This window comes from Bos indicus, chromosome 17, assembly GCF_029378745.1.
Source record: "Bos indicus isolate NIAB-ARS_2022 breed Sahiwal x Tharparkar chromosome 17, NIAB-ARS_B.indTharparkar_mat_pri_1.0, whole genome shotgun sequence".
Taxonomy (NCBI): Eukaryota; Metazoa; Chordata; class Mammalia; order Artiodactyla; family Bovidae; genus Bos; species Bos indicus.
In genome coordinates, this window is record NC_091776.1 from 4,675,270 (window position 1) to 4,746,210 (window position 70,941).

General features: G+C 47.5%; 2 protein-coding genes and 1 long non-coding RNA gene across 14 annotated transcripts in view; 1 reads left to right on the top strand and 2 right to left on the bottom strand.

The window, feature by feature from the left end:
• Positions 1-7,267: 7,267 nt before the first annotated feature.
• On the bottom strand, positions 7,268-48,139 carry FHDC1 (FH2 domain containing 1). 2 transcript variants are annotated; one of them, XM_070768970.1, is made up of 13 exons: positions 48,022-48,139; positions 41,387-41,999; positions 31,168-31,229; positions 30,413-30,515; positions 24,989-25,074; positions 24,802-24,902; positions 21,661-21,731; positions 21,447-21,554; positions 19,637-19,707; positions 17,448-17,565; positions 13,820-13,984; positions 9,436-11,470; positions 7,268-9,337 (listed from the first exon to the last, which is right to left on the bottom strand). In XM_070768970.1, exons 2-13 carry the CDS (start codon positions 41,861-41,863, stop codon positions 9,303-9,305), a joined length of 3,432 nt encoding a protein of 1,143 aa, XP_070625071.1. In that variant the 5' UTR covers positions 41,864-41,999; positions 48,022-48,139; the 3' UTR covers positions 7,268-9,302. The 2 variants fall into 2 exon arrangements, with proteins under 2 accessions (XP_070625071.1, XP_070625072.1); XM_070768971.1 differs by lacking the exon at positions 48,022-48,139 and adding an exon at positions 46,700-46,828.
• A 74-nt stretch (positions 48,140-48,213) lies between these two features.
• Positions 48,214-55,442, top strand: LOC139176677 (uncharacterized). Its single transcript, XR_011561074.1, has 3 exons — positions 48,214-48,717; positions 50,635-50,712; positions 53,736-55,442. It is a non-coding gene; the product is annotated as an uncharacterized lncRNA (long non-coding RNA).
• An 11,151-nt stretch (positions 55,443-66,593) lies between these two features.
• Positions 66,594-70,941, bottom strand: part of ARFIP1 (ARF interacting protein 1) — a 138,426-nt gene continuing 134,078 nt past the window's right edge. For all 11 annotated transcript variants that reach the window (XM_070768985.1, XM_070768981.1, XM_070768988.1 and 8 more), the window contains one exon: positions 66,594-68,453. In XM_070768985.1, coding sequence (XP_070625086.1) covers positions 68,298-68,453 — 156 coding nt within the window. In that variant the 3' untranslated portion in view covers positions 66,594-68,297. The remainder of the gene's footprint in view (positions 68,454-70,941) is intronic.

Sequence of the window (70,941 nt, forward strand, 5' to 3'; positions counted from 1 at the left end):
GTTGAGGTTGTATCATGTTTGCAATGAAAGACAACTATAATCCTGTTGGACCACGCATCATTTTTCTCACATGGGGGCTCATCAGAAACTAGAGCCCCAGTCAGCTGTCACTAAGCAAATGGGAAATTCATGAAACAAACTTCCCTAATCATTCCAGTCACCATTTATTGAATACCTTCTATGCACCAGAATGTATCTCCCATTTTAATAGCAACCCCCAAAAGTGGGCCTGATTTATACCATTTTACGGATGAAAAACTGAGACTTAATGGTAAGTGATTTCTCCACAGTAATCCAGTTAGCAGCGCTGAGATCTGAGTCAAGTCTGTCCTTCTCCACAGCCTATGCCCTCAAGGGTCCTCAGCAAGGCCCTTTGGGGCAACCACAGAACAAGATATGGGTGGGTTCTTTGAGTCCTTCTTGGGAGAGGAGGGAGGCTGCTGGTATAAGATGTGAGTGATGAGGCAGAAGGGGTGGGCTCTGGCGTGGCCCCAACATCACTCACACTCTCGTCAAGAAACAGACCTCCAAAGAATATCAGCACTGGTGGGAACTGAGAGGACATAGCACCCTGCCCTCCTCGGAGGATGAGGACACAGATGTTTTGAGGGGATATATAAGTGAGCAGGGTGACACAGGGCAGACCAGAAGAGCTCAGGAATTCCAGGCCCCTGTGAAGGCAATGGCACCCCACTCCAGTACTCTTGCCTGGAAAATCCCATGGATGGAGGAGCCTGGTAGGCTGCAGTCCATGGGGTCGCTAGGAGTCGGACACGACTGAGCGACTTCACTTTCACTTTTCACTTTCGTGCACTGGAGAAGGAAATGGCAACCCACTCCAGTGTTCTTGCCTGGAGAATCCCAGGGACGGGGGAGCCTGGTGGGCTGCCGTCTCTGTGGTCACACAGAGTAGGACACGACTGAAGCGACTTAGCAGCAGCAGCATCAGCAGTGCTTCCCCCCAGACTGGATGGCCTCCTTTGTCTGTCTGTCAGGCCTTCCTTGCAGCTGGGGTGGCAGGTTTTAAGTGGGCAGAGGACACACCCCTTCAGGTGGCCCAAGGCAGCAGGGGGTCCCATGGTGGAGCCAGGAAAGCAGGAGGTGCTGGACCCCCACTCCTCTCATTCCCGCTGGGCTTCACTGACCTCGAAAGGCTCCTTTTCCTGAACCAACACCATAACTGCTGCTGTCAAGAGCACCTCCCCACAGACACCTGGTGGACAAATATTTTCCCAGGGAAAGGACACCCAGGTGAGTCCCAGGTGAGAGGGAATCCCCTGAAGACTTTGGCCTCGAGAGTGAGATCATGGGTCTTGGGAGCAGCTGCATTTTATAGATCTAATAAATTAGACACAACCCGCCTGGTTATACACTGGCAGGTGTCATGGGGCCCTGCCTTGCTTACTCGGCAAGAGGAGGAAACAGAAATAAAGGTAAAGTGTGTTCAGAGACCAGGTCACCAGATGGATAGGGCAAGAGTCCCGTGAGGACACAGGGCTGAGTCAGCAGGCTGCTTCGGGCCCTGCTGGCCCCCTGTCTGATGCACCTGGGTCTGTCGATCTCCTCGCAAGCCAGCCCCCATCACTGGGCCCCTGAGAAGCTGCCAGGTTGGGCTCTGACCTCAGACAGTGACGATGGCAAATGTACTGTCTAACGTATTTAACCATCAAACCCTCTTACCTGCTCTGAAGTTACATAGGGATATGGTTTCCAAGCTGAGGGGTTAAGCAATTCCCAAAGTTACACACAGCTTATAAAATGGCAGAGTGGGCAGGAGCCTGGCTGTCAGGGGGGGCAGGGACCTAGCTACCTCCATCTCCCCACATGCCCAGAGCTGTGTCACCACCCTGTGCAAATCAAGGATGCAGCATCACATTGATATGCCCTGTGGCCGCTTCATTCTGCTCTCAGTGCCAAGGGGAAGGCTAAGGGGTGTCCAGCTGCCTTCCAACAGGCCTGCGGGTTTGTGGCGTGGCCACGAGGCTCCTGTGATTTTCTGTGGGAAGTACAGACTTAGCACCTGGGTGCCCAGTACTGTCTTTATATTTGTTCTCATCCTTCCTCGTGCTTCTCAGAGTCCTCCTCTCCCAGAAGCCCTTTGCCCCCTCCATGGGGCCTTCTGCTAGGAGTCACGCGCACCCCACCTTGATCTACCTAGGCCAGGTCCAGACACAGGCAGTGGTATTCAACCACATGTTCCGTTAGCACACAGGTCCCTGAGCCTTGCCCTCACTCACTGGACTCCATCTGCCACTCGTGTGTGGGGGCATCCACTTGGCGGCACCCTTGCTGGGACCTAGAGGCCTCCACAGATGGCAAATCACCCCCATCCCCACCCAACACACACATACCCATAGTCCAGGAGTCAGATATGACCAACCATCCTTACAAGGCAGGTGGGGATCAGAGTTTTAATCCCAAGCACTCTATGAGTTCAGGGGAGGGAAAGATCGATTTCCAGAGCAAAAGGACAGAGGAGGAAAGAACTGTTTGATCTAGACTTGGAGATGGCTGCGCTTCTGAGGAGCCACCGGATGGCACAGACCGGGGCACAGCGTTTTAGAACCCCTGCAAGACCCAGAGCTTTTCAGGATCACAAGCTTGCCTTGAACTCCCACTGAGAATCTGTTACGAGGTGACTGTCTTTGCATTCCCGCTGTGCGGTCAGATCCAGAGGACTGAGCAGGTGCTGCCATGACAACAGGAGGCCCTACGCCCAGGAGACCCCACACGAGGGCCTCTTGGCATAGTGACAAGGGTGGCTGTCACGAAGGTGCTTCTTGTGACATATAAGGTACAGATGGGCCTCCCAGGAGGTGACCCCTTCGAGGAAAAAGTGGCCTTCAGGGGCTACTGGGTCAACTCAGCAACTGAGTCTGAGGCAGCCATCTCATAGGCTCAGAGTCTTCCAAGTGGAAGGTACTTGGGAGTTTCTGGCCCAGGGAGGTGGACACGCAGCTTTGGCATGAGCTCTTCTTGTACCTGAAGATTTAGCTCTGCTTTGCTTTGGAACAACACAGAATATGATTAATCTCACCACCAAGTTCTTATCGCCTTTTTTCAGTTTGAACACTCTTAGTGGGCTCATCCTCAAACATGATGACCCTTGGGGGTCCCTTCATTCTTTCCACCATAATCCAGCTCATCACACTTCCTCCTGAGAGGCGACCCAGGGCTGAGGACCTCATGTTGGGTATTATCACCCCCACAGACGGTGCCCCACGCAGCATCACGTGTTCACCTGCTTCCCCTCCACCTCCCCCAGAAGGAACTTCTCCACTGAAAAGTGGGAATGGCAAGTTTCACCTCCCACTAGGTCACTAGAATGAAGTCCCTGTCTACAAAGCCATAAGCTTCTTGGGAGGAAAGCACTAGCCGGAGTCCAACCCATTATGAGCTGGCTGAGAACCACAGGGGCCGGGGGAGGGCTGGGAGCAGTGGGCACCGTATCCAGGTGCTGATCTGATGACTCTCATTTCCATTGTATAAAAGGCAAACCTGGCCTGGGGAGTAGGAGGCCCTGTGGGGGTGGGGAGGTAGTTCCGCCATCTCGGCTGGGGCAAGAAGCCTGCCCTGCAGGCAGCCCACCTCTTCCCTCTCCTCCCTGGAGATGAATCAGCTTGTGGGAACTGCTGGTGCCTTGGGAAAGAGAAAGAAAGCTGACCAGCCAGGCTGCCGTCTCCACAGCTGAATGGAGGCACTGTTCTTCCTGCCCGGGCATCTTCCAAGGCTGAACCATCCTTTTAATCCAAATATAGCTAAATCGCTTCTGCTGCCTTCTGGGAACTGGCAGAACAGTTGTCCCTGGAAGTGGCCAGACTGTCCAGACCTCAGCAACTTTCCCGGTCTGATGGGGAGCTGTTTACAGCACGAAGCGGTAAAAGGTGAATTATTCTGTGCTGACAGCTTTGGAAAGAACCAGGGGCCGGTCCTCCTTCCAGGGAGGGCTTCTACCCGCTAAAGCAGGACAGAAGGGCTGAGCTCCGGCCGCTGCAACCTCGCGTGAGGGCGCCGCGCTGCCGCCCTGAGTCAGCACCCTGGAGAGCTGCCCCACCCCCTTCCTAAGCGGTGAGGTCAGCGCAGATGCGCCCGCCTGGCCCCAGCTCGCAGCGGGAGAAGGAGCCGTGGCCACGAGGAAAAGCTCCGAAGAACAGAGTTGCAGTGACTCTCATGAAGGCTGTGAAAACTCCAGAATCCAAGAGGCCTAGGGAGCAGGGTTCCAAAAAGCAACTTTGCTGACAAAAATCTCACCGTGGGCAGTCAGGTGGGTGTGGCATTGCTCAGCACTTACTACCAAATTGCTTCACTGACACTCAATTATGATCTTCCTAAAAGGCAGTCATTGCGTCACTTCCTGTGTTCCCCTGGAGGCACCGTTCTGGGCTCTCTGGTGCCGTGCTCCTGAGAGCTCCAGACTCAAAGGAGTGGCCGAGCCACCCAGTGGAGGTGTTTCTGCTGCAAGATCCAAATTAGACCACCTCCTCAGGTTCCTGGGGCCACCTCTCCTCCCATCTGGGTGCTGAGCCCGCAGGGAGCTGTGTCCCCTGCCTAGGGGAAAAGCACCTGCTTTGCCTGGCAGAGGCCCAAGGAGAGGGCCAGGCCAGAGAAGCCAGCCTCTGGCCTCTCTCTGGTCCACTGGTTCTCAAGAGCAGAGCAAAAAATGAAGTCACTGGGGAGTCATTCAATGCAAATCAGGGGCCCCATGGAAGGATGCTGAGTTGGTGCAGGTCTGGGGTGGGACCAGGAACCCCCCCCCCAGGTGTCCTGTCCCACACTAGAGCCCTCCCCCAGAGGAAAGTGGGCACCGCTTGGTGCTCTGATACGGTTGGGGGTCACCATGGAGAGCTCACCGCCCTCGTCAAACACCCAGCTCTCACTGAAGTGGCCCAGTGGCCCCGCCGCCAGCTGCTGTTGGCTCATGAGGCACGCCGTGGCCACACAGGTGGCCTCCCCACAACCCTGCCACCTGCCGCTAGTTTTCAGGAGGCTGAGGGAGCATGGTTGAGTCCGGTCCTGGAGGACTGAAAGCGCAAGGCACATACCTTTCTGCTGCGCAGTGTGCTATTAGGAAGGACAGCCGAAAGGCAGTCTCCCACAGGAAGCAGCCTGTGTTTGCTGGAATTGGCCTAGGAGAGGGTGCTCCTGTGGCTGACCTCAGAGGGGAGAGGATTTTCTTGTCCAGCGGTGGAGAGTGAGCATGGCTGTGCCCTCGCCTCCACATAATGTCATTAACTAGGGGGGACAGGCTCGTGGCACCCTGGTGTTTTCCTCTAGGACGACAGTTACAAGTGAAGTTCTTGCCTACAAAATTTCAGTGCCGCCGCCCACCCATGGATGGGCTAAGGAAGTTTCTGATGGGCTGCCTTGGAAACATACCTATAACCGTGACATGGTTGCTCGGGGAATGTGCATTCTGAATTTCTCAAATCTAATTTTGAGCAAACTTGGGGAACATCATTTGCTGGCAAGTTAGGGACCGCCTCTATGACTCAGGGTTTGAATGTTTCTGAGGAGGCTGGGGACAAAGCCTGACTCCGGAGGTCTGGTACGAAAGTGCCTAAGAGGACCTCGAGCATCGACAGGCTGGCGGTCAGGTCATGCCCTCCGGGTGCGCTTTGGTCAAGGGCCGTGAAGGAGGCCGTGGGTGCTGTTCGGGCCATGACCCCCTGCAGTGGGGCCAGGTGTTCCACCTGCCGAGTAGGAAGGGAAGCCGAGGCAGTGAGCTGCAGGGCTCTGGCCTAGAAGACAGAAAAGCCACTTTCTTCAACCACAAGGACACTTGTGCCGTCACTGAGGCAGTCCCAGTGAGCCACGGGGCATTTCACTGGAAGATATTTGCAGATGAAAATACCCCCAGGGAGAGGTTGCTCTGGGTTATGTTTTCAAGCCTGTCCCGGATTCATTCTGAGCTGTGCACTGCGGCTCCACAGAAGCTGAGTAGGGTGACTCTACTTTGTTTGTGCTCACCCAGATAATTTTAAGAAGTTCTTAGTGGGTCAACTGCAATGTCTCTTATCACATTTGGCTTAAATGTATATGCTCATATGTGCTCAGGAACACATACCAGAAAAAAAAAAAACAACTTATATTTTCACGGCAGGACTGAAGCATGAAGTGAAAGTATAATGAAGAATTAAGAACAAAGTTTCGATAGAAAATTGTGTGAAACTGCAAAACGTCATCATTGCTAGATGGGAGGAGATAGAGGAAGGAGAGTACGCCCTTAGAGGCAGGAGGTGGCAAATTTGTTCACCTCGGAAACTCGTAATTAGTAAACCATTCCAGAGCCTCTCACCATAATATATAAATATGCAGACTGTTGAAAGAACAGTTAGGAAACTGTGGTCCCTGAGTTTCAACGAGAATCGTTGGAAGAAGACCAGAACCCAGGTTCCTTGAGTAAGTCATAAAATAAAAGGGCTAAGGTAACTACTTGAGACCCACTATGGAGATAAAAGGCCTTGCTTTGGTTTGTATCAGTAAGCCCTGTTACCACAGGGATGATGGTAGAGGAGGGGTCCAATGTTCCAAACCACTTATAACCCAAGCAAAACCAGGCTGGGTCTACGGAGCAGCACCTCACAAACAGGACAAGGGTGTCATCTGCTCTCTCATCCATTGCTGTCTGACCCCAGGATCTTCCTTTAATGCGTCAGCTAAACTGGGAGAGCAGCTAGGACTAAAACTTCATAGGAAATCCCAAGGTACAAGTCTCATCATTGTGTACAAGTCTCATCATTGTGTACAAGACACAATCCCCTTTTTTTTCCAAACCAATACTGCATTTCAAATAAAAGCATGCCTCCCTCCCTCTCTACTCATTCCTGAGGCAGCCACAGAGGTGAGCTGCGATTTCCCAACAGCGTCCTGAGCCAAAACACACGCGAGTGCACAGGAGCAGATTCAGACTTGCCGGCCTCATGGAGATTGCACAAAGGTTGGCCCACAACATGGAATAACGCAAGAGTGCACGAGGTGCTGAACATTCCATGCGTGGCCCGCATATCAGATGCATGCCTGCATCCCAGGTATGGCGCAAGGCCCCTGCCCAGGGCCCGCACAGTTAAATGCAGGTTCTGTGCTATTAAGAAGACACACATCAACAGCCCATTTTGGCTCTTGAGACGTTTGAAGCTACAGCTGCTCTATCCCAACCTTCTGGCACCTCCTGTCCACCCCATCTCCACACTTCTCTCTGTAAATTACGCACTCTCTTACCGGGGTCACATGCCAACGTTCACAGAAGCAGTTGAGGAGAAAACACAAATCTCATAAACATGAGCTTTATTAAACTACACATTACATAAAAGAACAAACATATAAATGGACCTTTAAATACATTCAGTTCATCTTAAAATTTATATATAAACTTATTTACATTTCTGCATTTTGTATTTAAATTATTTTCCAAGCTTACTACCAATAAAAGGTAATAGAATGATCACCCGCTCACACAGATGCAAACAAGTGGTCCACAGGGCTAAGCAAAACGCCACTTCTCAGGAAACTCAGCTTATTAGATTTCAAACCAACAACTCATTCTGAAGGAGCTTTCTTCCGAGCGAGCCTTTATGTGAGACCTCCACCGTGGAAATGTTGGAGTTTTAGTTCTGGAAGCTGATCCCAGGGCAGAGATGGGTTCTTGGCTGTTCACGATGACTTGGACTCTGGGAGTTGGAAGGACCCTTGAAGACCACAGCAGAGGCCATGCCCCGACTTATGCAGACTGGGAAACAGAGACTTAAGGAGAGGGAGTGACTTGCCAAAGCCTCACAGCATCAGTGAGGGAACAGGGATTTGGACCCTGCTTTCCAGGGTTCCCCAAGGGGCCATAACCCTGACACTACCCAAAAACCCACAAACTTTTGACCTCTTTCACAGGCCCTAGGTTTCAAACAGTTTTGTCTGCATGGTTAAATACATGATTTTTTTTAAAAGGCTTTTTGAGATGACGAAAAATGGCTCAGGATTCTCACAACCATCTTTGTGGAGCCCTGGAAATACTACTCAGGGCTATTTTTACAAGAGGTTTTGTGGTCAGGCGCCTTGTTTTCCTTTTGAGTTTAGCGGACTTATGGAAGCTCAGAGTTTCCAATTAATTTGGATGGGGGGCAACATTCTATAGGAACGAGACTGTAACATCAACCGTATGGATTTACCAGGAATACATTACTGTATTTGCCTAAATCCACCTCCCACTGTCAGATCTAAAACAAAGTTTCACTAGTAAGTGATCAAAAGTGAAAAAGTGGGAGGAGGGGCAATTTTTAAATAACAAACATGTTTCAAGAATGCCACTTCCCAATTAGCTAGTTGGGACGGAAACAGTGAAATTGGAACTGAGTAGTATGTTTTCCTCTTCCGAATGAAGCTTTACTTTTTTTTCCTTCAAAATTTTCCTGATAATATAAAGTCTTCTTAAAGCAACTTCAATTTTGGTCTGGTTTTAAAAACTTGACCTGGTTTTTCTCAGGATTTAAAACCATTGTACCAAAGGACAGACATCAACATTTAAAAATATCGTGGAGAGAGAAAGTGAATCTTTCTCTCTAGGCTCCAGGTCACATTAGCAAAGGAGAAAGTCTGGGTTTATTCCTCCCTGGAGGAACTAGAGTGAACACAAGTCATAGCAGCCTTCGCTCAGTGTTACAACAAATACTCAAATGAGAAAACGGAGAACGGGAAAGATGTGCTTGGCTGAACAGTCCCTGATGACCTTCCATCAAAATATGGCACCTCTAAATTCTGGAAGCTCCAGCGGTCTCCCAGGGGCCGCCACCCGTCTACAGGGGAGGCTTGCCCCACAGCCCCAATACATGACGAGCACCGGATTTCTGTCCAGCAGTTTCGCTTTCCCTCCCGTTCACCTCACCAAAGGTAGCAGGTGGAGATGAGCAAGGGAGAGTCTTCAGGAAGATGGTGCCAACCACAGGACACCCAAAGGCTTTGCGGCGGAAGTTCAGTTGCCAGCTGCACAGCATGGGCAGGTGGAACCCTGAGGCCAGGGAACTAGGAAGATAAAAAATACCTTCATTTTCCCCGGGGAGGCATTTCACTCTGTGAAAGGAGCCAACTAAAACAACGTTTAATTTTTATAATAGTAAAAAATGTCATTGATATATAAAAACTGGCCCCCAAATCTTGTTTGTTACTCGTCACCTAAGAACATCAGATGATGCTGAGTCAGACAACGGTCTTGTCTGAGTCGTTCACCGCTCTCTGTGTTTGGAGGACGGGGCTCACCAGGTCCACCTCCGGGGCCGATCGGTCCAGCGGGGATGTGGGTCCAGTAGGCTACACCTTCAGGGGCACTGGCAGGCGGCCCCAGCGAGGGGTTCTATGTGGAAGACATTCAGGGTCGGCCTTTCGCACAAGTCAGTCCTCACCATCCGAACCCCAGAAGGCAAGTGGGGAGGGCGGACGCCCCTCACTTACGTAAGGGATGAAGCCCCCTCCCCAGCGCCGTGTGGTTGGCCTCCTTCAGCCGGCCCTTCAGCGGGGTCTCGGCGCCGGCCCCGGGGCCCTCGGCTGACTCGGACCCCTTCCGTAGGGTGCGGGCGCTGCCGGCCCGCCGGAGGGCGCCGCTGTCCTTGGGGGCGGCGCCCTCGGGGCCGCCCTTCACTCTCAGCTGCCGCTGAGACATGGTCCGGGTGAGGCCGGGGGCTCTGGCCGGAGCGGGAGAGTCGAGCCTCTGGCTTCGAGACGAGGAGGCGACCGTGTTGCGAGCGAAGCTGGGGACTGAGGCCGGGCCCCGGGGCACGCTGGCGGCCAGCGCGGCGCGGGGCGGCTCTCCGGGGCCGTCGGGGCCCTGGGCGCCGGAGCGGCACGCCTTGTCCTCCTCGGGCTTCGGCCGCGGGACGTTGCGCACGGGCTTGGCGCTGGGCTTCCTGAAGGAGCTCCGGAGCAGAGAGGGGGGCTCCCTCCCGGGCCGGGCCGCCGGCGCCGTTGTGGGCCTCGCTGGCGACGCGTCCGCGGTCCCCCGCATGGAGCTGCGGCGCGCCAGCGGCGGGGGCGGGTCGGGCCCGCTGGCGGCCTCGCGGGGGCTGCCCTTGGCTGCCGGGGGCGCGCGGCCGGCGCGCGAGATGGGCACGACCCTGCGCATGCTCTCGTTCTCGCAGCCGGTCAGCGTCCTCACCGGCCGCACGGGCCCCGCCGGCCGCACGGGCCCCGCCGGCCCTGCGCTCCGCCGGCCGGCCCCTGCCCGGGGCGGCCCCGCCAACGGCGGAGCCTCTCTGGGGGAGCTCCTCCTGAGGGCCGTCGCCTCCCTCGCTCTCGCCGGCCTGTCCCTGGGCGGGCCGCCCTTGCAGCTCTCCGGCTCGCTCTTCCCTGAGACGGAGCCCGAGCCGGGGGTGGAGGCAGCAGCGGGAGCCCCCACAGTCGGGCTGCAGATGGGGTTGGAGGAGGCCTGACTGCCGCCCGTCTCCCAGGCCCCGGGGGACACAGAGCCCTCCCCATCGCCTGCCTCGCCTGGGTCCCCCTCTAAGGGTCTGGAGTTGGCTCCCTCAGAGCAGTCCAGGGTCAGCGAGCAGTCGCTAGTGTCCGAGATGCAGAACAGAGGCCCAGGATCTTGGCTGTCAGGGTCGCTACTCCCCTCAGAGAGCGGAGCTGCGCTTCTGGGCTCATAAGGGGCAGCTTCGCCATCCTGGGGGACAGGGCTGGGACCCACTCGGGCACCTCTGCCCACGGGCGTCGTTGGGCTGCTGTTGGGGGCACCCAGGGACGGTGGGCTCGCATCCCCCACGGACACCAGCTCCATTGGGCTGCAGTCATTCCCGGTCAACTGGGGCGGCTCCTCCGGGCCCTTGGGAGCCTGGAGGTCGAACTGGGCCAGCCCGGTCACCAGCTCATGCTCCCTAATCCCTAGAGCCAACGGTGAGAGTGGGGGCGAGGACCGCACAGGATCCAGGCCCACCGGTGCGCTGTTCCTTTTTCGGAGGGTGCTGACCCCACTGCGCCGAGGGCGGCGTAAAGCGCAGGCGGGATCGTCGGGGTGGGCTGCAGGGAGCCAGTTCGCCCAAGCTGTGGTAGAGTGGGGGGCTTCCTCCTGGCCCTCCAAGGCCCGAGGTCTGTGCTCTAGGCTGGAGTCTTGGCCCCTTGGTTCTCCAGGTTCCCTGCAGGCTCCGTCAGGAGGGACCTTCCAGAGGCAGCCCTGGGATGAGTTGCTGGGCTTGAGTTCCTCGGGGCCGTCTGTGGATCTCTCGAGGAAGCTCAGCAGCTCCCTGTCGGCCATGGTGTCCAGGGAGAGGCGGGAGCGGCGGGTGGTGGGGGGCCGGTAGGAGGGGCTGGCGGGCCTGCAGCAGAGAAAAGGGGGCAGGTCCTCCGCACCCCTCTTGGTCAGCAGCTCCACGTCGTTCTCACTGCTGCTCCGGCCGAATCCAAACTCCCCCGCTGTCCAGGATCGCCGCTTCTGCTCCAGCTCCTTGAGCCGCTGCCGCTGCCTCAGCTCCTGCACCTGGCGGTCGTGGTTGTCCTGAAGGTGGGGTAGAGAGGCGGGAAGATGCATGAGCCACGGGGACCCTAGTGCAGTTCCAGAGCTAGCTATCTGAACACCCCACTGAGAGACACTGGCTGGAGGAGAGCCCTGAGTCACGGGCTTCGCTCACTGAGGGAGACGGCCTGTGTTTGCACATGCATGTGCCAGGATGGAGGCCTCCATTCTCCTCAAGCTGCGTGGGCATGACGGGGACACACTAGGCCTGACCCCAACCATCTGCCTAAGGTGGTCATCAGATCCCAGGGCCCAACTTGCAGTCGAGGCACTGTGCCCTCAGTGTGGGGCTGTGACTGCACACGTCTCTGTGACCTCAACTCCCAGGAAATGCAACTTGGTTTCCAAGTACGGCGAGACAGAAGGGACTTCCGGGAGTGCTATTTAGGCACACAGAGAAAAATACTGTGGGTATTAAAAGGAGTCTGAATCAATGTTGCCAACATACATAGATATACACATATGTCTACACACACACTCATGTGCACATGTTCTACTTCGTGGTTTGGATGCATAAATGCAGACTCAGGATATTAAGAGATGCCTGTGTTCTCTGAATGCTCCCTGGTAAACACCAGAAATGCCAAAGAGGCTCTGTCCCTTGTGCCTGACACACTTCTCACAATCAGAGACAAGGATCTGCTTTATCAACCTTTCTGCCTTTCACCCTGCTCCAAGGAGCCAGCCCTCGCCCAACAAAACCAAACAGAACACGTGCACACACCAAAGTTACTACCTGCACCTTCATTATACTTGTGCCACATAAATGTGCTGCTGCTGCTAAGTTGCTTCAGTCGTGTCCGACTCTGTGCGACCCCATAGATGGCAGCCCACCAGGTTCCCCAGTCCCTGGGATTCTCCAGGCAAGAACACTGGAGTGGGTTGCCATTTCCTTCTCCAATGGATGAAAGTGAAAAGTGAAAGTGAAGTTGCTCAGTCGTGTCTGACTCTTAGCAACGCCATGGACTGCAGCCCACCAGGCTCTTCCATCCATGGGATTTTCCAGGCGAGAGTACTGGAGTGGGGTGCCATCGCCTTCTCCAGGGGCGGTGGCTAGATGGGAGGAACTTGGGATACCCACATAAATGTGAGGGGCCCACAACCCAAATCTGTTATCAGTGCTTTTTACTTGAAAATCAATTTCCGCAAACAGTGGACTTTCCCTTCCAAGTGATGCACTTTCCCTTCCAAGTGATGCACTTTCCCTTCCAAGTTTCTGTGAGCCTCTGGCTCCGACCACTGGGGACTCTGGGCCCCTCCTGCAGCCTCAGCCTCCCCAAGGTCCCCAGGTCTTCTTTCCAGGCTGCCTGCGGAAGGCACAGGGCCAGCTCCTGGCTCTCAGGACAGCTGGGCTGAGAGCATCACAGAGGTGGCCTCACAAGCGTGGAGAATCCCAACTGGGAGTGAGGGCCTCAGGGCCAGTTTGGCCAGTACCACCCCACCAGCACCTCCCCTGCTGACCTCACTGCTTGGACAGAGGAGAGGAAACGTGGCCACAGGCTCAGCCTCCTTTTCAGTGGACAGAGAAAGGCGGCTTGAGAACTCCAGTCACTCTGAGCTACTCATTTAGGGCTGCAGAGACACTGAGCAGCCCCTCAGAGAAATTCAGCCATGGGCAAATGTGCACTTAAAACTGAGGGAAAGAGGTGCACAGGAGTATTTGGTTCCTTATCAACACCTAAAATGATGGGCTGTTGTTCTATTTTTAGTTGGCAGATGAAAGTTCTATGTGCAAAGTCAAGAAACCCAAAGAGTTTTCTGGATTCTGCATGAACTCAGAGATTACGACCTGGAGGCTGACGGGCAAGAAGGCGGCGGTTGTGTGCAGACAGCAGCCTGCCCCTTGAGTCTCTGGGCATTCTGAAGCCTGCTCTGGCCAAGGACAGCCCAGTTGCCCAGATGCTGACCCCTGGCAATGGCTACAGAGCTCCAAAGAGGGGCACAAGGGCCTTCCGATCACCGCACTGCAACAAAGGACCCCCTGAAGGAGGAAAGTATCTCCTGGGAAGAGAGAAGGATCTTCAAAGAGATGCTTTAATAGCGTGACTGCCATCCTAAACAAACCTGACGAACAAAATGCTTTTAGAGCATCAGTGCGAGCACTGGAATGAGCAGCACACGTTAGACTTGGCAACAGGGGAGGGCTCAGGGCTGAGAGGGCAGAGCCTCCCCGGAATCCTGAGGGACAGCCAGGCAGCGCCACAGGGGCCAGACTTCCCGATGCTGTGAAGCCACTGAGGCACCTTTCTGCCACAGGCAGGGGCCAGGCTGGGAAGAGGAGAGGCAGAAATCCAGACAGCTCAGAAAACACGGAGATGCCACGAGCTGTACCTTCACCGCTTTGTTGAATCTGATGCAGAAGTCTCTGAATATCTGCAGGCACTCGTCCAGCTTCACGGTGTCCTTGTCTTCACAGAAGAAGTCGATGAGGGTGTGGGCCTCGTCCTGGAGCTCGCGCTTCCATTGCTCCAGCTCCGCCAGCTTTTCCAGGGCAAACTGCGGGGGAGGGACAGACAGCAGCCGTGGACGTGAGCGCTCGACGGCTGCCAGGGGTCCGGGGCTCAGTCTCAGATCTCATGGCAGGACCCCCAGAGCCGACAAGGGAGTAAGTCACCCCAAACAAAACTCTGGGGAGCAAGGTGGACCCCTGTGTCAGGGGAGCCAGAAGAGGCTGAGGAGCTTTAACCTGGAGGCTGTCGCCAACCCAACGTCCCCCTGTAATGTCACTGGACATGTGGCACCAGCATAGTCGGTGTCATTAAGGGAAACCCCGTCTGCCTCTGTTCTTCCTGCCCTCACGACTGAGTCACACACTGGTCATGGGTCCGCGTCAGGGTCCCAGAGGTCTCTTGTGTTGACCAGTTGTCTTATTCACAGTTGGGAAGGGTTTAAACTTAATCCCAAATGAGCACTGTTAGGTTTACATGGAAGCCTCACGTGCTTTCTTTTTTTGCTGGGAAACAAGGATTTTATGAAGAAGGCGTGCATGGGGTATATTCCTTTATGAAATCACACTTTAATTGGGTTGGCCAAAAAGTTTGTTCAGGTTTTTTCTATAAGTTTTTCCCCCTGAACAAACTTTTTGGCCAAACTGATATTTGAGACACTTCTTCCTGTGTAGGGGGCCAGGCCTGGGCAATGCTGACGCTGTGGGCTGCCCCCTGGCCACAGGGCTCGCGTCCAGAACACAAAAGAGAATCTCAAGAGAAAGAGAAAGTTTAAGAAGACGCGCTCCTTCCTATCCATTCCACGCACCACCCCCTTTCAAAGCCCTTTTCTCATACAAAATGCCTTCGAGAGGCAGTAGGAAACCAAAACTATTTAGGAAACCAAACGCCAGGGAAAGGAACCATCTGAGTCAGTAGCCTGAGGCAGTGTGTGCGTTCGCTGTGTTTTTCTTCGTGGAGGGAAGGGTATTAATGGAAGAATAAATCTCTGCCTGTCCTTCTTGCACAGGGGGAAAGATGGATCCTAGCCAAGAACAGCTCAACTGCAGAAAAATAGGACTTTGACAGGAACCTTCATGGGCGCTGACTCTACCTGGAATATCTCATCGTCAGATCCCGTGGGGACAGCAGAGCACCTGGACGCTTGCAAGCCCCCTGGGACTTGGAGAGTGACACATTCTGAACAGAGCCTGAAAAGCCACCATGCTTGGAGTCACTGGCCTAGAGCTAGTTTCTGAACTCTTCCCTCATGGTTGGTGCCACAGATGAAAAAGTTCAAAGCAACGCTGGCAAAGCGTGAATGACAGATTGGTAGTGGTGGCAGCCAATTCAAGTTTTCAACTCAAACTTGTCTGCTATGGAGTATCAAGTCCACCCCAGTACACTTGATACTTCTCACCCAAAGGGTCAAAATGTGAAACAGATCTGCAAATAGTAGATCATTTTTCTACTCAGAAACCTTCACTGGGGCTTCCCTGGTGGCTCAGTAGTAAAGAGTCTGCCTGCCAATGCAGGAGACACGGGTTAAATCCCTGATTCAGGAAGATCCCATATGCCATGGAGCAACCAAGCCTGTCCGCCACAACTGTCCAGCCTGAGCTCCAGAGCCTGGGAGCCGTAAGTACTGCAGCCTGCCCACCCTAGAGCTGTGCTCTGCAACAAGAGAAGCCGCTGCTGTGAAAAGCCCACACACCACAACTGGAGAAAAAGCCAGAGCAGCAATGAAGACTCAGCACAGCCAAAATAATACATACATAAATAATTTTTTTTAAAACCCTTCAATTGTCCCCACCTGGCTTAGAGAGCAAAGTTTTCAGACTGGCATTCAGGGCCTTCTATGGCCTGACCCTAACCTACGTTAAAAATTGTATTTCCCCTATTTAAAAAGAAAGTAGACTTGAGAAAAATAAGTAGCTGTATGGAATATTTCACTTACACAGATAAAAATGAGTACCAGGAAGATGAGTTTAGAGTGAAAACAAGGCTGCCTCTCAGCAGCCGTCTGGGTGTGCGACTTTGCATCGTAAGCTTTCCTGTGCTGCCATTTAACAGGAGAAATTAACATCTCATATAAGAACCGAGAAACAGGCCTCCAGAATGCGCCTCTGAAGGTGTGATAGGCCTTCTCCTCACATTCCTGGGTTGCTCCATTTGTCTGAACAGGCTTATTTATTGCTGAGTGCTTTCCTAGCTCCTGTTCATGTGATTCTGTGGTGATGTCTAGTTAGTTGTCTCAGAGAAGAAAATTTGTGCACTTTTCAGGGAAAATTAAAGTTCAGTGATGGTTGAAAGAAAATACAGAATATGTGTTTAATAATAAAAATGAACTCCCAGCAGAGCCAAACAAAATCAGGTGTTCCCTGATGGGAGCTGCAGCTCACAGCATCTGATGTGGCTTCATTGCAAGGAAACCAGGGGAGGCTGAGGCTGACCTTGGTCTGATCTTCAAGCACACGGTCCCTTTCCCATCTCCCAGGGCAGCCCTGCCTCACATATCCTGGCTCACAAGCCTCAAAGCCTTGACGCCGAGGTTTCAGACCTGTTTGGCGAAAGCAAATTGAGTAGCACACCATTTCCTGAAGACTGAAAGCATGAAGAGGTGCCACTTCTTTTTTTTTTTTTTTTAAATAAGGAAGATAAAAGAAGTATGTCAGACTATGTGATTAGTGAGTCACGATGAGCTGTCACAAACAGGTCCACTCTGCTGGGTTCTGTTGACGTTACTCAGGGCAGCTCCCACCACACCCTGTGGGCCGGTGGATCTGGGGTGGTAGGAGGCTCTGGCTCCAGTGTGCTCTCCTGCCTCCCTATAAAACATGCCAAAACGGAGCTTGTTTCTTCCACAGAAACAACTGAAGGAACAACAGCCCAAGTGCTCAGGTGTCTTTAACGAGAACCTCATTCTGGCATCCAGAAGTTTAACTGGAAGGCAGAACTCCAGAACTGAGCTTTCGGACCAAAACCCGAGTCGCCAGGCAGCAGCTGCCAAGCATAAGCATAAGTGATCCCAGTCTACGTGGGAGTGGGTGCTGTCCTGCAGACAGAGCAGAAATAAACAGAGACCCCATCGCTAACCAAGGGCTCAGGGTCAGACATACTGCATATCCTCTGCCAAAAAACCAATCCAGCAAAGAATGCATGCTCAGCTGCTCAGTAGTGTCCAACTCTTTGTGACTCCATGGACTGTAGCCCGCCAGGCTCTTCTGTCCATGGAATTTTCCAGACAAGAATACTGGAGTGGGTTGCCATTTCCTTCTCCAGGGGATCTTCCTGACCCAGGGATCGAACCTGGGTCTCCTGTGTCTCCTGTATTGTAGGCGGATGCTTTACTGCTGAGCTACCAGGGACGCCCCCATAAATACTGGGCACTAAAGTATCAAGTTCCTTTGACTGGTTTAGTGGGGAAAACATGAATGGGAACCTGCTGCTTCCACAAACACAGCCCTGCAAACATAAGTAGCCTCACAGGGCCACTGAGGAGGAGATCAGAGGGACTGACTCGAATCACTCACCTGAAGGAAATCTTCCATCTGCTGACACAGCTCTCGATCCCGCTGGATGTTCTCCTTGAGAGACTTCGTCCTGACAAAGAGCGAATGCAGCTCCGTCTCCGTGTTATCCAGAGATAATCTGAAAGAAAAAAGGAGAGAGTGGGCAGCTGGCACTGGGGTTGAGGGGGCGGCCACCCCAGGTCCATCAGACGAGACCCTGGAAATAGAGGGGAGGGCTGCTGCAATCACCTTTACCACCTTCTATATTTATAGTCCCCTCCTATGTTTTCTAAGAGGCAATTCCTTCCTAAAGACACATAGTGGTTCAAAGAGAGCGGGCTGTAATTTTGTTCTTGCTGGAGAGATAACCACTTGTGAAGCTTTTCATAAACTAAGTCTCAACAGCTTTATGCCGTCAGCATTAGCGTCCAGCAGGACTCACATACTTATACTTTCCTCTGGCCACAAAAATGCAAATACAAAAGCCCTAACCCTAAAAGCAAGGTGGCAGCACATGCTGATAACCAGGACGTTACCGGGGATGCAGAGACACCGCACAGACTGCATGTTGCCTGCTGCAAGCAACCAGAGTCAGTCCTCTGGGGCTTGGAGAGAATGGGCACACAGCTAAGAGTTCTGCAGAGAAACGGTGGGATTGCTGGCAAGGCTTTTGTTATAAGTGTCACACTGAGATCAATAGAGCATGAATGATGTTCATGTCACCTGGTAAAGTGAACAGGTGAAACCTAAGTCCAGGAGGAATTCAGTTAGCACATTCATAGATCAAGATGCTTCCAAGCTTCCAGGTCAATTCTAACTTTTCTTTACACAGTAGTTTTCCACCTTCACTGGCACCGACCTATGTCCTATTCGTACTTCACTTTCCAGTTCAAATAAACCTTAGTAAGTTTTTCCTAAGACAACCTTAGTAAGTTTTTCCTAGCTAACCTTCCCCATCTAACTCTGATCAGAAGTGGGACCGTTATTTCTGCGTGTATCTCTTAGAAACATTTCTGTGTTGGAAGGAGGAAAAAAATATTTTCACGCAAATTTCTTTTAGTAATTCAAAAGTGAAAACAGTTTACATCTTAGCAGATGCCCATTCTGTGGGAGGAATACTCTGGTGATCTGTAAATATGAACTATATCAACTGTTCACGCTTAGGGCCGATGCTCTCACTTTGGGAAAGACGTCGTCCACGGTTCGATGTTCTCAGGCTGTAACCCTGAGATGCGGGCCACTGGTGGGCGGGGCTTGAAAAGCTGCGGTTGGCGTGTTTATGCGTCTGGTTCACAGCTGTCCCAGCTGGATAGAGTCCCTCAGATAACAAGCAGATGACAGGCACTGGGCTGATACGTGAGGTGACTGCTGCTGCCTGCTCACGGGACATGGCTGTGGCTGCAGGTATCTTTCCCCAGCTCTGTAATCAACAGTGCCACTTGGCAACCTGAGGTCAGCCATGGCGGCAGTATTTACACCACGGAAATCAGCAGTAGCTACAAATCAGGACCTTTTACCTTAAAAAGCTGGCTATGGGACATTACCACCATTTAACATTTACACGCATGGGTATGTATTATAAATTCAAAAGCACAGGGCTCAGAATGGATACACAGATTATAGCTATGTTAAAATACGTTAAAATCTATGTGAGGCTCAGAAGCAAAGAACAGTGATGTAAGTAGAGCTTTATGTTTGTTAGATACTTTCTCTGTAAAGTTGAGTGACTAATTTAAAACAAAATCCTTTCCCAGCCCTTGATATGGTTCCAACTTCTTTTAATGCAATAGAAAGTAAACGTACCATGTTAGATTCTAAAGGAATCAGTGAGGTAGGGCCCCGAGAGCTTGACTGATGTATACCAACTCCAAGTGCTGTGTTCTTTGAGCCCTGTCTTTTGGGTGTGGAGATATTTGAAGTTCTTAATCCATATACATACATTTTTACACTGATGATATTCATTAGAATAAACTGCAATAGGGTTTTTTTTTAGATTAAAAATAAAGATTAATTTTTGAAAACCCCCATAATTCCAAAGGTGCAAACACACCTCTGTAACCAAATGAAAGGAAGGTCTGAAGTTCAATTAGACAAAACTTTTGAAAGTTCAAACCTGAATCCAGAAGTTGTAAAATATCAGTTTTTATAAGAAGGTGGTTAAGAAAAAAACAACCAACCACGTTTGTCTCACCATACTCTTTCTTGCTTACCTGGCAGCCTCCTGAACATGAAGCAATTTTTCAGAAAAATTTAGAAGCACAGCATCTTTCTTTTGGGCTTCCTGGAACAAAAACAGAATCTTCTCTTACTCTATGGGGACAAAACTGGAATTTTATCTACTACATGGAGAAATTTTTCTCAGGGCTTAAAGGAACCCTAACATCACTGTCTCCCTTTAAGGCTTGATACAGTCAAAGTAATTCCCAGAGACACAAACTCAGTCTGACATTCTCAGTAAGACTGGGCAGAAATCTACTCTCAAGAAACATTTAACTTCCCGGAGTAACTGATCCTGACATGAAACACAACACATGTGTGTGAAAACTCAGTGGAAGGAGGAGGCGGCTTCGCAGGGCCCACCGCTCCTAAAAGAATCTGATCTATCCTGCTGAAAACCACCACACCTCTAAGGACGCCTCCGTGTGACCCAGCTACCAGCAGCTGTTAGACCAGTCTGCAGACTGAGCCTCATCAGACAGCGCACAGGCCACGGAGGAGTCTGGACCCTTCCCCTGTTCAGAAGGTACAAGGAAGGCAAGTAAAAGGGGGAAATTTGCAACTCAGGCAACCTCCCCACAAGGGCCAGGGACCAAGCCATACAGAGCACCTGGATACGGGGATCTAACAGGGCTGAGGAACACATTTTCTGGTCTTAATGTCCTGAAAATGGACTCTTCAGTTAGTACCAAGTGCAACATGCCCTCTGTCTTCTGAAGAATATAGTAATAACAGGGTGTATTATTTATGGAGAGCTTACTGTATTCAGAACACTGAGTTAATAATCACACTCTGGAATTATCTTCCTCCGCCTTCTCAATTACCTAGTTTTGAGGTTATCACTCCCCGCCCCCCATTATTAGATGAAGAAATTGAGGAACTTAAGGCTTACATAACTTGTCTGAGGAAGTACAGCTAATAAAAGACAGGTCAAAAATTTCCCTTCTGTCCTGATCAGAAGCTCACACTTAAGCCTGAAACACAGCCTTCCTCCCAGGTAAAGCTATGTCTACATGACTGCTGTCAAAACAACAAAGAGATTCAGCAGGAGAAACAAGCCCTCACAATTCGTTATTTGAGATAATTCAACAACAAAGAGGGAACTGTCCTTGGCTGATCTTTGGCTTTGTAATTAGTTATCTGGGGGTCACACAGACCCAATCCATGTGTCCAAGTGGTGGACAGGGTTCAGACCCCAAACTCTGTGTGGATGGCAAGGCTCCCTCACCCCCAGTTCACAAAGAAAACGAAGTGATCCATCCTCTCATTGCTCTGACCCCTCACTCTTTACACACAACTCCAGTCAACTCAACACTAGAAAGAAATGTTTCAACACCCAGGCCTCTGCTGTCTATCCCATGGCCATTACTCGGATTCTCAACGATCCCAAACGATGAACGCCAGCTTCCACCAAGAGGCACCCCCATTTCTCTTCTCTCTCCACTCCAACCCATTCCCCACACTGCCTCATTTTCCTAGAAAAAAAACATCCCTGGTCATGCCGTGATGATGTGTACAAACCACTGCTGGCTCACCAGTGCTAATGCGTGAAATCCAAATTCCCCAGCTGTGGGTGTGAATCCTTCATCACCTGGCTTCACCAACCTCTGAGCCCAGTCCTGACCCCCCACCTCCCTCCAGCCCTGTAACTCCAGGTGCAGCTCAACTCAGGCATCTGCACACAGAGCCTTCTGGGCATCCACCAGGCCCTTTTCTGACGGTTTGATGCCACCTCACCCCTCTGAAAAACTTCACTGCCTCCAGCGGGGGTGCACGAACACTCTGTCAACCATTTCCACATACCTGTGCAACAAAGTGCAGGAGATTCATCCCAGGTTTGTTTGCTTTTGTGTCTGCCAATTTGAGCAAAGAAGACAGTTTAAATCCTACTGCATTGCCAGCATACCCTCCCTAAAGAAGACAAATCAAAAGAAAAAAAAAAAAATATACACACTTTTAGACAGACAAATAAAGTTGGAAATGCAACATTAAAAATTTTTTTTTGAACTTTACTTACTGCATTCATGATATTCCCTGCTTGTAGCACCAAGTGTAATATGGAATGTAATTCCTCACATGACATCAGCTCTGTCAGAAAGAACACACCACGGCACCTTAGAGAAGCCTGCAGCTCAAACTCACGTAAGACAGCTACCACACCCAAGTTTAAGTATGTCTGAAGCAAACTCTGACCCTAAACTGTACAAAAGACTGAAACAAACAAAGCAGCGCATTGCCTGGTATATCTAATGTGCCACCAGCTACTGGCGGTGCCCATCCCAGTGTTAAACTGGGAATCAAATATGTATGACACTTCAGTTCAGTTCAGTTGCTCAGTCGTGTCCAACTCTTTGCGACCCCATGAATCTCAGCATGCCAGGCCTCCCTGTCCATCACCAACTCCCGGAGTTCACTCAGACTCACGTCCATCGAGTCATGCAGCCATTTCATCCTCTGTCGTCCCCTTCTCCTCCTGCCCCCAATCCCTCCCAGCATCAGAGTCTTTTCCAATGAGTAAACTCTTCACATGAGGTGGCCAAAGTACTGGAGTTTCAGCTTTAGCATCATTCCTTCCAAAGAAATCCCAGGGCTGATCTCCTTTAGAATGGACTGGTTGGATCTCTTTGCAGTCCAAGGGATTCTCAAGAGTCTTCTCCAACACCACAGTTCAAAAGCATCAATTCTTCGGCGCTCAGCCTTCTTCACAGTCCAACTCTCACATCCATACATGACCACAGGAAAAACCATAGCCTTGACTAGACGGACCTTTGTTGGCAAAGTAATGTCTCTGCTTTTGAATATGCTATCTAGGTTGGTCATAACTTTCCTTCCAAGGAGTAAGCATCTTTTAATTTCATGGCTGCAGTCACCATCTGCAGTGATTTTGGAGCCCCCAAAAATAGTCTGACACTATTTCCACTGTTTCCCCATCTATTTCCCATGAAGTGATGGGACTGGATGCCATGATCTTTATTTTCTGAATGTTGAGCTTTAAGCCGACTTTTTCACTCTCCACTTTCACTTTCATCAAGAGGATTTTTAGTTCCTCTTCACTTTCTGCCGTAAGGGTGTGTCCCATATACTTCAATGACGAAAATTTTCAAGGAGCGGAAAATACAAAAATCTTAGGAAAAGCAGCATACTGTGCTACAGGAATAATCTACTCAACAGTTATTTGTTTTTTCCTTTATATTCTTTGAGATTGTGTTTATGGACTATGAAAATGGATAGTAAGCAGCATTTTGCTTAGCTGATGAGCTGTGAGGAGATACAAAATAAACAGGCTGGTATGATATATAAATAACTTGCAAAGCTCCAACTCTTACAGGCAGGTACCCAGAGAATCTTTCCATTTTATTCAAAACTAAACATTTTATTTGGATTGGCTTAAAGGTTTCAAAAGGAACTCAATCATTGTCGTACTGGTAAGCTAGTTCTTTAAACATCAATCTTTTGTATTATCCACCAAGACAAACAATATTAAAATTTGTTAATGTATTTAAAAAGATAGAGAGATAATTTAATTACTAAAATTACAGTACATATAGGTAATAAAATGTCACCTATGATGTTGGTAACATTCTCCATTATGTCTGGTATCACTTTCAAAAAGTTGCACTTGGATCACTGCCTATAGTGTGTTATCTAAGAAGGCCAGGTTTTAAAGGGTAACCAGATAAAAAACATTTCCACGGTGCCCACAAATTTGCATCGCTTAATATGAAAACACATTCTTCCATCTCTATTTGAACAGAGGAAACAATCCTTTCAAAGCTGCTGCTTTAGCCTTAGTACAGGAAGAAATTTTAAAAGGGCTCCCTATTGAAAGAAGAAAATGCCCTTGATTTTTAGTCTCTTCTCTAAATGAAGAAAATATAATGAGCTGAAGAAACTGCGACTTAATGTCAACACAAGCCAGAGTCACTAAGCAGGGAAAACAAATAGGAATAAGCAGTGTACCACAGTAACTAGAGATCCAGAAAGGGACCAGGAGGAAATGAGGTCAGGGACCCCAGGTGACAAAGGAAAACAGGAGTCCAGGGAGCGCCAGAGACGCTGCCTCAGAGATGCAAGGAGGCTGCTATGGCCAGCGCTCTCACTGGCCTGCGTGCAGGAAAGCAAGCTCCCAACTCTGCGGAGCGAGACATCAGAGCGGCCCGAGGAGGCTCTCCACGGCGGCCAGCGAAAGTCAGCACGCTGTTCAAAGGACCGGAAATGGCCGGCTGGCTCCTCTCAGACGTGAGCGTCTGGGGGGCACCTGGGGGTGCGGGGGACGCCGCTGGGGAGGGGTCAGGAGGGAAGGAGGCCAGCTTCCCGGAGAGCAGGGCGCAGGGTCAGAGCCACCAACAGAGGCCAGAGCGTGGGGGGCACGAGCGGGCGGGGCCCAGGCTGTGAGCACGCGCCACCATACACACATATGACACACACAACGCATGCACAGTATACACAGGATACACACACACCACACAGAGAACACGCAACACACACAGACTCTACACACACACCACACACACTAAACACACCACACACAACATACAGCACACACACCACCCACACGCCACCCACGAAACATACCACACACACACACACACACACACACACACACGTTCAGAAAGCTAATCTAGGTGGGGAACAAGAGCGCGCTGCAAGGAACGGGCTTACTCCTAAGCTTGAAAGACAGGCTTCCCTGGTGGCTCAGATGGTAAAGAATTTGCCTGCAGTGCAGGAGACCTGGGTTCAATCCCTGGGCCCAGAAGATCCCCTGGAGAAGGGAATGGCCACCCACTCCAATATTTTTGCCTGGAGAATCCCATGGACAGAGGAGCCTGGTGGACTACAGTCCATGGAGTCGCAAAAGAGGCGGAGACGACAGAGCAACTAATACGTTCCCTTTCTGAGATGAAATAACTTTCTTTTATTGGAGGATAATATGCTAATTAATTGATTGACCGGTCAATTAATTAAATTAATTAACGGGGGGAGTAAATGGAGCTAAACCTTAAATACCATCCTTGGTAACACGTCATTTCCCTTTTGAAAGTGTATCAGAAATGGAACTTCCCATATCTACAACTTTTCATCTGAACAGTTTTTAAAAAATAGGCTGCTACCAAAATTAATAAAAACAAATTACACAAAGCATCATGTATTTACTCACCTTTTGTAGCCTTCCTTAGAATCGTCATATCTGTGTATAGAGAAGAACAAGAAGGCAAAAATTCCTTCTTTAGCACCATGGCTTCAATCCGCAGGGAATAGCTGAAAAACAAAAAGCAGAGCTGTAGCGTGTGAGGCTGTTGACCTAGAACTGTGCGCTGCCAAGAGCAGAGATGGGTGGTCCTTACTTTGGCACCTGGATTAAGCAGTGCAGGAAGGAGTCTGCCAGGGACAGCTTGGCCACGTCTCCACTGAACGTCTTTAGTTTCTTTATCTGAAAGACAAATGGAAAAGGGGGGGGGGTCAAGGAAAAAGGACCAATGATTGAAATACAGCATCATTTTAAATCCCACCTTAGAATTCCTTCCAGAAAATAAGGATTTCAGAGCTAAATTCAAATTAATAAACATGTAGACCTAAGGAAAGACAAAAGAAAGTCATTGACTAGTTTGTTGTTTCAAAGAAACCCAAACAAGCAAGTTAGGGAGAGGAGAGCTGTGTCACTCATGTGGGTATAAACAGCCCCACACACACTGCAGAGCTGAAGCCACTGGAGTGAGTCCTCGGGGGTTACTAAGGGAGCCAGGAAGAGGGTCAGGCCCAGGACGAAAATGTTCAGTAAGTCATAAGCTGGAGGGGAGACCCTTGTCTGGAAAAAGAAAGAAGAGACTCGATATATATAGTCACTCTGCTAAGTCACTTCAGTCATGTCTGACTCTGTGCGACCCCACAGACGGCAGCCCACCAGGCTCCACCGTCCCTGGGATTCTCCAGGCAAGAACACTGGAGTGGGCTGCCATTTCCTTCTCCAATGCATGAAAGTGAAAAGTGAAAGTGAAGTCATTTGGTCATGTCTGACTCTGTGCGACCCCATAGACGGCAGCCCACCAGGCTCCACTGTCCCTGGGATTCTCCAGGCAAGAACACTGGAGTGGGCTGCCATTTCCTTCTCTAGTGCATGAAAGTGAAAAGTGAAAGTGAAGTCGCTTAGTCGTGTACGACTCTTCGTGACCCCATGGACTGCAGCCTACCAGGCTCCTCCATGTCCATAATAATAACCTAATTTTTAAACCTCTTGAAAAATAGGAATTAACCGTTCAAAAACAGGGAGGAGGGAGTATTTGTGAAGATCCCCAAACTGAAACATCTGCATCAATTTTTTCTGAAATACAAAAATGTAACAGTGCAAATGCACACCCCAGACTCCCCAGTATTAAGTCTGGGCCTTAAGACTACATTTTCTTCCTGATGGGCAAAAAAACAGCCACTTATAGAACTGCATTATTTCCCCTACCTTTAGGGCCTCAAAGTGAATTTTACATTTTCAGCCTAACTAAGTTTAAGGAGAGATGGAACTTCTGCATTACTTAAACCCAAACTAGTGCCTAGTTTCTGAACTGAAAAAGCCACAGGATGAATTCTGATCCCTCCTGAAGTAGAGTCTAACGATTTACCATATATGGGCAGGGGCAGAGTGGGGCTGTCTGTGTCTTTTATAAGACCACATATGTAGCATGGGCAAGACTTCTGAGAATCACAGCACGGCTTCCTGTCTGAAGCACAAGAACAGGTCATGCTAAGTACACTTGGTAGATATTTCTATTAAACATGTGCTGAACTGTAAATGAACAATGATTAATTGCCTTCTCTTATATAATGAGTGAAAAATGTTTATGGAGTTTAAGAAAATAGTGATACTAAAGATAGTATTTGATTTAAACGCCATGTATACAGTTCTTAATTCCATTTCAAAATGAGATTTATGTTCATTAAGAGGGATTACTGTGCCTTCACAGTGAGGGAGGTAAAAAAGAGAGGTGGACAAACCCTGTAATTATTGTGTATTCTCATCACCATCAAAAAGCATTTATCAAACATTGTTAGGCATCATTTTCTTGGCTGAGCCGAGGGACTCTCATTATGACCCGGCTGTGCCTGGTTTCTGCCCTAACAACAAACAGCCTGCTCCTTAAGACTCATGCATTCCACAGAGCAGGCCTCCTTCATCCCGGCTAAGTCCACTCACATGGCCATGAAACGGCAGGGTTTCCCACCAAATAGCAGACCCACCCAACAGAAGACCCCAGGGCTTCCTCCTCTCCCAGGAGCAGAGTGAACAAACAAGGTAAGAATGAGGTGATAAAAACATCAGGAGGGGCAAGGCAGCTTGCTGCTACAGACAGCAGCACCACCTCCAGCCCCAAGTCCCTGATGCTGAGCCGGCGGAAGGGCACCAGCACCCACAGAGGGCACGGCTCCTGCACGGCCCACGGCTCCTTGTCCAGCCCCATCTCGGGGCCCAGGCAGGGAACATGCTTTCATTCTGGGTCTACCATCTCCCTCTTCCCTGGGAGCTCAGTTGGTAAAGAATCCAGCTGCAGTGCAGGAGACCCAGGTTCGACCCCTGGGTCAGAAAGATCCCCTGGAGAAGGGAATGGCAACCCACTACAGTCTTGCCTGGGAAATGCCATGGACAGAGGAGCCTGGTGGGGTCGCCAGGAAATGGACATGACTTAGCAATTAAACCACCACCATCTCCCTCTCAGTTCAGTCAGTTCAGTTCAGTAGCTCAGTCGTATCCGACTCTTTGCCACCCCATGAATCGCAGCACGCCAGGCCTCCCTGTCCATCACCAACTCCCGGAGTTCACTCAGACTCACGTCCATCGAGTCAGTGATGCCATCCAGCCATCTCATTCTCTGTCGTCCCCTTCTCCTCCTGCCCCCAATCCCTCCCAGCATCAGAGTCTTTTCCAATGAGTCAACTCTTCGCATGAGGTGGCCAAAGTACACCATCTCCCTGTACAAGTTTTAAACAGGAGTTTGAGGCAAGACGAAAAAAATGTGCCAGATAAAAAGCTTTGTGGTGAAAGGCAGGAAACACATGAACCCGGGTGAGCTGGCGGCCACGCCGGTCCCCTTCACCAGCTCAGCTGCCGCTGAGGGTGTCACCGCGCTGACACTCACACTGGTGCCTCGGTTCCCTGTGACAGCGGAGGTGACGCAGGCCTGGGGGCTGGCCTGGAGCAGGCAGGGGGTGGGAAACCCTTGTCCTTCCTTCCACAGAGGGAGGTGGTGAGGGTGGCCCAGGGGTCAGATGAGTCAGGCCAAGCCCCCCGCCCTCCATGGCCCGTCAGTTCTATGGCACGGGACAGGGTCTCGTCTGTTACCCGAGGAAGAGCTTACAATGTCACCATGCGGATCGGATGAAAAAAACACACCCAGCCCCCACGGGGATGATTTACCAACTCTCTGTGCCAGAGCTGGGCTCCCTGTGGCCCTGGCTTGTGCCAGGAACTCCGGGCACGCAGTCAGTGCATGGCCCCTCCCTGTGCTAAAAAACGAGCACGGGACGTACCCCCCGGGCTGAGCAAGGCGCAGTTGTGCACCTGCTGATGCATTTATTAGCGTGTTTCTGCCACATTCCTCAGCCTCTTTCACTGCGCCCTGCCTCCTCCTTGGCCTCTTCTCCAGCCTCCGCCCCCCACCCAGGGCTCTAGGGTCGCCCCCGCCGCGTGGGGGTCTGGGGTGGCCAGAGCCGCCCAGCACTCACGGCAAAGCCAGCCTGTCCCTGCAGGGGCAGCAGTCGGGAGGTGGCTCCTGCCCAGGGAGGCACACAGCCCCCAGGGAGGGGCTGAAGGCGGGCTGCCAGGCAGCCTTGGGGACTGTCAGGGCGTTCCTGCCGCAGGAAGCTCAGCTCCCGGAGGAGGGCGTGCCCCATCGAAGGCCAGGAGGTGGGAATGTAAACGAGCAGAGTGTGACCGAACTTGTCAGATACACAGAGCGAGGGGGACCCTGCAGGGGGAGGGGACGGTGGGTCCCCGGGCTCGGAAGGCCCTGCAGGACCCCAAGGCCTCAGCGGGACCCTGTCTCGTCTCTGGGGTCAGTGGATCATCTGCGGATGAGAGTGCCTGGGGATCCTCAGGGCAGCGCTGGGGTGGGTTTTGGTCACCTCGTCCTTAACCGCCTCTTTCCTCTGAATTATTCCCACACACAAAAAAACAGGATTCTTGAAAACGAGAGGTTGGACAGCTAAGTTGCTTCTTTGGAAGATCCCTAAGTCTTCCACAGCCTTTGCATTTAAAGATTTTTTAAACATAATTTTCAATTGCCTCTGATTTTTAAATCAGGAAGGAAGATAATAAGGAAACCATATTTAACCTCCTCCCTCTTCAGTGGCATAAAGCTGGCAGCCTCCCCTCACGCTTAACTCCCACTGAGTTGGAAATTCAGAGCTCTGTTAGGAAGGTACGGGAGCAGTGCTCAGGAGCAGGCATGAGAAATGCCCAAGCAGGAATAAGATTTCCAGAGCAACCAAATCTTCTTAAAAACTCAATTCATTAAAGCTATCCATCCTAATAAAAGATTTTGAGTACACCTGAAACACAATACTGTAAATCAATATAGTTCAATTACAAAAAAAGATTTTGGAATGCCTTTCTTCACAAAAAAAGATTAAGGAGTGTTCAGTAGGTAGGATCCAGGGTGAACTGTGATCTAATGTACTTCACCCTCAACTCTGTAGGACCCTTTCCTAACAGTAACAAGCACCGTTAACTAATCCTGGCTTTGGAAAATGACAATTAATCTGCAAACAGAAACCTGAGGTGAAGAGAGCAGCTCAGAATACCTGAAGACCCAGTCGCCCACTAAGACCCTCAGCTTGGCACTGTGAAGTTAGCACTGACGGAAAAGAAAAAAGCATAAACACATTGTTTTTGGTTACTAATGGTGCTAAAATCAAGTTCCATAAATTATGTCTGGGAAAAGGAGAGAGATTGGGGAGGGAGGAACCAGCAGCGTATGTAAGAGGGTAACTTACACTTTTTACTTTATAGGACTTTGTATTATTCAAATAACACGTATTTATTTAGCCTTTTACTGAATTTTTTTCAAGGGTCACTTATTCAGAAATAGTACCACAATTTTGGAAGGTTTTACAAAACTGTCTTTCTTTTTTTATCCTATCAAGCTCCTATTCATGCAAAGATTCAGTTAATTCAGTCCCTCCAAAATCAGTAACTTTATTTATACTGCGGTACTATATTGTCAACATAGCCATCTCCATCTTTAGTCAGTTAATACATACAACATCTATTAACAATTTACCTACCTCTTAGTTTTTAGAGCATCTTTATTCAGAAGTGGTCAGTCTTTCCTTTTTTTAAAACAAAAATGCATTATCAAACAACCCCAGGTACACCCTAGGCAAAGATCACCTTAGTTGACAGAAAAGGGAACTAACGTTTATTGAGCTCCCCTGTGCCAAATACCACGTTAGCTGCATAACGAGGGCTTAATCATCTCAACGATTCAATGAGGTAAGCCTCATTATCCTTACTTTACAGGTGAGGAAACTAAAGTTCACAGGACTTAAGAAACTTGCCCACTTTCTCAATTAAGGGAAGGAATGTCAATTTAAACCCAGGTTCTTTAACCCCATAACTTGTACTCCTTCTACTGGGTAACTTTTTACTGTTACAAGAGAAAACCCGGGCTCTGGGTAAAAGAGTGCCCATTCCATGTGAGTTCTGACGTTCCTAAAAATCCTAAAAAAGATGACGCCTCTATTATCGCTCTTGGCATCAAAAACTCATGCCCCAAATTCCTTACCTCCTCTGACTCTGGCAAAAGCTTAAGAAATTCTCGCAACGTCTCTGATCCATAGTGTTCACTCTTTCCGTGATGGATATCTTCCACGATGGACGGAGGTGACCTTGAAAAGACAACAATCAGATTCCATTTCACATTTGCTGCAGTGCCTGAGAAACACAAGCCAGTGGAAATGAAAGCAGATCGCCTCGACCCTCCTTCCCACCCCGCCTCCCTCCCTGTCTGACAGGTGGTCTCGTGTCAGTGACCGTAACAGCCCCCTGCCAGGGCACGCAGGGCGTCCTGACATGCCGGAGGTCCCTTCCATGGGGAACCACCCTTGGGCATCCCGGAGAGGCTAACAGTAGCATCTTCTCTGGGAGAAGAAAAGCAGTTCGGTCAACCTCCTGGAGCCACAGCCCTCTCCTTTCCACGTTAGCACACCTGAACTTAACCACTCTTTGACTCACTTGTCCATCCTCCACTAACGGGGCAACACCTCAGGTGAATTTATAGATTCCCTGACATGTCAGGCTTGAAGAGATGCCCCAAGGCAATTCTCCCTGAGCCCCAAGCGACTAGATTATGCTTTTATGGAGGAAAACAGCAGCAAGTGACACACACCTGGGGACCCTTCACGACATGTGCCTAAAACAATTTGAAGGGATGAGGGGTGCCTTTCCCTCATTAGAATCTGCGTTTCAGCTCACACCCACAGAGTCTAATGCTGACAGCAGAGGTGTGACTAAAGTTTCAAATGTGTGCAAAAATCTTACTTCTTAAATTGCTTAAGAAATATCCCAATGTTCATGCTCCGTTTTGCATCCAAGAGAGTAATCTGGAAAAAAACAGAAGACACATAAGATTGTTAAAGTGTTAACGAGAAGAGCTGGAGACTACTGAGCCTGTGCTCTAGAGCCCAGGAGCCACAACTACCGAGCCCCGCACTGCAGCTGCTGAAGCCTGAGCGCCCTGGAGCCCGTGCTCCACAGCAAGAGAGGCCACCGCAATGAGAAGCCTGCACGCCACGACTAGAGGGGAGCCCCGCGCTGCAACCAGAGAAGAGTCCACACAGCAGCGAAGACCCAGCACAGCCTAAATAAACAAAATGATTTCTTAAAAAAGAGTTGGAGAAGAGAATTAAGACCTATCAAACTACAACATAATGTATTAATATGAGAATGTATTAAAGTAAGAGAATAATTTCCAGTATGTAAATCTGCAGACTGATACCTAATATAGCTTCAAAATATTATCTCCCCAAGCTTTCTACAATATTTCCTTAATGGTAACAATCATATATATATATATATATATATATATGTAAATATATATGGTAACAATCATATATATATATATACGTAAATATACATGGTAACAATCATATATATATATATATAAAACAATCATATAAATATGCATATATATATTGGCCAAGCTGCAGGGCTTGGGGACCTTAGTTTCTTGACCAGGTATTGAATCTGGGCCCAAAGCAGTGAAAGCACTGAGCTAACCACTGGACCACCAGGGAATTCCCATATAGATCTATTTTATTATTGCATAATCTCTGATGCTGGGAGGGATTGGGGGCAGGAGGAAAAGGGGACGACAGAGGATGAGATGGCTGGATGGCATCACTGACTCGATGGACGTGAGTCTGGGTGAACTCTGGGAGTTGGTGATGGACAGGGAGGCCTGGTGTGCTGCGATTCAATGGGTGGCAAAGAGTTGTATACGACTGAGCGACTGAACTGAACTGAATCTTAAATAAACTATATCAACATTTTCTAAATTTTACAATTTTCTCTTAGAACAACACAGCCCACATTTAAAAGCCCCAATTTGGAAATAGCTGTCTTAGCATAGCAAGAATCATATGAGATTTGAACTCTGAAGGTATTGCAGCATGAGCTCCAACCCTGATTTAGGGATGTTAAAAGACCAACACTGTTATTTTCAGAAACGTAATAAAATTCTTAGTATTTTTCTAAACAAAAATTTTATTTTCATTCAAAGAGTAGATCCAGTAGCCCTTTTAAAGGAGGAGGTAAGAAAGTGTCCTACACTTTTTTCAGAATTTAAAAGGGAATTTATAAGGGAAAACTCCTAGGCTGTATTTTACCAAGTCTAAGATGCTTTCTTTTTTGGCATGCGAGCATTTCTGGAATCCTCGCACCATCCCACTCCATCCACAGGGACGTGAGTCAACCCCTGTCCAGCGTGTCCTGCCCGTTAGCCACGCAGTAGCTATGGGTTATGGGGTTACCGGCATGGTACCACGGCGCTTGTGTTCACAATGCTTGCTTATTTTACTTGGTAATGGCCCAAAGCACAAGGGTGGTAACACTGGCAACTCAGATATGCCAGAGAGAGGCTGTAAAGAGCTTCCTCTAAGTGAAAAGGTGAAAGTTCTTAACAAGGAAAGAAAAAACTCATTTGCTAAGGTTGCTAAGATCTGTGGTCAGAAAGAATCTTCCACCCGTGAAATTGTGAAGAAGGAAAAAGAAATTCCTCCCAGCTTTGCTGTTGTCCCTTAAATTGCAGAAGTTACGGCCACAGTGGATAAGTGCTTTGTTGTGCTGGAAAAGGCATTAAATTTGTGCCAGATATTTTGAGAGAGACCACATTCACATAACTTTTATTACAGTTCATTATTATTCATGAAATAAAAATTCATATTCTAAGGCAAATCAAGGAAAATGTAAACAATTTTTTTTCTCTGCTCTTTGGCCTCCTCTTTCTCCTCTAGTGTGTATCGTGTATCTGTCTTACGCATCGACCAAAACTCCCCATCGGCAGAAATACCTGCTCACCCATAAAAGGCAACATTCTCTTGGCATCCACGAGATAACTCCTTAGGAGATAACCTTCCTTCTTAATCTTGTAAGGGGCCACCATGACCCATCACCCACTATTTGCTTTGTATGGGTAGATCTGGATTGTGTAGAATGTACAGCCCTCGGTCTCAAAAACTGATACAACTGTGCTTTTATGTCTAATGAGAGGAGCAGTTCTCAGAGCTTTCTGGGAGGCTGTTCCCGAGGTATAGTCCTCAATTTGGCGCAAATAAAATTTTCTGTCTTTTTTAGATAAACTTTGTTCAGCAACATCATAACCGCTCTGTTTTACTATTCCATATTGTTGTTAAGCTCCTACTGTGCCTAACTGATATTGAACTTTATCACAGTTATGTATGTCCAGGGAAAAACACAGTACAGACCTTCCGCAGCTTACGTCCTGATAAACCCGTCAAGAGTTAAAAATACTGAAAGTGCACTTCACACTCCTAAACGGCTGACATCACAGCTTAGCGCAGCCTGCTTTAAATGTGTTCAGAACCTTTACCTGAGCCTGCTGCTGCTGCTGCTGCTAAGTTGCTTCAGTCGTGTCCGACTCTGTTCGACCCCATAGACCACAGCCCACCAGGCTCCCCCGCCCCTGGGATTCTCCAGGCAAGAACACTGGAGTGGGTTGCCATTTCCTTCTCCAATGCATGAAAGTGAAAAGTGAAAGTGAAGTCGCTCAGTCGTGTCCGACTCTTCGTGGCCCCATGGACTGCAGCCTACAGGCTCCTCCGTCCGTGGGATTTTCCAGGCAAGAGTACCGGAGCTTACAGTTGAGCAAAATCGGCTAACACAGAGTATTTTATAATAAAGTGCGGAACACCTCTCGTAAAACTGGCGGAACGCTGTACTGAAAGTGGAAAACAACGTCTGTCAGTGCGTCGGCTTCTTCTTCTTGGGATGGCATGGCTGCCGGGAGCGGCCACACACCCACTGCCCAGTATCGGAAGACGGGACTGTACCCCAGACGGCCAGTGCGGAAAGAGCAAACCTCAAAAGTCCAAGCACGGCTTCTACTGAATGTCTATTGCTTCCATACCATTGTAAGGTTGAAAAACCCTAAGTCAAAAACATCATGGGACCATCTGTATATATAGAGTTTGGTACTGTTCATGGTTTCAAGCATCCACCGGGGTCTTGGAAAGTATTCCCTGCAGATACGGGAGAACTACTGTAATAATTGGGGAGGGCTTATCAGACTGAAAATTAGAACCTTTTATAGAAGGTAGTAGTAGTGTCAGTCACTTAGACGTGTCCAACTCTCTGCGACCCCATGGACTGTAGCCCGCCAGTCTCCTCTGTCCACAGGATTCTCCAGGCGAGAATAATGGAGTGGGTTGCCATGCCCTCCTCCAAGGGATCTTCCCTACCCCGGGATCGAACTCGTGTCTTCTGCATTGCAGGCAGATTCTTTACTGTCTGAGCCATCAGGGAAGCCCCTTTTTAGGGGATGGGTATTATTAAACATAGAAGCCATTTCTTTGGAAGTAAACATCCGGCCAGAATAGCTGGAGGAAAGATAACCTTAAAATTCTCCCATTTTCCCCATTTGTTTTTCGGAGGAGGGAGACTAGCTAAATAGGAATGTTGCTACAATGCTCTTTCTTTCCAAATGTACGTGATTCATTTGTGAACAGAAAAGAATCAGGTTTCAAATTAAATTCCTGATCTCTGGGCCTGCTTCTAAGTTTATAAGAGGCAGCAAGATTGTTAACCAAAGTTAATGGGACTTCCTGGCTAGAAGGTTAAATTTTTACAAGAGTATGGTTGCCTGCTTTTGAAGACTAATCTTAAACAATCACATTATTTACTATCTGAGGGGTTTATTTCATCTTAACACAATCACCTGCCAGCCATAAAATAAACTCCTAAGCTAAAAGGACAGGCTCCTTATTGGAATCCTACCCAGGGATTACAGTTCAAGTTCAGTGTGAAGGGAGGGGAGAGGAGACGGGAGAGAAAGTCACACTTCACATCCTCTAAGAGGAGAGCTTATACCAAAAAGAGGAATCTGGATTTCAGACAGAAAATGATGTGGTTATAGAATTCACAACTAAAATGTAAGAACATGCACACTGATCTGAAGAGCTTTTTCTGCACTCATATCTACCCAGAATGGGGACAAACCTTCTTTTATATTTTTTCACTAAACTACCACCTCCTGCTATATCTCACCTTGGCAGCAGCACCCTCGCCCAGCCCCACCCTCAGCCTCTTCACCCATCGGTCCTCAGGGCTCTGTGTGCTCAATCTAGACCCCCTGCTGCTGCTGTTGGAAAAGCAGGTGGAGAAATCACTGTCATTGTCCCTATTTCACAGATAAGGAAACTGAGCCTTAGGGGTGTCATTTTATACCTTCCCAAAGCAACAGGCTCTCTCTGGTTCCTATTCACCCAGTTCTTATGACCTTCCCTTCTGCTGAGGATACAGGAATACAGAGAAATAGCGAAGGTCCCCACCAGCCCAGTATTCACACTGACATGCTTTTCCAGGAATGGGGGCAGGTCTGCAGAGAGTGGTCCACAGGCCTGGCCAAAGCCCCGGTGACCCCAGGGCTGTTCGCGTGGGACAGACGACAGCACCCAGGTTCCGGGAGTGGAGCTCTGAGCCAGGAGGGCACAGCGCGGGGGCCACGCCTGGGGCAGCAGCGGTCTCCACAGCCTGAAGTGAAGTTTCAGAACCTGGTCCGTCATTAGAGGGGCTCCTTGGGGAAAGAGCACCTTAAAGGGAAACTGGCACCCAGAGCCTCCTGCAAAGCACAGGAGAGTGAGGCGGCTGAGAACGCTGTGGGGACGGCGCCCTTCTCTCCAGGCCTCTTCAGCTGTGCCCAGTGCGGGCAGCCTACTCTCAGAGGGCATCACCTGAACGCCTCCCAAAGCGGTGTTATCACACAGTCCTTTGAAGAGGGTTATCAGGACACGTGTAAATTAGCTTATCTCACTTCCCCAAAGGCTGGCCGGAGGTTCAGATACCCGGCAGTGTAGGGCAGGAGGTGCTGGTGCTCTGAGTCACCCCCAGGAGTGCACTCCAGCGGCCCAAGAACAGGGTGACTGACCCGACCCCTCCCTCTCCACCAGTTCAGTCAATCCTATCGACTCCTTGGGACACCACAGCCTGCCACGCCCGTGACCTCGGCGTGCAGAGCTCGTGACCGTTCCCACGAGGGGCCTGCCTGCGAGTTCACTCCCCCCGGTGCACAGGGGAGCCGAGATGCGAGGGCCGGGGCCCAGCAGCTCTCGGAAGAGCCTCCCCGCAGGCCGCCAGGGCCAGGGCTCAGGCCCGCCTGCAGCCCTGAAACAGCAGCGCTGTCTCCGTGCTCAGGGAAGCTGGTGAAAGCTCCAACTAAGCGCTTCTCCTTTCTTCTACCATTCTTATACTCTCATCCATCTGCTCCAAACTCTGCCTCTCGTATTCATTACAGGAAGAAGAAACTTTCCTTTTTAAACTGTGGTAAAATACACACGTGCTGTGCTGTGTTCAGTCGCTCAGTCGTGTCTGACTCTTTGTGACCCCATGGACTGCAGCCCGCCAGGCTCCTCTGTCCATGGGGATTCTCCAGGCAAGAATGCTGGAGTGGGCTGCCATGCCCTCCTCCAGGGGATCTTCCCCGACCAGGGGTTGAACCCAGGTCTCCTGCATGGCAGGAGGATTCTTTACCAGTTGAGCCACCCAGGAAGCCCCAAAATACACACAACAGTTCCCATTTTACCATAACAGGTAACCATTTTTTTAAGTGCACAGTTCAGCAGCAATAGGTACACTTACACTATGGTGTAAACATCTCCAGAGCCCTTCATCTTGCAAACTGAGGCTCCGTCCCCAGTACACACTAACCTTCCCTCCCCACCGCTGGAGGCCACCTGCTACTTGTCTCAGACTTCAGAACATTCTGGGACTAGAACAGAAGCTGACAAAGAATGACTGATGCCTGAATTACTATGTGGGAAAATTACATTACTTTTCACAAATTTAGAAAAGCCAATCTTCCTTCCTCCCTTTCTCTTTCCTCTCCTTCCTTTTTCTAATAAGCAACTTTAATTCTTTCTTATGTGGTATGAGTAATGAGCAGTAATTATAATATTACTACACACACCACAGTGAATGACCTCAAGTGTTTTCAACGTTTACATTTTTTTTTCAAATTTCAGTTTTATGGACATGTAATTGAGAAATAAAATTGTAAGAAATTTAAGGAATACATGGTGATTTGATATATATATACACACTGCATGCTGACATACATTCCCCTCGTCTAGTTAAAGAACATCCATCGCCTAACATATTTCTCTTTTGTGAGTGTGTGTGTAGAGTGAAGTTCTACTCTCCTAGCAAATAACAGTGTTATCAACCAGTCACCAGGTTCCACATTATGTCCTCAGACCCCATTCATCTTACAGTTTTCTCTGTGAACACCTATTTTGACCCATCATACTGGTGTCTTATAAGACAGTCCCTCTGCTCCTTTGGCTCACTTCTGGCAGTTCAGTTTACTTTCTTTGGAGGAGACGAGATGGCTAGGACTGTCTTCCCCTTCAGAGCATTTCAGATTCTGTAGGGAGACAAATGCAGCCCTAAGTAACCAGCTCTGGGGGGCTGAAGAGCAGCGCTAACAGATGGACAGGGGCTTCTCAGACCTGAGACCACCGAACTCAGGAAAGAAGATGGAGTTTGAGTTGAATCTCTTTATTACTACCCCAGTAATTTGTTTGTTTGTTATTTCTAGTTACTTTATTACAGTTTATTATTGTAGCATCTGTAGCCTCTTCAAGTTAATTTTTAGCTAACAAAGATACACAGACAGTATTTCATAACCTTTTCCCCCTTACTAAATGTTCTAATTTACTATTTCAGATGTTGCTTTTCCTAAATTTAGCCATTCTCAAATCCAGTTCTTCTCTGTCTCCCAGTAATTTCTTCCTTCAGAGTACAATGGAACTTATTTGTAATGCTTTATAAGCTCTTTAAAGCCAGAGCCCACCGCATAACGGCAGGTCATTTCTTTAGGAGGTTATTACATTTCAAGGGGACATAATCGGATTCGTGGTGTGTCTGAGTCTCCAGAACTATGAGCTGTGTGGCAGCAGACTGGAAAGCCACACTTCCAGGCTCAGGACGGAGCTCCTTGGCTACAGGCTTCCCGTGCACACTTCATTTGCAGTTTCAACCCTGGACTCCACTTACTACTGAGGGAATCGGAAGATGGATCCCTGGTCTGTGTTAGACTACCATTCTGCTGGGCTGTAACTTCTCTACAAGAAAATCTAATGACGGAATAAAATAGCATGTACTGTATTCTTTTGCCAAAAAAAGAAGTATATGTAGTATATGTGATACTTCTTACTTTGAGCCATGTTGGAGATAGCATGAAAAATGGAAATGAATTCTGGACCCCCTGTGATGTGACAATATTACCTAATCTATCCTTAAATCCATCTACCTTCACTACTTATCCTGAGTACTGAAGAGTTGAAGAGTTAGATCACCTTATAATATAGTCGTGGTGATTTCATTTTTCTTTCTAGACAGCTGTCTCTCAGATTAGGACCTACATGTGTTAAAAGATATCTGCACACCCACCATTCATAGCAGCATTATTCACAAAAACCAAAAGGTGGAAGCGACCCAAGTGTCCGTCAAGGATGGCTAGATAAAAAAAATATGATAAATATATGCCTGCTTGCTCAGTCACTCAGTCGCATCCGACTCTTTGTGACCCTCTGGACTGTAGCCCACCAGGCTCCTCTGTCCATGGGATTCTCCAGGCAAGAGTACTGGAGTGGGTTGCCACTTCCTCCTCCAGGGGATCTTCCTGACCCAGAGATCAAAACTGAGTCTCATACAACTCCTGCCTTCGCAGGCAGAATCTTTTGCCACCGAGCCACCTGGGAAACGCTGTGATATACACATGCAATGGAATATTAGCCTGAAAATTCTGGCACATGTTACAGCATGGATGAACCTTGAAAACACTGTGCTAAGTGAAACAGTCCGGTCACAAAAAGACAAATACTGTGCGAGGTACCTCGGGTAGTTAGACTCAGAGAGACAGAAAGGGGAAGGGTGGCTGCCAGGGGCTGGGGGGAGAGGACAGCGGGAACAGTTTGCATTTTGCAAGATGCAAGGACTTCTGTGGACGGGTGGTGATGGTGGCCATTCAACAACGTGAATGTTTCCATGCTACTAAACGATACACTTAAAAACTGTTCAGAGAGACTTCCCTCATGGTCCAATGGCTAAGACTCTGTGCTTCCAATGCAGGGGGCCCAGGTTCAATCTCTGGTTGGGAAAGCAGATCCCACATGCTGCAACTAAGACCTGGCAAAGCCAAATCAATAAACAGTTTTAAAAAATTTTAAGAGGGTGAATGTTATACTATGTACATATCACCACAATTTAAAATATAATTATTCACTTTCAGGCTTTGTTTTTTTTTAAAGTTAAAGAAAAAAAAAAAGAAAAGATGTACCTAGAGTAAAGGGAGGTGAAGAGAAAGACTCTTTTACCTGAATTTTAGATCTGGCCTAAGAAATAGACATTTCTGCTTCTGCCTTAGTTGGGAAAAGATGTTATAAGCCCCTCCTGTTCCTTCCATCAGTGGGTCTGAATCCCTCTTGAAGTCACAAACATCCAGCAGCAAGTTCTGTACAGCCTCTTAAACACCTGGCCGGCGGCCTCCCTGGGGGCCCGATCGGCCAGATCCCCTTCTGTCTGTGATGGGCTTTCCTGAGACACGTGCTCTGACTCCGGGCCCCCATCCACTCTTTCCTTCAAAGTGCTGGAAGGCCGGCAAGCAGAGCTGGGGAACAACGGTAAGGATGACCTACTGTCCAGCAGGAGCCTCTGCTGGAAGTGAGGTCACAGCCCAGGGCACTGAAGAAACAACTTCCTGCTCCTTCTGATACTGAAGCGATGAGCTCAGAAATCAAAGGTCTTTGCACAAAGCAGAGAGCAGGGAAAGCCAGGAAGCTGAGCATGTCCTGAACACCTCCTCTCACATGCCTCTCAGCTCACGCCTAATTCCACTCCTAGGGTTCTCCATATTTCATAAAAACTTGGCTGTTTCAACAGGGGACCATATAGCCAGTTTCAAGGGCCCCCAGACAGAGAAAAGAGGTCAATACTGCCAGCTCAAGAATTCAGTGATGTGGAGAGCTACCACTTCATTTCAGAGCTCTGCCCATTCTCTTATCTAGTCAGCTCTATTTTCCTTGCTCCTTTCCAACAGATTAAAAAACAATGCATTTCTATTGCCCTTATTTTGGGGGGTGTCAACATCCTTTTCCCTCTTGGTTTCCTAATTAATTCTTCTAGCAAGTAGGGCTGTCTTAATTTACCTTCATGCTTCTAAACAGAGAATACTTACAAAGCTCATTTTGCATCAGTTTCTGTAAGACATGGTGACCTGTTTCTCTGGGGCCATGCTTTCACTTAACTTTTCAGAACTTGTTAGCTTTATATTTTTCTCAAAGTAACACAGCTCGTGTTCACTGGAAACATGCTTTGTAGAAAGTCTATCTAATCACTGGCAACATGCTTTGTAGAAAGTCTATCTGAAAATAGCGTTATGCTTTGGCTGTCAGAAATCTCTGTTCCACAAAGGCCAAAATTTAATTAGGAGGTCAGAGGAATAAAGACCACCTCAAAACACTTGTGGAAAGAAAACTGGAGGGAAAAACAAAGATAAACGTCTAAGGATGTACATTACTTAATGATGTTATTTAATAAAAGGCATTTCGTCTCAGAGAGCTCCAGTTAATGTCAAGTAACTGAGTTCAGAAGCTCAGAGTTTTGTTTCCGCGGAGCTCTTCCACCCGGGGTGCGGGGAGGGGCGTGGGACATGCAGATTTGCTGCAGGCAGGGCTGGGCTGGGAGGCCAGTGAGGCCCCAGACAGCGTGTTCTCCGCATGAGGTCATGGTCCTCTGGGACGTCTGGGAGGATACGGCTCGCAGGCCTCTTACACTTGCTTGCTGCTCAGCTCAGGCTCATCATATAGGGCCCTCCTTTCATTTTCAGAGTGTGCTCACTCGGGTTATCTCATGTCTCAGTGATTCCAGCAGGTTTGGGAACGGAGGCACATACCCAAACACAAAACCACGCAGCATGAGGAGAAGCGCCACCCCCCACCCCCCCACCTCCGTGGGCCTCTCTTACCTCTTCTCTGGCCTCCCTGGAGGACGAATGTAAAGACCCTCCCCTCCGGGAAGGGGGAGCCATGGTGGCATCTTCCTGCTGCCCAAACAGCTCTTCGACGGTCTTGGTGTCGATCTGGTAGTGATGCTGCTGGCTGGCTGCCAAGGTCCAGATGTTGGTTTTGCCCCGAACTTGCTCTTCTGGAATGGTTTTCCAATAAAAGCTTCTCATCCGCTTTTTCTTACCAAGCTGGCTGTAGCCGTTCAGGTGAGAGTTTGGGGGTAGTCCTGGAGGAGGTGGGGGTACCGGAGGCCCCCCCGGCAGTGGAGGGGGAGGGGGCGGGGAGGGGGGAAGCCCCTCCCCCGAGTAGGGACAGAGCGGCGGTGGCGGCGGGGGAGGTGGCGGGGGCGGTGCCTGCGCAGTCATGAAGCCGGCTGCCATGGCGGTGTTCCCATTGCCTTTATCGCTCACCAAGGAGACACAGTTCATAACATGCATAGCACCGTTGCCTTCTAAGGAGGCAATTTCTTGCCCTTGGGGAAGCAGACACAGCCATCAAACTTGTGCCATGCTTTTCCATCTGCTAGTAGGCCGCCAGAGAAAAGGCAGCGGGGTGGTGTGTCCTCTTCCAAACCTGCAAAGATAAGACAACTTTCAGTTCCGTTCAGGAGGACACTGCCATATGGCGACTCCCTTCCCAGGCCACTGCCAGCCCTCCCAGAGTAGCTGGATGTTAAAATCAATGAGGGCCACAGGTCCAGTAGAGCACGGAAAGGGACTAATAGCTTTCTAAACGTGAACCAAATTTTACTACCTGGAAATGCTGCCAAAGCAGCAATGGTAAACCCCATCTGGAAACCTTCCATTCACCAATAAACACATATTTACCAGAACCTGCGATAGGTTCAGCTCACTTTCTGAATAAGCTACTTGTTCACTAACTGGCTTGTTTCCTTGGGGCAGTGGATCTCCCATCCCTGGGGAAATTACCCAGATGGCTAAAGCCTTAGTGACTCTGCCTTTCTCCAGTAGGGACATGTCCCCGGGTCAGCGGGTCAAAGGGCACCCTCCACCTTGCACATATGATAAACTAATGGCCAAACCTTCTCCCAGAATCAAGGCCACCATCTTCCACCTATACCTGATGATGCTGCTTCCCCGCAGAGGAAAGAATGCCAGGCAGGAAGATGAAAGGTTCCAGATCGAAACCCACCTTTCTTGCTTACAATTTTAGAAGGGCCACTTCCTCTCACTAGACTTGGGCTTTCTCCTTTGTAAATTTAGGAGGCTGGGATTGACCTCCACCTTCGCTCCCGCAGCAGTTGTTTCGGGCTCGTGTTAAGGCATTCTCTGTGCACCATCAGAACACTTCTCTGCCTCTCCTGCTCCATCTGAGACTATTAGCAGAGCAGACACGGGCACAAGACGGGAGGTGCCCAAACCACGCCTGTCACATGTCTACCCCTCGTCCACTCAGTCACGGGCTTATCTCAATGGCTTGTGTTTTTATTGACCTTTAAATGTTTGTTTTTGGTGTTTTTGGTGGCGGAATCTGGTGTGAAAACAGGGGTCAAAACAACTACATTTCTTCAGCTATGAGGACAGGTGAGTGGACACAGGGCCCTGTGCAGGCTGTGGAATGTGCACCCAAGTATGTGGGCATGTAAAAAGGGGGCTGTTCTGTCCAGGTGATAAAGGCTCACATGGAGGAGGAATCATCCTTCTACAGCATTCACTTACACATCTTCATCAAACACAGCAGAATTCTACAGGAGTAAATGTTATTAAATGTTTCACGCAGAATCACACACAAACGGCAGGCCTGCCTCAGGAGGAAGAGGGAAGACTCCAAAAAGAGTCTCTTCTTCAGATCCCAGGTCTGCTACTTCTTTGGGGGTGCAACCTGGGCTGAGGTAGATTATTTAACTTTTTTTCAGCATCCTCCTCTGTACTCCACACTGTAAGCATACACCATTCCATTGGTTTGTATGAGATAAATGAGCTCATACATGTACACCCTTACCAAGACGCCTGGTATGTGGTTAGCCATTACTAACAACTGGTATCAGATGCATATACAATTTCTCTTTATTTTCACAAGTAGTGCATTTGCCTTAAAATACATATTGGGTTTACAAGTAAAATGCTAAGTTGCCCTTGGCTACTAGAAACGTACCTTTAATATTTCCAATCTCTGCTTTCTAAGTTACTAGGTTTATGACCTTTGTCCTTTTTCAATACTCAGTGATTGTATATTACATTTCTACACATTACGGGAACAAACGTTTTTATGAAACATTTAAATATTTAAGTTCTAAAAATTATATATGGGGAGAAAATAGGATAATTGGATAAATTTTTTTAAGCATTTTAAACACTTTTAAGTGCACATCCCTTGGACTGCAAGGAGATCCAACCAGTCCATTCTGAAGGAGATCAGCCCTGGGATTTCTTTGGAAGGAATGATGCTAAAGCTGAAACTCCAGTACTTTGGCCACCTCATGCGAAGAGTTGACTCATTGGAAAAGACTCTGATGCTGGGAGGGATTGGGGGCAGGAGGAGAAGGGGACGACAGAGGATGAGATGGCTGGATGGTATCATTGACTCGATGGACGTGAGTCTGAGTGAACTCTGGGAGTTGGTGATGGACAGGGAGGCCTGGCGTGCTGTGATTCATGGGGTCGCAAAGAGTCGGACACGACTGAGCGACTGAACTGAACTGAACTGAACTGAAGTGCACATCAGTGGCATTAAGTACATTCACATTGTTGTGTGAAGTGTCATCATGGCATAATGTTTTAGAAAGTAAAACTGAAAATATTTATCCAAGCCAACTTACAACTCACTAGAGATGCAACCAGCTTTTAGAAGGAATTTTCATAATTATCATTAGGGGCGTAACTAGGCTGTTTTCATAGTTGGCACCCCTAAAGCAAATGACTCATTGTCAATTACAGTTTATAGTTATATTTGAACTCTTCTTCTCTCAAGACTCTACAGGTAATCTTGGCAGTTTATCCTTACATATTTTAAAATACTTCTGTACACGAAATATCTCATATATAGAAGAATTGCTAATGCTCCAATTCACCTCCAATTCCAGATATGCTGACTTGTTTATAGATTATCCCTGTTAAGAATGGTGATGAGCTAAAAATGTCCCCATCCTAGAAAGAAGTAACTCATTCGGCGCTGTGTTAGTATATGCACAGCTGTGCCATTAAACCTCCCATAGCAAATGTGAAGATACTAATAAAGAGTGAGAAAGACTATGCCCTCAAAGGTCGTGCAACAACACTGTCTCCTAATACCAAAGCCCCTAAGCATATAGGTTCTTTTGAGTACAGCCTTTTCTGCAGAGGAAATACAAGCTTAAAGCTTGTCAAAGTAAAAAGTGACACGAGCTGGTTTTGCATGGGCAGGATTCTAACCACTATTCTGTCTTGAGAAAGAATGCTATTTTAGAAAGTTAAAGGAACAAAAGAAAATTTACAACATTGTGCCTGGTATGTTGTCTGGCTAATTTTTTCCCAGGGTAACATACAAGGATCCTAGGCCCCCAACAGCTTCTAATGAATGAGTTCTCCAGCAATGATTAGCTAAGATGCTAATGCTTTTACTAGAAGCCTCAATGGGGCTTTGACAGGGCTTCCCCCTTGGGCCAGGATTTCCAATGTCAAAGAGATGGCAGGAAAAAGAAAGTGCAGACAGACATTCTAACCCTTTCCACAGTCCCATGAGATATTAAAACAGAGGACACACAAAGTGCCAGATTCAAGCTTGTCCGCAGTGAAGATGCAAAGGTGTACTCTCCAAGCCTGCGAGAACACAGGTGACGAAGCAGCCCCGAAGCAGACTGCTTCACACAGTGGGCGGCTGCCTTCCTGACAATGGAATGAGCTTTGGGCTCTATCTGGAAAATGTCAAGTGTCTCATCAATCTCCCCCAGGGCAAAGAGAGACAGGCTCGTATTTAACATCTTACCTACAGGTTGGGGACCTCAGCAGCAGGGGGGACGGCTGCTAAGGTTGACAAATGCCCAGCCCTGAGTAAATCATAGAGGTGTCACAATCAGTCTCTGAAGATGAGAACTTCTCTTCAAGTCCCCTAACTGCTAATCAGGACCCACTGGGGGTAAATCTGAGTGGAGGTCTCTCCTGGGGAGGCTGTAACTCAGCTGAGCATCTCCCAACTATGGGTTTTTAATAAGGGGACATTTGAGCTGATCAGTAAGCAAAAAGTCTTAGAATGAGAATGTTTATAAGGGTCTTCAAAGGAGCCCGACTCTTGCCTTTGCTCTTGGTGTCAGAAACAGTGTTGAAGCTCTTGAAGGGAGTGGGTGGCAGGGAAGAAAAGAATAAGTATATTTCATTTCACAGTGTATTTAGGAGGAAAACGTGTTCCTGAAAGCTCCTTCGGGGCTCAGAGCTTTCCTGAAAGAAGGTTAGTAGGGCCCTGTTGCTCAGCTGATCACTCACCCGCTAGGTCAACAAAAAGCAAAAGTAAACGCCAGGGGAAACCTACCAGAAAAACCTCTCCCTTTGATTCCTGACTTGTGTCACAGATGAGGTGGGAGCAGGAAAGGCTGGCCCACACCCTTCTGATGACAAACGGGGGCAGAGCAAGCCCGGTGTGGAGAGAAGAGGCAGAGGAACCCACAGCTCTGTTTTATTTGGGGAGAGAGGAGAGGGTGGGGAAGGAGCAGTCAATTCTAAAACACGGAATGTTTGCTTCCACCAACTTACTGGGAAAACACCTCCCCCCATCACCTATCTTTCAAAACCTTTCTTGATTATTGAACACAAAACGTCAACCACACAGTGGAACCAGAGCTGACAACACCCAACTAGATCTTCACCTTGGCACTTTCACCTGCAGTGAAGAACCCAAGATGCTTTCTGTCCCCGCAGTTAATCCGCTGTCGCACAACAATCCACAGACACCCCTGAGCGCGACACCCTGGGAGCAGAGATAAAAACGCCTGTGTTTTCAAGGTACATTTTCAGCTTCTCTCAATGTCCCCAAACCAAGAGGGGGGGGGGGGAAGCACACAGGCGCCAAAGGATGCTCTAAAGAGAAAAAAGCGCTCGCGATTCATTCCAGGAAGACAACCATGGGTCAGGAGAGAGGGGATCACAGACAGTCAAACCCCAGGGGCAGTTTCTATGCAAACAGCTGTTTGAAAATGGACTCCCGAGGAGTCGGCATGGGGGACATCGGGACCCGATTTCTTTCTGGAGGCCCAGCAGTTCCCCAGGTCTCTGCACTGGCAAGCGGTCCACCGCGTCCTTCCATCCCCAACCCCCGGCTCGTGTCCCAACCCAGCCACTCACCGAAGCGCCACCGGCCCGGCCGCACGAAAGGCTCCGAGGGCGCTGCCTCCGCCCGAGTCCCCGAGGAGCCCCGTTTGGCCAGTGCCGGTTGGGCCGCCGGCGCCTGCGCGTCCTTATCTGGGCGGCGGCGGGAGGGTGAGGGAGAGGGCGCCGGTGCGCGGGCCCAGATAGACGCCCACACGCGCCGCGCAGGCTCCGCGGCGGGCCCGGGGCGCGCGCCGGGGAGGCCCGGCCGCCCTCGACGCTGGGACACGCGGGCCCGTCGGGCGGACGCCGGGACCCGGCCGGACCCTGCGCCTCCCGGCAGCGCCGGGCGAGAGTCCTCCGGCAGAAGGTCCTGGAGCAGCAGCCTCACCGACGCGCCCCTCCCTGGCCCCGCTAGGGTCGGCGACTCAGCCCCGCGCCTCCGGGGCCCCCGCCGAGCCTGGTTCCCCCAAGCCGAGTTGGGGGCTCGCTCACTAGGGGAGGTGTCACTGGGCTTGACGCTAAAGGAAGGGGTCTCCCGGCTTGCGGGTTCCGCCAGCTCCTCGAATCTCAGCGGAGACGCTTCCCCAGGTCCGGGGTCCTAGTCCCGGGCGCGGGGGAGAGAGCCTCGCGGCCGCAGTGCGGAGCGGCCAAAGGGAGCGGGGCAGAGCCGGCGAGGAGAACAGACGGGAGACGCCTGGTGTTTGGTCAGGGGATTAAACCGGCAGCCCCGGGTCCCCGAGCTGGGGCACCGCGGCGGCTGGAGGTGACCCGCCAGCCCACCCCTTCCTCCCTCAACTTCGACGAGCGCAGGGTTCAACTTCCAACCTGAACTTCGCACGGGCCGAGTGGACGTGCCAGTGCGAGTGCCGCTTTGTCGTCGGCCCGCATCACTCGGACGCCGTTCTGGCCAGCCCCGCACCCACTGGCAGGAGGGGCGAGTCGTGGCTCCCAGCTGGCCAGGGAGCCGGCGCGGCGCCCCTCGCTGCGCGCTCTTGGATGGGCGGGGATCCAGTGGGAGCGCAGTTTATCCGAGTCCTCGCAGCTAAAGCTCAATCAGCCAGCCGAGGTTTAACCCGGAGGCCGCCAGGGACCTATCTGGTTCTACGTACGCGCGTCCAGACCGGAGCGTCTTCCCCTCAAGGGGTCGATCGCTGTCCTCTGCGGCCTGGCGACTGCAGCCACCAGGTCGAGAGAGCTCAAACCTCCCCAGCCTTCCCGGTGAAGCTCGAAGACAGCCGAGACTCGGCGCCCCAGCACCGGGTCCGGGCTGATCCGCTCCTCCGGAGTGGAGGACTCTCCGTCCCCGGGTACTCTCGAGCAGAGATAGCTCCGCCGGGGCCGCACTGCTCACTTACCCGCGGCCGGAGCTCCCAGTGCGCGCTCTTCTCCCAGCCGTCCGCGGTCTCCCGGCGCCGCTGCCTTCTCCCGGCTGCTGCAGCCGCGTCAGCTCGGGACCGCGAGGGGGCAGGGCGGCGCGGGGCGGGGCGCGGCCGCTGCCTCAGGTAACAATGCTGCAGACCAGGCTGCTCTCAGCGCCAGCTGCTAAGGGCAGCACGCCCTTTCCTGCTCGGCCCTTCCGCCCTCACTCCGGGAGCGCCCACGCCGGTGCTGCCGCGTTCACCTGCGCGGGACCCCGGGGGCGTGGTTGCCAGCACCCGAAGGCTGGCGCAGAGCCACCGAGGAAAGTCGAGGGGCGGCAGGGGACAGAGAGGTACGGACTGTGCAGAAGAACCAGGTGTCCTCCTGGAACCAGCAAAGGGAGGCGCCGAGCTGGTTCTGAACCCGCAAGTGGCTCCACAAAGGAGCCTCTGCGACAGCCTCCCCAACACCATTGCCAGTGCACACGCGCGCGCACACGCATATTAGCACATTCATGCACGCTCAAACCCCGCGCGCACACACAAACGCGTGCCAGGCCTCCCTCTGCCCAACACACTCGTTTCTACCGGGAGCAGGAGTCAGCACTGGGGTGAACTGTCCCAGCCTGCGTGGCCGAGTCCCAGCCGGGCCGTAGCTTCCCAAATCAGCTTCTCCCTGGCCCGTGCCATCCGGTAAGTTTGTTACTTTTTTTTTTATCTCCTCAACGATAGTGGTAAGAGAAACCTTTCAGTTATATATAAAAGAAAAAGTCCATCCCAGGACTGATTGGATAAACAGAGCTGTCTGGGAAAGGCCCCTCACAGGAGGAAACCCGGGAACGGTTTAATTGCATCTTTTTTCAAAGTGACTTGTGAGCCAGGCAGTGAGAAAGGAGTAATCAAAGAAAACCCATCCCGAGCGAAGCGGCTGATGGGAAATCAGCTGCAGGGGTGGGGAGGTGCCCTCTGCGAGGATGAAGTCATTGCTACCTTTGGCTCTGTGCTCGCAGATAGCAGACCAGGGCTTATCCAGCTTCTGGTGCCTGAGGACTTCCGCCTTTGTGCCCTGGTCCACAGCCCCTGAATTCCCAGGACAGAATTCCCGGCCTCCAAGTGGATAGAAAACGAGAAGCTATTAGGATAAAACCGAGAACAAACAACCCCCCACCCCCAAACAAAATCCTGCCCAGCAGGCTTACACTACCATCAAGAAAAGTAGATCCAGGGAAGACCACGGAAAATCTCAAGGGGTGCGGAGTGTCTGTTACAGAAGAGATGGCCTCAAAGGAATACTGACGGCAGAGGCAAAAGTTAAAGTGAAGTCGCTCAGTCGTGTCTGACTGTTTGCGAACCCACGGACTGTAGCCCACCACGCTCCTCCATCCATGAGAATCTCCAGGCAAGAATACTGGAGTGGGTTGCCATTTCCTTCTCCAGGGGATCTTCCCGACCCCAGGATCAAACCCGGGTGTCCTGCCTTGTAGGCAGACGCTTTACCATCTGAGCTACCAGGGAAGCCCAAAAGTTAAATTACAGAGTAGCAAAGTGAGGCGCTAATGGCATCCTCTTCTTTTATGTTAACCTTGCCAGATGAGGCATCTACAGACGCTTCTTGCTCAGCAAGCCCCCTTCCTCACAATGTACTGAGTGTGCATTCTAAAATCAGTCACTTTTTTTGCAGGGTCAAGTCCAGTGACCCATCCTCAGTCCTTCAGCCCTTTGATGTCCCTGCAGCATCCTGACTGCAGGCCTTCTGTCTGTCTCTTTACTGACCCTTCTTGTCCTCTGAGGACAGTAACTGGATTCTTCTAGCTCTTTATTTCCCCTTATCCCATGGGTACTGCCTTCTGACTTCAACCCACAGGGGTCCAGAATTTGTAGGGCCTGAAGCTTGGATATACAACTCCCCAGGGAGCTTTTAAAAGAAGAACAGTTAAGACTTACAAACGCAACCCAGCTTGGTGTCCCAGGGAGTGTCTGGGGAAACTGAGAGGCAGGAGAGTGAGCTCTGAGGTGAGTTCACCTCTGACTTCACCTCTGTATCCATACTCTGTCCCTGTAATGGTTCAAGTCCAAATTCCTTGTCCAAAAGTCAACTCATCTGTCTCTCAATACTAGTACTCTTCCATCTGCACCCCTTATTTAAGACCTGATTTTTTAAAAAAATATTTTTTTGTTGTGGACCATTTTCTTAAAGTCTTTATTGAATGAGTTACAATATTGCTTTTGTTTTATGTCTTGGTTTTTTGGCCACAAGGCATGTGGGATCTTAGTTCCCCGACAAAGGATCGAGCCTGCGTCCCCTGCATTGGAAGGCCAAGTCAGTAACCAGTGGACCTCCAGGGAAATCCCAAGTCCAGATTTTTAAAATTTAAAATCCCAGTTTTCCTCTGGGTTCTTTTTCTCTTTCACATTTTTAATATCCAAGTATTTGCACATTTGTCGTTCTTTACCACGTGGTATCTACTCCATCTGTGCTTTGTATGCACCGCCACTATCCCAGCCCCGTGAGAGGAAGGAGGCGGTGGTTTCTTTGCTGTTGGCTGTGTTTCAGGCATCACGCTTGATTCTCACAACCTTCCTAGAAATCCTACCTTTTCTATTTTGCAGCTTGGATAATTGAAACCTGGACTCCTGCACCCACTGCTTCAGCAGTCTCTCTGCCTCTCCTCCTGACTCTGCTGTCAGGTCAGTGTTTTTCAAAGCCTGATTTCTATCCCATCACCCACCCTTTTGAAACCTTCTGTAGGTTTGCATAGGTGCCTGCAGTGGGGAGATGGCCATCTTCTGTCTGACACGTCGGCAGCATCCTTCCTTCGTCTTCTGCAGCGTGAAGCACCCCATTTCACTCAGTTTGTATAGAGATGCATTTTTGATGTATCTGCAGGAGGAGGTGAATTCCACGTCCTTGTACTCCGCCACCTTGATTCCCTCCCATTTCCCTTGAGCAGCACCGTGCTGACCCTGAAAGAAACACATTTATTTTCATTCTTCTTTTCTGAGTTGTGCATATGAGGCAGCCAAAACGCCCTTGAATAGAGCAGAACACAGTTCTCACTCTAATGTCCCAGTGGGTTGGATCTGAGGCTGCAAATCCAGAGGGCAATTTATCCTTCATTCATTGTGAGCCACACCTTCATCTCACCTAAGACTGTGCTCAGGAGTTAAGATCTGCAGTTCATCTGTTTCCCAGCAATGTGCCAGCCACTCTGCGGGGAGGCCAGAAAGCCTCTTGAAGCCAGGCTGCCCAAAGTCAGCGCAGCTCCTGGAGTTTGTGGCCAGGAGGTTGCTGCTGCTGCTGCTACTTCTGGGCTCCTGGGCCGTGGCCAGCGCGCACCTCTCCAGGCCAGCTGGGCCTCCTGGGAGCGTGGCAGGGGCTCCGAGTGGCTTCCTAGGTGCCAGCTGCAAGCCCTACTGAAGAATTGGGTTTGCAGCTCTCCCTCCCTCTCCCTAGGCTGTCCTTCCCTGAGGGCTTCATTTCCTTTGCCCAGATCTTTGTATTTCTTTCAGCCTCAGCTCCTCGGCCCTGAAAAGCTTTCAGTTTCTCCTACATGGAGCATTTCGGATTTGGATCTCTCGTTGTGTGGGTGCTGAATCACTCAGTCATGCCCAGCTCAGTGTGACCCCATGGACCACAGCCCACCAGGCTCCTCGGTCCACAGGATTCTCCAGGCAAGAATACTGGAGTGGGTTGCCATTCCCTTCTCCAGGGGATCTTCCTGACCCAGGGATTGAACCCAGGTCTCCTGCATTACAGGCAGATTCTTTATTGTCTGAGCCACCTGGGAAGCCATGAAAGAAAACTTTCAAACCAAAATGAGGCAAATGTCAGGATGCAATCTAAAGAAGACTTCACAGTTCTGAGACAGGCTTATCTGCTCAAGCAGTGTGGTCCTCTGGGGACCACGGTGACACACCAAGTCCCCTCTGGCTTAGTAGTGAGGCTGCAAATTAATTTTTAAATCTTTCTCTCCCTCTCCCTTTCTAATATAGACTGAGATTTACTTCATCTTTGCTCTTCTTAAAACATGTATTTGATGAAATTAGTTGTTCAGTAGATTATGGGCTATATCTTTGCTCTTAACAATTGGAAACTGCAAAAAGAAACAAACCTTACCACCTCTGTAGTTAAACAGACTTGCAGACAAAGGCAAAGTCTCACCAGCTCTTCTAGCAACAGCCATTTCTAAGAGAAATCGCTAGACCTTGTTTCCTTCAGAGAATGAAAGTGTAAAATGAATAAAATGAGCAGAATTTATAACATCACTATGAATGCAGATGTGCATCCAATACCTTATTGGCAAACTGCAGACACTGTATTACTATAATTTTCCAAACAACTCGGAACTGACAAAATGAGGCTTTATTTTTGTAGGCTAAGACTTAAATTTGAATAGCAAGTTGCCTTTTATAAACATTGGAAATAATGTCTAGGTTCTGATCCTTAAGAGGGAGAAACTTTGTTTCTGGATGCTAAGTAGTGATTTCTGAAAGCTGTAAATAGAAAATGTTTCCACACGTGGTATTGATATCCATGGTAGCATTAACGGCTTTTCCTTTGCCAGAGGTAAATACAGGTACTTTGTCAACAGCAGTGCCTCGTTTGTTTGGGGGTAGGAGAGATTATGGACAGTCCTTATCCAATGTACGACTGATGTAATCAGATGCCCCTTGTCCCTACCTGCCCATGTTTCCTTACAGCAAAGTGTCCATCTTCTCTTTTTAAAGACGTGTGTGTGTGTTTGGAGACAGGGAAGAAAAAGGAGACTTAGGTAAGAGAAAAGCTGCAGGTATCACTGAGTTTTTACCCAGAAAACCTTCGGCTAGACTTTTTTTTTAGTTCACATTTGGTACAGTGCTTAGAAAACTGGTTGATTTTAATTACAAATGTATGTCTAGCTGTTATAACATTCAAATTATGAGGAAAAAATAGCTTTAAAATAAAACATGAAAGTATATCACTTCTTTCCACTACCCATCATCAAAATCAAGTGTGCGTCTCAGTAAGAGGAATTAAGGTAAAGAGGGTGTCAAATGCCAATTTCTTTGGCTACCGGTTCTGTTTCCAAGTTGTTTACCCTCCAAGAAGTTAGAAGAGCAAACAGTAATTTGAAACCATAACACACACGGTATGGGCATTCCCCAAACAGAAACCCAGCGAACCAACAGTGTCGGGATGCGATGGTGGGTGGGTGGGTGTGTGTGTGTGTGTGGGTGTGTGTGTGTGTGTGAGTGTGTGTGTGTGTGTGTGTACAGAAACCCAGCGAACCAACAGTGTCGGGATGCGATGGTGTGTGTGTGTGTGTGTGTGTGTGTGTGTGTCCCATACAGGGCTTTGTAGAGTGTATGAAGGTGGGAGAAAAGCTGTGTTGATGACTTAGCAATTTGGAAAGCTTTTCTTTTTTTGCTCCCCTGGAAAACTGAGTTTGTATTTAGTTTATGAACAATCCCTTTGCACTAAGCTGCCATTAGGTCAGTCAAAAAGTTCATTGGGTTTTTCTGTTAATCTTACGGAAAAACCCAAATGAACTTTTTGGCTAACTCCATAATAATAAGGTAAATACTCTGGGTATGATAGCAAACAACAAAACTAGCCAATAGCAATTAGCATCTTAACATTTCTCAAGCCAGATTTATAAAAATAATGAAAATGGACCATTTTAAAAACTACTTATGCATTTTTGACTGTGGTGGGCTTCGTTGCTCTGCAGGCTTTCTCCAGTTAAGGCAGCGGGGCTGCTCCTCACTGCAGTGCGGAGGCTTCTCTTGTGGAGCACAGACTCCTGAACCCAGGCTCAGTAGTTGCGGTGCCCTGGCTCAGCTGCTCCTTGACATGTGGAATCTTCCTGGATCAGGGATCAAACCCATGTCCTCTGCATTGGCAAGCAGATTCCCAACCACTGGACTGCCAGGGAAATCTGAAAATGCACCACTCTGGAGAAAGTGAAGAGGGTGAGCTTTTTGTTGCAAACACCGTTATTCAGGTTTTGACTGGCCTTGGCACAAAGACGATCCCTGCCGAAACACCCAGTGTCAGTTTCCTCACAGTTCCATCCTTCTGTGGGCTGACCAGGCTAAAACTGGCAGGGGGAGCATGGCGTGAAATCCAGGACTTCTCATCTTCACTCCTATTAAATAGCTTGCCGGCTCCCTCCTGAAGAAAGAGGCTTCTATGTTTAATCTAACTCACAGAGGGAGTGGTATTACATGTTCAGGCATTTGTAAAGTGGACGAAAAAATTTCCCCTCACATTCTAAGTTCCTTTTATGTAGCATTCTTGTGCATATGATCACCTTGTGTAAATTGTATATTAAGTCATAAAAAACACTAAAATGTACCTATACAAAATATTTTCCTATTGGTGATGATGTTTCAGGACTAGGCTAGAGAACAGGGCAAATGACTTTAATTTTTCTTGAAATGTCGCTGGTTTTCTAAGTAAAACCCTAGATTCAGTGCCTACTACATCCTTTTGTTGAGGATGCAGGTGAAGGAATTTCTGAATTTTAGAGTTTCGAGCTGTTGTTTCCTGTGGGATGATGAATGAGCAGTGTTGCTCCCAGGCTCTGGTTTACGATGGGGGAGGGGATGCTCAGCAAGCACACAGTGACACACAGGACTTGACTTTACACTGTACAAGGGGATTTTTAAAATTTTGAAATGGCTTCACACACACACACACAAAGGGAGTTTCTCTTCCCAGGAAAATTGAATACCCTTTCACTCTGGATTTGTATTTATTTCAAATTTGGGGTCACAAAGACAGGTCCCACTTGCAATTTTAAGGGGAGGATAAATAAGGAAAAGCAGAGAAAATGCTAGTTGTTCACACAATTTGTTCTGCTCTCCATATTCCTTATTATCAAAGATTTGAACGTACTTCCTAGCTTCACAGTCTTCCCTTTACATGCAGGCCCTCGTCACAGTTGATCTCAATAATGAGACTAATTTCCAAGGGCCCTATTTACCTGCTGTGCAGAGTCAGGCTAAACCTTGTCTCCTGGAGGGGAGGGCAAAAGGAAGGAATTCTAGCCAGCAGCTCTACCGCACAGGAACTCATAAAAAAGGGGGGCCCCTTGTGATCCCATGCTCACGGTACAGAGTCTACAAGGGTCACTTGATGTTCAAAGACCTTTGTCCTATGTGACAGGCAGGACTGAGGCACCATAAAGAAATCAGAGAGGCTGATTCAGGAGACTGGAGCAGGCCTAACGGGAGAAGGGGCAGTCACAGAGATGATGACTCACCCCCAAATCCTTATTAGCATTAGACTGTTAACAGTCACATGTGATTCTACTTGGGCTAAAACTCTGGAGTAAAACTACCAATGACATTTTTTGTATGAGTGTCTTTCCTGTCAAAGTAAGCTGATTTCTTCTACATTAGACTGCAATCATCAATATCACAATAAAGGACTTTTACCAGAATTGTTTTCAAATTCCGGAAGATTATTTTTTCGGATTCTAGGGCTTTCCTGGGAAACCCTGAAACAGACATGCACCCTAGTCCCTGTGTATCTAGTTATAATCCACACATTTGAGCAGCTAGGGAACTAGTTATCAATTTCTTTTCCCTCTCAAAAATGGGAGTACTGAAAAAAAAACAAAAAAAAAAAAAAACGGGAGCATTCAAGTTGACTTCCAGATGGAAAGTCAGTCATATATTCTGACCAACAAGGCTGCCCTGATGACCTAGAAGCCATAGGCTAGTTCTGCCTCTTTGTCTAAATACACTCCAGTGCTACTGATATTAGAAAGGAATCAAGCATTCTGTCTGACTGGGAGCAGCAGGGGCTAGTGTTAAGATTCAAAGCCTACAAATAAATAGCATTGTATTACATTGAAGATTTGACTTATGTAAGGCTTAGTTTGACAGCTTGGATAGGGCCATTTCCAGTGACAGAGCTGCAGAGGGTAAAACACAGCCCTCTGCACCCAAAGCATATGCTCACACAGTCCAATTTGGAGCTGCTTCCCCACTCGACCACTAATAAATAGCATGTATTCCCCACACCACGAATTCCCAGGATTTGCATGGACTTTATCCCTATTAAACCACAAAGTCTGAGGGCAGGCCCGCCTTACTCATCTTCATGTCTCAGTATTAATCGTATCTGCTCCAAGGGCTCTGACGATGAATTGTTGGTTGTCATTTTGTCTGCCAACTACACTCAGTCCTCATCACAGGCAAATGGTGCCAATGGACCTCCATCCTTCCAAACTGGAAGCTCCAGCAATGACCATCATCATCATGGACAAAACTGAATGCTTTTTGTGTGCAAGGCACAGAGAGGGCTACACACACGTTCAAAACAGCTCTGCTCTCAAGAGGCTTCTAGAATCCAGAAAGGAAGCCACCAGAGGAGACTCCAGCTCTTTGGAGCAGGATGAGCAGCACATGAAGAGAATAACCAGATATTGTAACATTCCACGGTAAACTGCAGAAATGTAGGCACGTACAGGCCGGTCACACGAAACATGTCCGTGGACACGCTGATGGCCGTTGCATAGCAGTGTGTCCCAACCCTGGACCAAACAACACCTCTAGCTTTGACACAGTTTGGGAAGAAGAGTGATTGGGATTGAGTTCTCTCTCCTGAAATTTTTCTAAATTAAATTTATTTATTTTTAATTGAAGGATAATTGCTTTTATGCAGAGTACATCATGAGAAACACTGGGCTGGAAGAAGCACAAGCTGGAATCAAGACTGCCAGGAGAAATACCAATAACCTCAGATATGCAGATGACACCACCCTTACGGCAGAAAGTGAAGAGGAACTAAAAATCCTCTTCATGAAAGTGAAAGAGGAGAGTGAAAAAGTTGGCTTAAAGCTCAACATTCAGAAAAAGATCATGGCATCTTGTCCTATCACTTTATGGGAAATAGATGGGGAAATAGTGGAAACAGTGTCAGACTTTACTTTTTTGGGCTCCAAAATCACTGCGGATGGTGACTGCAGCTATGAAATTAAAAGACGCTTACTCCCTGGAAGAAAAGTTATGACCAACCTAGATAGCATATTGAAAAGCAGAGACATTACTTTGCCAACAAAGGTCCATCTAGTCAAGGCTATGGTTTTTCCTGTGGTCATGTATGGATGTGAGAGTTGGACTGTGAAGAAGGCTGAGCACTGAAGAATTGATGATTTTGAACTGTGGTGTTGGAGAAGACTCTTGAGAGTCCCTTGGACTGCAAGATCAGCCCTGGGTATTCTTTGGAAGGAATGATGCTAAAGCTGGAACTTCAGTACTTTGGCCACCTCATGTGAAGATTTGACTCACTGGAAAAGACTCTGATGCTGGGAGGGATTGGGGGCAGGAGGAAAAAAGGGGACGACAGAGGATGAGATGGCTGGATGGCATCACTGACTCGATGGACGTGAGTTTGAGTGAACTCCAAGAGATGGTGATGGACAGGGAGGCCTGGCGTGCTGAGGTTCGTGGGATCACAGAGTCGGACACGACTGAGCAACTGAACTGAACTGAACTGAATGGAGATGCATGCAGACATAGAGAAAAGACTTATGGGTACAGAATGGAGGGGAGGAAGCAGAGGGTAGGATGTATAGAGTAACATGGAAACATACATTATCATATGTAAAACAGACAGCCAATGGGAATTGTCTCTCTTCTGAAATTTGATACAGAGGCTTAGGAATCAAAAAGAGATGGGAATTTCGGATTTCAAATGAAGAGAGCCAGGCTGGCCCTTGGAAAGACAGCCTTCTGGTTCTGCCACTGCTTCTGGAAACTCATTTTGTAGGCCAGGTGTACAAGGTCCCAAAGAGGCCACTGAGAGGAAATGAGAGGCTGTAACGATGAAGAGCCAGCACACTAGAAATGAAGTGATTCATGAATGAAGTTTTTCTGAATTAACTGGGTGATCCAGTTCACTTCTAGTGAACAGAAATTCACATAAAAATGAGCTAAAAGAACTAAACAGACAGAGTTCTTCCCGGGATAGGTCAAGGTCAGTGTTGAGGTCACTGGCAAGGGAAGTCTGGAGTGGCTTGGACTGAAGCTACTGTGTCTTGGGGAAAAAAGACTTGTTTTCATTGCTTTAGTCATGAGCACAAATCATGACTCCAAAGCTTGAACACCCAAAGACAGCACAGCAGCCTCTTATGATGTCACTGTTTTTAAAGAACAAAGAGGCAAGTTAGGACTAGAGCTTCCTATGAAGAGTAATACTTTCTCTTCCTTTGTGAGTTTAGACAGGTCATATATATATATATATATATGCGTGTGTGCTAAGTCGCTTCAGTCGTGTCTGCCTCTTTTTGACTCTGTGGACTGAGCCTGCCACGCTCCTCTGTCCATGGGGTTTTCCAGGCAAGAATACTGGAGTGGGTTGCCATGCCCTCCTCCCAGGGATCTTCCTGACCCAGGGACTGGACTGCGTCTCCTGCAGCTCGTGCATCGCAGGCGGATTCTTTACCATTGGGCCACCAGGGAAACCCATATATATACACACATATATACACAAAAGTTTCATCATTAGACTTAGAGCTCTTCATTTGCAGTTCCTAACTAATTTATCTTATTTTATGGCTGCCTTAATCAGGGAAATGCTGAACTTCACAAAGAAAATGTAGTGAGGGGGGCTTCCCTGGTGGCTCAGTGGTAAAGAATCCACCTGCCAGTGCAGGAGACACCCATTTAATCCCTTTTCCGGGAGGATCCCACATGCCTTGGAGCAACTAAAGACCATGCACCACACAATTATTGAGCCTGTGCTCTAGAGCCCAGGAACCGCTACTGATGCCCCCAAGCCCTAGAGCCCCTGCTCTGCAAGAAGAGGAGCCCCTCCTCACTGCAACTAGAGGAAAGCCCATGCAGCAAGGAAGACCCAGGACAGCCTACATAAATACTTTTTTTAAGAAGAAAATGTAGTGAGGTTTTTTACATAAAAAATGTCTAGAGAACATGAAGACAGGTTATTTTTTTTAAAGTCCATACTGTGGGAAATCTAAGTGAATCTAACCAACTAAAGGCCTGACCTCTTCTGGTAGCCAACACCAGTCCAAGAAGGGACTGCCTGACCCACTTCAGGGGCTCTCTGACCCTTTGGAGGGTGTTAGTGTGATCAGGTGATGAAAGGCTACATGGACGGGCCAACCAGTTTGTTCAGCAAATACTCATGACCGTTTAAACCTACACAGATTCTTCCTTTTTACTCACTTGATCATACCAGTGATTATGTAGTAACTATTGCCATGGTAAAAACTCAAATTCTCAAAACATCCTCTGCTTCTATTTCTAGTTAGAAACTTTTAATCCACAGGATTTTCCTTGTTCAACCTAAGGTAGGGGTGAGGGAACGAGAGAGAATTTGAGATCAATGTAAATATCCATTATTTATTTATTCTTTAAAGATTTAAGCTATTTTATTAACAAGTGTGAATTAAGAACAATTTGTCCAACTATTTAGGTATCTTTCAGATTTAAAATAAGTTATACCAATGTATAAATATAATTTACCCTGAAGTAGGCAATAAGTGAAACTGTAAGAAATAAGCTTTAAGAAATATAGCATCTCAGAACGTTACTGAGTCTCAGTCATCTATGCTTGCTTATGAGGAGAAAAAATTGAGACAGAAGAGAAATTGGTATTAACAGCAAGTTACTGTTTAATTCTGGGACTTAACTTCCCTCACAGTTTCTTATGGGGCTTCTCCAGTGCTCAGCAATAAAGAATCTTCCGGCAATGTAAGAGATGTGGTGTTCAATCCTTGGGCGGGCAAGATACCATGGAGAAGGGCATGGCAACCCACTCCAGTACTCTTGCCTGGAGAATCCCGTGGACAGAGGGGCCTGGAGGGCTACAGTGCATGGGGTCTCAAACAGCAGAACACAACCGAAGTGACTTGGCATGCACGCACGCAGTTTCTTACAGCTTCACATGGCCATTTAGAAAGCTGATGAGAAAAATGTCTAGTTGGGTGAATGCATGTTTTCTCACATGATTTTTTTTCTAACTAGCCTCATATGCTAAATTATTTCTACTTCTTCACTTGTCCTAAGTTTCTATAATCTTTACTGACAAACATAAAACTGTTCAACTTTACACTTTTTGGAATTTCTGTGCTTCCAAGTACAAACCAATTTCTTGTACACACTGGTGAAGGGGTTCTGATAGCTGCAGGAGGGAAACAGGCGCTGTCATTGGCCGTAACCAAAGGAAGGCCCTGATGGCCGCGCTGCTGCAGGAGGGAAACAGGCGCTGTCATTTGCCGTAACCAAAGGCCGGCCCTGACGGCCGCGCTGCTGCAAGAGGGAGGCCTTAACAGAAGCCTACTTGCATTTCTGGACCAAAGACCCTGGATATTTTCTCGCTAATTTTTATTATGAAAAAGTTCAAAAGAGGAAAAGTTAAAAGACTAGTACAATGAAATCCCACACATCCACCCACCCATTACATTGGGCCATATTTATTTTATTCTTTAAAGAACTTTTGGTTTTACATTGGAGTATAGCCAATTAACAATGTTGTGACGGTTTCAGGCGCACAGCAGAGTGACTCAGTCATACATGTGTCCATTCTCCTCCAACCTCTCCTCCATCCAGGGTGATACATAAGACTGAGCAGGGGTCATATTTAAAGACATTTTTTCCTTATTCCTTCTCTCTTTCCTCCAGTTTTCTGCAAACATGTATGTAGAGATGTGTGTATTTCTGCTGAGCCTCTTGAGAGTACATTTCAGATACTAGGCCACTTCACTTTTCAGGACTTTTTTGCCTGCATCTCCTATACGCCTATTCCCTTACCTTACCACGACAGCACCCCTCAAAAAGTTAATGAAAAGTCCGTAGTTGTATCGAATACAAATTCAAATTGCTCAGTTGTTCCCCTGGTGTTTCAAGTGATTTTTCTAAGTCTGCCAATAGCTACTTTTTGAACTGTAATCTAAAGTCTCTTTTATCTTCTAACAAATTTCTAAAATATTCTTTCCTGACTGACTTTTTGAAGAAACTACACCAGTTGTCTCGTAGGAAGCCCCAGATTCTGGGTTTGTCCAATTAATTCCTTGTGGTATTTAACTTATTCTTTATCCCCTTGTACTTTCTGTTCACTGGAATTTAAGGTAAAAGTCCTGATGAGATGTAGGCCAAACAATCCCAGCGGGACTATCTCATCTCACAAGAGATGTTGCATAACTTTCACTTCATCATACCTGGAGGTACCTGGCTATCTGGTTATTAGCGATGTTAACTTTGATCTCTCGAGGTAGATGCTAAGCGCAGAACTCTTAGGAATGCCACCTTTCCCCCCATTCACACTGAGTAATATGTGAAGCAATGCTTTGTATTTTGGACATTATCTGTTTTCTTTCAATCTCTAATGATTTTACATTCCACTGGTGATCCCCGTGAAACAATATTTCAGTAGCGGCTGTAACATGGTGATTTTTCTAAGTCTGCTAATATCTCTACATTTTTATTAAAAAAAAAAAAACCTGGCCATTCATCTGTAAACATCCTAGTACCTTAGTTAACACCCTGATGTTGATTCAGAATAAGTTACTGATATAAATGTACCACCTTATTTATAATTCATTCAAATGAAATGGCAGTGCAACCTCCAAATGTTTTTCTATATTAGAATTTTGTATCAAAAAGTGGACACATTTTTTACTACATGGCTCCTTTGAGCTAATATCCAAGGAGCTGGGGATGCAGAGTGGATAAAAAGCAACACCCTCTGCTTTTCCCAAGAGCTTGGAGCCTAGCCATAATAACTACATATATACCCCTCAAAGGAGAGAAGTACAATTATCTGCCTAAACCTTTAGGTAGGCTTTTAGAAAAAGCTTCCTAACACAGATTTAGAAATCACTTGTGAAGTGAAAGTCTGCTCAATCATGTCTGACCCTTTGAGACCCCATGGACTAGTCCATGGAATTCTCCAGGCCAGAATACTGGAGTGGGTAGCCTTTCGCTTTTCCAGGGGATCTTCCCAACCCAGGGATCGAACCCAGGTTTCCCGCATTGCGGGCAGATTCTTTACCAGCTGAGCCACAAGGCAAGCCCAAGAATGCTGGAGTGTGCAGCCTATCCCTTCTCCAGCCGATCTTCTCAACTCAGGAATTGAACTGGGGTCTCCTGCATTGCAGGCGGATTCTTTACTAACTGAGCTATCAGGGAAGCCCCTAGAAATCACTTAGGGGGAGGATCAAAGTCAAGTTGTATATGTATATATCTACATATATATATAGTATCTAATTCACTATTCTAAAAAAATTGTAATTTAAAAACAAGGCCAACAGGATTAAAGTTACCCTCCCTCTCCTTACCCCATAATACCCTCCACTCTTTTTTTAAAGTGAGATATTGCTTTTTCTGTAGAAATTCAATAATCAAAGCTCCAACATATACTGAAGACCAGTAGGGTTTACATTTTTCTCCCCTATGTGCCCCATGCCAACTTGAGGTACATTTCACTTCTAAGATATTTATACAAACACATGCCTGTACCAAAAGCAAAGCAACAGCAAAGTGTATTATAGGAAGTTATTTTTGTGTCTAAGGCCAACAAGGAGGTGTCTGGTTCTATCATTTTTCTTACGAATCAACAACTCACGACGAACCAGCTGCAGAAAGCTCAGTCTTTGACAGAGGACACTCCTGGCAAAACTTAGCTTGGGCGCAAACCAAACCGTGGTTTTATTTACTACTTTTGATTGGAGGACAGTCGCTTTACAATGTTGTGTTAGTTTCTGCTGTGCAACAAAGTGAATCAGCCATGTGTATACAAATATCCCCTCTCTCTTGAGCCGCCCCCGACCCCCCACCCCCCACCCCTCTAGGTCATCACAGAGCATGAAGCTGAGCTCCCTGTGATATACAACTGCTTCCTGCTAGGGACCTATTTCACGCACAAGTGTAAATATACCAATGCTATTTTTTAAATGGAAGTTTCATTTGCAAAAGTGTCATTGACATTCCCAGGTTTGCTAGCATATTAACTAACGTAATTAACTACTCAGGAACAGAGTTACGGTTGACAGACTGGGCCCAATTTCCCTCCCTCACATGGAGCGTAGCTCAAATGGTAAAGAATCTGCCTGCTATGCCAGAAACCTAGGTTGGATCCCTGGGTCAGGAAGATCCCCCAACCCTGGAGGAGGACATGGCAACCCACTCCAGTATTCTTGCCTGGAGAATCGCACGGACAGAGGAGCCCGGTGGATTACAGTCCATGGGGTTGCACAGAGTCGGGCAGGACTAAGTGACTCACACACACACACTCTTCCCATAGCAGAATTATGACCAGAATAAAAAATAGTTCTCACTTCATATACAGAAACTGCCAAGAGTTCGCCTTTATTTCACAAAAAACAAAACTGAACTTCACAGTTTTCTGTACATTAGAATGACTTGGCTGCTGCTGCTGCTAAGTCACTTCAGTTGTGTCCGACTCTGTGCGACCCCATAGACGGAAGCCCACCAGGCTCCCCTGTCCCTGGGATTCTCCAGGCAAGAACACTGGAGTGGGTTGCCATTTCCTTCTCCAATGCATGAAAGTGAAAAGTGAAAGGGAAGTCGCTCAGTCATGTCCGACTCTTAGCGACCCCATGGACTATAGCCTACCAGGCTCCTCCATCCATGGGATTTTCCAGGCAAGAGTACTGGAGTGTGGTGCCATTGCCTTCTCTGAGAATGACTTGGCAATTTATTATAAAGACCCATTTATGTCAGGAAACCTGTCGAGCAAGAAACCTTCAAGTGGGAACACAGAAGAGAATTTAATGCAAGCCCTTAAAAGTGGTAAGCGGTTTGCACTGCCATTCTGTGTTAACAGGCCTTGCTCTGTTGTAAAGCTAGTTAAGGACTAATGCAAAATATAATTGGCCTTTTGGTCGGAAAATAGCCTATTCACAACTGGACAGTCAATCTTAGCCAGTATAAAAATTTGCAGTCTTACAGGGAGAATACCTTTTTTTTAAAGGCCTAAATTTGGTTACAATAAAGGATCTCAGGCAGTCTCAACCCTCCTAGAAAGGTTTAAGAGCTACCGGCAAAAGACATTAAGGAATATTACTACAAAATACAGGCATTCTTAGTGCTTCACAACAGTATGAATTAACTACAAATGTTATACTGAATTAGCAGTTTAGATAATACACTTTTATTTTTCACATCCTACAGTCATCTCAAGTGAAGGGTAAAGGAGGCTGGGCACATGAGGTATCACATTATTCTTCAAATTAACAGTCCCATGATTAAAAGATTTATTTTTAGCTTTTACAATATGTATAGTTTTACTTAATGTAATCCTTTTTGGGTTCACAGTATTTCAGAATGCTTTAAGTTAAAGATCAGTGGATTGTATATACTTTGAAATAAATCTAATATGAATCTGTTTGGGGATGCATTATTTTTTTCAACTGAGAAGACATTTATCCATATAGTGCTTTAGTAGAAGAAATGACAGGCTTCCCTGGTAACTCAGACTTCTCTGGTAGCTCAGCTGGTAAAGAATCTGCCTGCAATACAGAAGACTCTGGTTCAATTCTTGGGTTGAGAAGTTCCCCTGGAGGGCATGGCAACCCACTCCAGTATCTTGCCTGGAGAACTCCCCAAGAATAGAGGAGCCTGGCAGGTTAAGTCCATGGGGTCGCAAAGAGTTGGACATGACTGAGCGACTAAGCACAGAACAAATGACACTTCTGACACTGAATTAATTATACAGTTGCAGCTGAAATTGGAAGGGTTTAAAGAGGAATTCATATATTTAGTTGCAAATACTCACCTGGGGCACTACATTTGGAGATGGGAGTTGGCTAAGTCAGTTTGATGTTTTGGGGCCTTTGTGAAAAGAAAGGGAGGCCTTAAACAGGTATCTCTAAGGAAACTCCTAGTTTCACTCTATGGGCTACACTTCAGTAATATTATCAGTATGCTTTGAATATTGAAAAGATGCTTCTTAAAGTCTACATTTCAGCTAAACTACTTCTGTTAAGTCCAGGTCCTTCCAGGGCCCTAACATTCTGGAGGCTTTGGGATTGTTAAATTAAACAGACAAGGAGGCCTTTAGACTGAAGTCGCTTTAATGACTTAGTAGTCTATGTAAGCAAACCAAACTTATGATGAAGGGACTTCCCCGGCGGTCCTGTGGTTAAGACTCTACGCTTCCAGTGCAGGGAGTGCACCGCTGGGTACCTGGTTTGGGAACTGAGATCCCAATGCCAACTAACAAAGAAAAAAAAATTATCAAAGCTCAGGACAACCAGTCACAAACAGCCGACCAGGCTTTCCCAAGTAAGCATCCCTTAAGCTGCGGCCGGTCAGATAAGCTTCCTCCTTGGCACCTCCCTTCTCTCTCACGGTCTCCCTCAGCCCTAGCTCCTGCTGGTGGAGGGCTAACCAGGTCTTGGGTTGGTGCTGCTTGATTCCAATCAACTTTAAATATAAACCCCTACAATTTTTAATATGCCTCCGTTTACCTTTTAACAGGATGAAGAGTTCAATTTCACAGACTTGCTCTTCAGTGCATTTTCTTTCTTGAACAATTTCTATTTTAATGAGAGAAAAGTTAGACATTTCTATCCATCCCCTGCCTCACACCCCACAATTCCCCAAATCCTGATGGTTCAGTCCTTACCTTCTTGACAATTTTTCCCTTACCACTTAAATATTTATAAAATGATGCTCTGCTGATTATATGCATGATGTCCTTTTATGTGTGCTGGCTTTAAAAAATATGCTAAACAGGCACATGTGTAAAATTGGCGAAATCTTTCTTGAAAGACAACTGGCAATGCATAATAAACTCATACACTTTGTGAGGGCTCATATTCACTTTACGAATCTAACCTAAGGTAATAACCTGGTTTGCGTGTGTGTGAAAGGATATTCAAACTAGAGCCTATAATACAAACAACTGGTAACTAAAGTATCTAACATCAGAGGGAGTTAAGGGGTCCCATGCAGTACTTAATGATTTGGGAAGTTATCCTCAATTTTTGAGATTTTCTTCTAATTTTTTTCCTCTTAATACAATGAATATGAGTTGCTTTCCTAACAAAGTAAATAAACCACTGGCTAATATGTTAATCTGGCTACCCTGGTGGCTCAGTGGTAAAGAATCTGCCTGCCAATGCAGAAGAGGAGGGTTCAGTCCCTGGGTCAGAAAGATCCCCTGGAGAAGGAAATGGCAACTCACTCCTGTACTCTTGCCTGGGAAACACCATGGACAGAGGAGCTTGGTGGGCTACAGTCCGTGGGGTCACAAAACAGTCAGATACGACTGATACAATCAAACAACATATTAATACACTTATTTCTTTGGCACATGTACTCACTACTTAACATTACTGAAAATTTCAGTTTCTTCTGAAAATGAGATGATTTCATTACTGAGCTACGCTGAAGTATGTAAGAGTGGACACGTTCTGCTCCCAGCAGAGTCCCACTGAGGGAAGAGTAACTTACTGAAATAACACAATCTAAGGGATAGAAGCACCGTTTTCTGGTCATTGTCACTGTTTCCAAAGGCAAATCACACGGCCTCTTTTTTTCCAAATAGTTGTTTCTTATTCTGAATTATGAAGAGGCAGAAAGAGATATGAGGTACTGCAGCAAACACTTTTAATAAGAATACAAAATTCACACCAGAGGCACATTCTGGGGAATGTAAATGAACTATCACAAGTAGTAATTCTGCTGGAAGAATAAAATAAGGCTCTCTCAGAGTACAAATATACAGGAGGGAATGATGTAAAATAGGTTTATGATTAACAGTCACATTACATACACTGTGTTAAGCACTGAAAACAAGCATATTAATTAAAAAGCCAGCTAAATGGCATTTGAACATATATAACAAATCTTACAGTCCATGAAGTTCTGGTATAACAGTAATTTTAAGTACTTCATTTCAACACAAAAGAAATGAACAGGTGAAGAGATGCATCTCAAGATATTAATTTATGACAAAAATCAAGAGAACTTATACTGAAAAAGGGTTACATTACTGATAAAATCACACAGAAGGCCATAAAACAAGACCAACAGTGCTGAGCAACTGAAACAGTACTGGCCTTTCCAGCCCCCGTCTACTTGCTCCCACCACACGGACCCACGTTACTTTTCCTTTACTCAGGGCAAACAAGTCCTCCGTCTTCCCCTTTCACAAAAAGAACAAAGAAAATCCAAATGGCAAATTCAAAAGTTGATTTCTCCATAAACCTTAAATGTGCTCAATGAATATAAAGAAATTCAACATTTATACACAGTGCTCCTTTCCAAGGAAACAGACACATCAAACATTATCTGAAAGGGGCTTCTTTATGGATTTATGTACATTGGTTGAATGAGAATTACTGTATCTGAGAAGGCACATATCTGTGATTTAAGGCTTAACCGGTATTGTTACATATGGAAGTCAATGAAAGCTGTCTAGGAATTCACTTCTGTCAAAATGGAATTTACCCAAAAACTAGCTTTCTAATAAGCACAGATTTCCACTCTAGAAACCATTGAGAATTTCTACTCCCAGATCCATCTGTCAAAAAAATTCTCTCAATCAGGTTTCATTATGAATCAAAAGAAATTGCTAACAGAACCGCTCCATGACTTTGGGTGATGCAAATTCTTAAGTTCAAAAGCCTCAAAGAAATGACAGTGTGATTCCTGCGTCTTCAAGAAAAATTCTAAACAAAATTACAATGGTACAGATTCATTTTTAAAAAGGTATCTGCCACAACTCCACAAGCCAATCAGGCATTCATCAGAGCTGCCGCCTCTGTGTGGGTGCTGCAGGAACACCATATAATATTACTCTGCAAAATAGTCTCTTTTTCTCTTTAAGACAATACATGAAAGACTCTCTTAAAGATGTTTAATATATTCTTATATAAAATATCTGATGTTGATACAAATCATGTAAACCTTCCTTTGGAAAAGTTACAACTGGTCCTCATTTGCAGGACCAAAAACCTTGAATTTTTATCTTGTCAGTGCAAATCTGTATTAGGTGTTTTCAAACTACAGAAATAGCCATCAACCCTCACAATACAAAAGGATTTCTCAAAAAGGGAGATTATTGTGTTCAGGTTATAGAAATTACGTTTACATTAAAACCACCCACCTTCGCATCAAATTTAACAGCTCAATTGTTAAAGTATGAAAAAGGGAAAAATTAAAGCTGTTTGTGCAAGAATCACTACAATGGTTGTCACCCCTTCCCTCTTCCCCCAATTCTGCTTAATTCTTACTAGGTTTGTTTAGAAATATAACAATGTGACTTTCTCTTTGTCTCCAGGTGGATTTTACTGTTCTTCAAGCCAAGATGGGGCGTCAACTCCAGGGGTTTTCAATTTGATATGGAACTGTTTAAGTGTCTGTTCAAGCTGCTTCTGATTCCCAGCAAAGTAAGCGGCAATGGCATTGTGAAAAAGGACCAGCTGATTGTGTAATACTTTAACCTGTGAACAGAGGAGAGTTGTAAGACCGAGCGTTAACACCAATGATAATAAAACATAAGGTGGTTTGTTACATGCCTTAATGAAAGAGTGTATCTCTCCTGAGGAAATGTTGTTTTGACGAAGTATATCACATACCCTAACTGTACACTGCTTTGCGAAGTCACCGAGCCTTTCATAGCTTTTTAACTTCCCTGAAGGGAACAGATCAGCTTAATAAGACGCTAACCATATTCAAACATTACTGAGCATACCTTAATTTAAAAGTATCAGTAGGTCCCTCTTTAAGTATGTTCAAAGTCAAAGAAGCAAAATTATAGATAAATAACTGTCTGTGCCAAGTATGGACATCATTAAGGCTACACTTTAAGTGAAAACTGAGTATTTAAAAGGCTGGATACTTTTAAATACTGCTGTTCTCTGCAAAGATTGAAGAAGTGATGGCAAGAGCCGCCCCGAAAGGCAATTTACTGAAAAGTTCAAATACCCCTCAGTTATTTTCAACTGCTTATTACTTCAAATGATATGAGTATGTTTTAACCAGGTAACACTATTTCTATGACTCTTCTATTTAAAGGTACCAGCAAAATGTCACAAAGATATTATGAACGAAGTATTTCCTCAAGTCTTATTTATAAGTGCAAACTGTTCAACAATAAAGTATAAAATTTACCCATCCAATGCAATATTCACTAAAACTGCACTTTTAATAATATTTTTAATGATGTAAAAACATCTGCTATATTATGCTAAGTGAAAAAACAGGATATAACATATGATAAGACATCTGTATTCACTATTAACACACATGCATAGTCTCTGGCCATTTCTCTATGTACCTCTATAAAGGAAAACACTTAATATGTTTATATTGGACAGTTTTGATTTGTAAAGCCTTTATTTTTAAGATTAAAATATTGTAAAAATGGCATATGCTCAAAATTATAAAGTCTCCACTCTGCATTTATTCCTCTCCTTCCCACCCAAGAGAATTACTGTCAGCATTTTATTGTGTGCCCGTTGAGAAATTTTCTAGGGTTATATACAATATTTAAAAACATAAATGGACTGTATTATGCACACTTAGGGCTTCCCTTGTGGCTTAGAAGGTAAAGAATCTGCCTGTGATTCAGGAGACCCAGGTTTGATCCTTGGGTGGGGAAGATCCCCTGGAGAAGAGAATGGCTACCCACGCAAGTATTCTTGCCTGGAAAATCAGTGGACAGAGGAGCCTGGCAGGCTGCAGTCCATGGGGTCGCAAAGAGTTGGACACAACAGATTAACTAACAGTTTCACTTTCTATACACACTTTCAGTAACAGATTTTTACTTAAAGCATCTTAGAAAACTTTTTATTTCATTCACTTATTCATTCAACAGAGATTAAGTACCTTTTAAATGCCAGGTACTATTTTAGGAGATACAGAAAAACATTCCTTCCCTCCCAAGCTTACATTCTTTTTTTTTTTTAATTGGAGGCTAATTACTTCACAATATTGTAGTGGTTCTGCCATACATTGACATGAATCAGCCATGGGTGTACATGTGTTCCCTATCCTGAACCCCCATCCCACCTCCCTCCCCATCCCACCCCTTAGGGTCATCCCAGTGCACCAGCCCTGAGCACCGTCTCGTGCATCAAACCTGGACTGGTGATCTGTTTCACATATGGTAATATATATGTTTCAGTGCTATTCTCTCAAACCATCCCCCCCTCGCCTTCTCCCACAGAGTCCAAAAGTCTGTTCTTAACATCTGTATCTCTTTTGCTGTCTCACATATAGGGTCATCGTTACCATCTTTCTAACTTCCATATATATGCATTAATATACTGTATTGGTGTTTTTCTGACTTACTTCACTCTGTATAATAGGCTCCGGTTTCATCCACCTCACTAGAACTGATTCAAATGCATTCTTCCAAGCTTACATTCTTAAGGGATTGGGAAGGTAGGAGGCAGGTAAGAAACAAAATAAGTACTGACCCCAGGGAATGAATAGCTCAAGCCTTGAGAAGAAGATGGGTTAACATGCAGGGCATCTGAAGCTGCCGATTCAACTGAAGTTGTTTAAAAAAATAAAAGGAATTTTTTTCCTTTTTTTCTGACAAAGATAAGAAGGTTTCTGGCAAGGAGATAGTTTAACAGGGCCGGATAGCATGAAATGATGACAACTAAAAAAATACCTTGAATTCATCTGGTCAGAAATGTAAGGCCTGCAACCTTCCTAAATGAAAGGCTTTGGTACCAGGTGTCAGGACAACACAAAACCTTTACCACTGTGTACCAGGCCCTGCACTAGGGATACAAGAACACAAGGAGGACTGAAGCGGAGGGCAGCAGCGGATGATGCTAATGATAAACGGGCAGTAAAAGTACATCTTGTTAACTTAAAGGCACTTGTGGGGAGAAGAGGGTTTTTTTCCAGAAAGCTTGAACAAGAACATTGGGATGGCAGAACCTGGCCCTCTGGTTCTGAGACAAGGGGGACGTT

What these genes read in the sequence shown, in the direction of transcription:
- FHDC1 (XM_070768970.1), bottom strand. Translation starts at nt 41,863, where the DNA reads ATGCATGTTATGAACTGTGTCTCCTTGGTGAGCGATAAAGGCAATGGG. An exon ending in TCTAAGGAAGGCTACAAAAG is followed by an intron (nt 21,732 to 24,801) that starts GTGAGTAAATAC and finishes TCTTTCTGACAG; the next exon opens with AGCTGATGTCATGTGAGGAA. An exon ending in TCCTGCACTTTGTTGCACAG is followed by an intron (nt 19,708 to 21,446) that starts GTATGTGGAAAT and finishes TTTTTGTTCCAG; the next exon opens with GAAGCCCAAAAGAAAGATGC.